The following is a 72,089-nucleotide window of genomic DNA, read 5'->3' as shown; positions in this document are numbered from 1 at the left end:
ATGTCAAAATAGCACTGTTTACCACCCTTCCATACTTAGAAAAGTTAAGGGTTTTCAGTTGGAACTAAGTAACCATTAACTCTTTTGTTACAATTTTAAAAGGCCTAAACCTTATTAATTTCAACCAATAAGCATTTCACACAATAGTCCATATTTCATACTAACCCATAGGAGCAAAACATTTAAATACTCTTTAATTATTTTGCTCAATATAATTCACAAAAATAACACTTTAACTACAATTTTGACTTCTTGCTGATTCAACAAAAAGTTCTATTTAAAATTCGAATTCGATTTTTGAGCTCCCAAAACACTAGTTAACAATATTTATTTTCCAAAAGTTAAAGTTGCATTTCCATCTACTAAACTTGTACTTCAATTTTTATTTAAGTACTAAATACAAGTTATGTTTTATTTTTGTTTATAGAAATTGTTTTTCTCACCAAACAATTAAAACTACTTTGTTTTATTCTTCTTGTTAGGATTTTCATTAGCACTTTTATGCACTGAGTAAATTAACTTAGATATTTATTTGATTTCTCTCAACCATAAAAGAGAGTCGCACAGGGTTTGTTTCTCATTTCATGTGTGTTTTAAAATTTTAAAACCCAAAAACTTGTTTGGCTAATTCCTCTCGGACCTAAATCTCGGTGCTAAACAAGCTCGTAACACTAGGGGTGTTACACAATTCTAGCTACACTAAAGAGCTTGCTATAACTAGTTTGGGGGAAAATAAATGGAGTGAGTAGGGTGATTATACCGCCGTATCGGGGAATGAACCAATCACAATATGAAGATGACCATTCACCGGGAGAGATCCAATCACACAAAAGACACAGATTTTTCTCCTGAGATTCACTGTGGCAGAACCTCCTAAATTATAGGACCCACATACACCTGTCACTGTCCAACGACCTCTGACGACTATGCATATGTTCCTAGTAACTTAAGAAGACTGTCGGGTGTCCTCGGGGAACCCCGAATCATCCACGATTTCCTAAGCAGGATCCCATTACAGAGTCATTGCAGTATTACAACATCTATTCAAATATCTACATCAGAGTAAAATAGCAGAAGTCTTACGATAACTTAGTTTACAAACCAGTTGTTTCAAACCTTACAAAATAAGTTCGATAATTATTACAAACCATAGTAGTAGGAGTGACATTATAACATAATACAACACACAATATAAGTATCCTGCCCAAGGATCACACATTCACTTATCGTCATTGACCTGAACAACAGTCATACAGCACGGTCCACAATAGACCTGCTCATGAGGCTCACCTGCAACAAGGGTCAATGAACCCTGAGTACAAAAGTACTCAAGAAGACTTAACCGAAATAAAACTGAGAAGACTCAGGAATGCAGGCTCAGGGATTCAAGGTATGGCTTTAGCAACAATCAAAGTTCTTTTGCGTAAAAGCTCTTTAACAAAATTCTTTATATCAACATTTAAAACTTTATAAGAAACACATATGAATCTGCCATGATCTGTAATGAGATCATGAACTTCATATCCAACATCTTCTCAAACCATCCACAAGTTCCAGTTATTAAACTATGATGATGAATAGTGAGTTGAGTCTCCATAACCGAGGAGCAATGATGATTCGAACTGATTATAACCTAGCTGGGGATTCCAGACCACACGACATATGCAAGTCCCTGACCTACATATACCAACCTACCCTTAGGTCCTCTAAAACAAGAACAGGTCCGCGCCACCCGAGAATATAGTACTCCACCATTTCAGCCCATGGCCATGTGGGTACACGCTATTCCCGCCATCTCTCCACTCCCAGTGCGTGAGTAGCCATTCTCGTAAAAGAATAGCCAAGTTAAGGCTTATCGGAGTATGTGGTTAGTACTACAAAGTCTCACCTCATGCAATTCAACAACGGACGGACCTTAATCGACACAGGCGGAAAGAAGCCGCTCACAAGACCTCCATGTCTTGTGGCTCTCACACACTGAGTCCGCTTAGTCTAGATTTATTATTCCACATTCCCATATCACATGATAACATATGTAACCAAAGTTCTATTTAAAACTTGCAGATGACAGATAATCACCCGACTTTCATCGTTCTAAGTATAGCTAAGCATAACTAGGCACATACGAAGTAAAACTGGTAACAAGGTAGATATGGAAAAAACAAGGTTGGTAATGCACCAATTAGGTTTTCACTTAACTCCTAATCACTTAATGCAGTAAAGAAAAGCAAAAGCGAAATCAATTTGTAAATCACAAGATAGGTTTAAATGCACCCGGGGCTTGCCTTGATTCATGGAAAAGTCAGGTTCCTACAACGTTCCACAATTATCAGATCTGACCTCAACAGGCGGATTAACTTCCTCAACCACTGGATTAACTACCACATGCTCACCTTCGTTCACTACACATAGTAACAATGCCATGTTTAACATGATGCAAAATAGAAAACATGATGCTCGATGATGGATGCAAAAATTAACAACTTGAATACAACTTTCCTTTGTGGTACAGTTACAAGTTATACTAACTAAACCTTTTTCGTAACACTTAATTCCATTGCTAAGGATCATTATCAACTAATGACCCAAGGTCATCACTCAATCCAAAATTCAATCAAAACCTAAATCATTAAAGGTTACTATTTACTTTCATGAATTAATTATTTAATTACAAATTATGAAATAAATCAACTTGTTCCAATAGACCTCAAAATTTTTGTAAATGCTCATCTCATGATAAATAAGTGGCAAAACAAGTTTCATAATTTTTGGCTAAAGAAATAAGCCTAGAAAAATCATGGAAACTCATTTATTAATTAATTGAGCAATTTTTATCATATTCAAAAAGTACTGAAAATCAACATTTCATATTTTCCTAAATAATATACATCATAGAGAAGTCACATAGAAATTTTCATATTTTTTGAGCTCTACATAAATCTACACAAAAATAACAAAAACATACACTATTCATTCAAATCTAAAAACAGAAAATTCATTTTGAACCCGCTGAGTCACTGACACCCGATCCCACATGTCATCTTCAACCTTCGGCGCTGACCACGGCAATGACGCGCTGACCAGTGATAACTCGCTGCCGGTGAGGTCTTCGGCCAAGGCGAAGATACCAACACACTCCCCACACCACCCCGCATCGATTGAAGGCACTAGCTTAAGCAATTACAGCGAGGATCGAGCTTGACGGCGTCCATGGCGGACACGGTGGTGCGGCTGTGCTATGCCGGTTATGAGAGACTGGTAGTAGTTAAACTAAGCGCTTGGTAAGGATCAGTAGCTCACCCCGAATGTGATGGAGCAAAGAGCGAGGTCGGAGGATCAACGGAGATGCTGGTCGACGGTCACAGCGATCACGGCGGAGCAAGCGACGGTGACGGCGATTTTTCGATGACTGTGGTGGACAAAAGGAGCAATCAACCGGTCACAAAGCATCACAAGAACAAGGTGAAGCTGGAGGTACACTGAGCAAGAGCAACGGCTCACCAGAGAGCGCTGGCCACGGCGACGCGCTTACGACGGTGGTGTTGCCGGCCGTGAGGAAGAAAGACAGCGAGCGGCGATTCCTAGTGAAATCAAGTGACCACAGTCGGTTGGCTAGGTGCGCAAGGAACTAGCGAAGCTATTGAGCTGCTTTGCTGCAATGGCACAGGCACTGAAATCGACGGCGAGGGCTCAACGTAGCAGCAGCGGTGGTGACTGGAAAGCAGAGGAGGAGAAAAGAACGACGGCGACTGCGTCTTCGGCCTTTAAAGGACGGCCAGGAAGCAAGAGGAAGCCACGACGATGCCTTCCCCGCACCAGCGCGAAGCTGAGGATGGCCACGCGCGCGCCTAGAACCTGAGAAGAAGGTCGCCGGCGGTGTAGCGTAAGCGGCGAGCACTGTTCAACGTATTTATAGAATTGCCATTCGTCTAAATTTCCAAATTACTCCCAAATTTATGTAACAACTCAAAAATCTCCAAAAATAAAAGTTGTTCAAAATCAAACGTTCTACAACTTTGCTTTTATAACCACCCCCTAATTCGGTCTATATTTTGAAATGAAATTTTGAATTCAAATAGGGAACATTAAAAGAATTTACGCCTTTTCAAATTACTTCAAATTTTCATAACAACTTTGAAAACTCAAAAACAAACTTTGTATAACTTGACAAGCTCTACACTTTTGCTTTTAAGGCTCAACCCCAATATGTACTTTGATTTTTAAATGGGTTTTTAGGGTAGAATTTAAATACTGAAAATCAGGGTTTTCGGAAAATCAAATCAACACCGTTGTTTGAAATTGATTCAACCATTACAAGGCAACACATATAACATAAATGTAAACTTATTTTAGTGTATGCATATCAAAGTTTTCACTAAGGCCAAATGATTTGCAATGCATATGATGACATGGTAGGTTTTAGTATTTAAAGCACCTGAGGTGTTACAATCCTTCCCCCTAAAAGAAATCTCGTCCCGAGATTCAAAGTCATAGGGTAAGTAATGGAAAAGGAAATGTGTCAGTCCAAAAACATCCAAAACTTGTCCATAAACTAGCTGAGGTTCCTTTACAAACATGATTCTTATCAATAAAGCAGACTAACATTATTCTATATCGACGCAAGAAACTCTGGAAATTTTTCTAACAAGTAATCTTCGGATTCCCAAGTAGCTTCTTCTTCGGAATGTTGATTCCATTGTATCTTGTAAAACTTGATTGTTCTCCTTCGTGTGACACGATCTTTCTGATCTAGAACTCTGATAGGATATTCGGAATAGGTCAAATCTGGTTCAAGTTCCACTCCTTCAACCTCAACATTCTGCTCAGGCACTCGGAGACACTTCTTCAATTGAGAAATATGGAACACATCATGTACAGCTGAGAGATGTTCTGGTAATTTCAAGCGATATGCCACTTTTCCATACCTCTCTAAAATTTGAAATGGTCCAATATATCGAGGTGCCAACTTGCCTTTAACACCAAAACGGGTAACTCCCTTCATTGGTGATACCTTCAGATATACAAAATCTCCCTTGTTAAACACCAATGGTCTACGTCGTTTATCTGCATAACTCTTTTGTCAGGACTGAGCTATCTTCAAATTACTTTGTATTTGCCTAACCTTGTCTTCTGTTTCTTTCACAAGGTCAACTCCAAAGAATCTTCTTTCTCCTGGGTTCAGACCAACTCAGTGATGTTCTGCATCTACGACCATAAAGTGCTTCAAATGGAGCCATTCTAATGCTCTCCTGATAACTATTATTGTATGAGAATTCAGCCAAAGGCAAACATTCATCCCACTTATTGGAATAGTTAAGAACACAACATCTTAACATATCTTCAAGTACTTGATTAACCCTTTCAGTCTGACCATCAGTTTGTGGATGATAAGCTGTACTATACAGTAGTTTGGTACCCAATGAAGAATGCAATTGTTTCCAAAAGTTAGAGACAAACTGTGTACCCCTATCTGACACTATGGTCTTTGGTACTCCATGTAGACTCATGATTCTTGCTAAATACATCTTGGCATATTGGATAGTGGGGTATATACTCTTGACTGGAAGAAAATGTGCTAGACTTGGTTAGTCAATCTACAATCACCCATATTGAGTCAAATCCCTTTGATGTCTTGGGTAGACCAACAATAAAATCCATACTAATATCCTCCCACTTCCAAGCTAGAATAGGTAATGGTTGTAACTCTCCAGCGGACCTCAAATGTATAGCTTTCACCTTTTGACAAATATCACACTTAGCTATATATCTAGCGATCTCTATCTTCATTTTGGTCCACCAAAATCTTTGTTTCAAGTCATGGTACATCTTGTTGCTTCCCGGATGGATAGATAACCTAGTAGCATGTGCCTCTTCAAGAATTGACTGACGCAACTCAGGAACTTTTGGTACCACTAGGCGATCCTTGAACCATAGCACACCTTCATCATCTATGCTGAAACATTCCGCTTTACCATTCCTGACTCTTTCCTTGATATGGGCTATACCCTTGTTTTCTTTCTGAGCAGCAATAATCTGGTCTCGAACAGTGGCTTCAACAACTATGTTGGTCAAACTACCTTGTTGAATTACCTCTATACTCAACTTTTCCATCTCTTGGCATAAAGTCAAACCCATTGTTCTTACTGTCAGACAATTGCAATGACTTTTTCGACTGAGGGCATCTGCAACCACATTTGCTTTACCCGGGTGATAATGTACCTTCCAAGTCATAATCTTTAATCAGTTCTAACCATCTTCTTTGTCGCATGTTCAAATCTGATTGAGTAAAGATATACTTTAAACTCTTGTGGTCGGTATAAATATGGCACGTATTACCAAGCAGGTAATGCCGCCAAATCTTCAGAGCATGGACCACAGCTGCTAATTCCAGATCATGAGTCGGATAGTGTTCTTCATGTTGCTTTAGTTGTCTGGAAGCATAGGCAATGACTCGGCCTTCTTGCATCAATACACATCCGATACCAATACCCGAAGCATCACAATAAACATCAAACGGCTTTTGATATCAGGTTGGGCTAATACTGGTGCAGTGGTCAACAGTCTCTTCAAAGTCTGGAAAGCCTCTTCACAATCAGATGACCAGACAAACTTACTTGGTTCTTCAACAACTCAGTTATGGACTTTGATACTTTAGAGAAATCTGGAATAAAACGACGGTAATACCCCGCCTAATCCCAGAAAACTCTGAACTTGATGAACTATGGTTGGCGGTTTCCAATCAAGCACATCCTTAACTTTGCTTGGATCAACAGCAACTCCTTCAAGCTAACAAAACATGTCCAAGAAACTGCACTTCCTTAAGCCAAAAGTCACACTTGCTGAACTTGGCATAAAGCTGATGTTCTCTCAAACGGGTCAGAACAATTCTAAGGTGTTCCGCATGTTCTTCCTTATTCTTGGAGTATACTAGGATGTCATCAATAAACACCACTACAAACTTGTCTAGCTGAGGCATAAATACTGAATTCATCAGATACATGAAATGAGCTGGAGCATTTGTCAAACCAAAAGACATTACCAAGTATTCATATAATCCTATATCTTGTGGTAAATGTCATTTTGGGAATATCATCAGGCTTAATCTTGATTTGGTGATAGCCTGACCTCAAATCTATCTTGGAGAAAACTTTGGCACCGGCCAGTTGATCAAAAAGCAAATCTATCCGAGGTAAGGGATACTTATTCTTGATGGTCACTTCATTCAATGGATGATAGTCAACACATAACCTCAGGGTCTCATCTTTCTTTTTCACAAAAATTGTCGGACATCCCCAAGGTGATGAACTAGGTTGGATAAATCCCTTCTCAATCAATTCTTGTAACTGAGTCTTCAACTCGACTAATTCCTTGGGTGGCATCCTATAAGCTCTCTAAGAAATCGAAGCTGTTCCAGGTTTCAACTCTATGTTAAACTGGACATCCCTATCAGGTGGTAAATCAGGTAAATCTTCAGGAAACACATTAGGAAATTCACACACTACTGGGATATCTCTAATCTCTTTTATGGCAGTTGCACAAACCTTAGCCCACTGATCTTCTTAAGGTTGAAAGTTGGATGAGAAGTTGAGAATTACTATCTAGGCAAACTCACCCTTATAGTCCTATTCAAAGCATCTATAACAGCCTTATGCTGGTACATCCAATTCATCCCCAAAATTACATCTATATCCTGATCCTTTAGGATAATCATGGTAGTGGGAAAAATATGCCCACCCAGGTTTATGGGTACCTGGTATACCATTTCCTTAGTACACAGACGTCCCTCGGGCGACTGTATAAAGAAATTTTCCTTTGTTGCCCCAATAGGAATTTCATACTTCACTGACAAATGTTCTATTGATGAATGAATGAGATGCACCCGAATCAAAAAGCATAACTGCAGGATGATTGGCGATAGGAAACATACCCATCATCACTGGCTCTCCTTCCAGAATTTCCCCAGCTTGAATATAGAACACCCTGTCCTATCTTCCTTTCATCTTTGCCCTTCTGAGCATTCTGATTGTTGTTCTTGTTCTGTACTTGACCCTGTTGTTGATTGCTAGGGGCCTTCTGAGAATTTGAATTATACTATTTGGGATACGGACATTCCCTAGAGAAATGACCAGGACCTTCCACAATTGTAGCATGGATAATTGTGACCCTAGGATGTTGGAGCATTGACACCAGGAGCATTGGTCTATTGAGGATTCTGGTAAGTTGTAGCAGGACGGACATTTGACTGTTGCCCGGCTTGGAACTAGCGGTGGACGATAAGGAGGACGATAATGGTTGACTGGATGATAGATTATCCTTTGCCTCTTTTGATTTCCACCAAAAGATCCAGACTGCACACTCTTCTTTTTCTTGATTCTCCTTATGTTGCCGATACTTTTCCTCAGAAGCAATTGCAATATTTACTGCCTCATGATAAGTAACATTGGTACAAGTAGTCATCATTGTCTGCAGCTTGGTATTCAGACCTCTCATAAACCACCTCTTCTTCTTGGCATCCGTATTGACATGTTAGATGCATATTGTGACAGGTGATTGAATCTTCCCACATACTGCATAACCGTTTGATCCCCTTGCTTCAAAGCAAGGAACTCATCCAGCTTCATAGCCATCACTCCTTCCGGAATATAGTGGGCTCTAAAGGCAGTACGGAACTTAGCCCAAGTTATTGGAATGCCAGCTGGTTGCATAGCCACTAAGTTTGCCCACCAAGCACTTGCTGCTCCTCGAAGTTGCTGGGCGGCAAATGCAGGTTTCTGATACTCCGTGCATGGAATAAGATCAAATTTCTGCTCCATAGTCCGAAGCCAATCATCAGCCTCCAGTGGTTCATCTGCCTTCGGTGAACACCGGTGGTCTTGTATCGGTGAAATCAACATATGTAGCTTCATGCCTATTATGATTGCGACCACGGTTTCCCTGCACCATATTCTGATTACTCTGAGCTATCTCTCGAAGCAATTGAGCATTTTCAATATTCACATTGACAAGGGCGGCGATAGCATCAGCTAGATTTGGTGGAACTGGTGGTGGATCAGGAATGCCGTCCTCATCTTGTGAAGTACCAGGAATATGTGAACCCTACGTACGACAGCATCTGTTCATAACAAACCAAACTTTACTCACAAGCCTTTATTGAATTGCAACAAGAGTTTACTCCAAAACACATTACATAGGGTTTACTAAGTTATACACAAGACCGCATCTAAACAAGACTACTTAACTTTAACTAGAACTAACTATTATACATCTCTACTCCTTTCCCTCGATCACTTCAAACTTCGAGGCTCGGTATCCATTCCGGAAATATTTCCGCCCTCATTATCACTTTCATCGATCATCACTAATTCTTCTGGATCTTCTTCTTCTTCTTCTAATTCACTAGCATCGGCAAGGATAACACCTAGGGTCCATTGCATTAGCTTGAGGTTCATGATTTGGATCCTAGGAGGTTGCTTAGCCTATGAACTTCTTCATGTAAAGTAGTATTATGTTCTTCTAAATCTTCTACATAAAATTCTAGCTCATGAGTTCTAGCTCTAGCTACATCTTCTCTATGCCAAGCTTCATTCCTTCCCTCCACCATATGAACTAACATACGTTCGCAGTTCCTGTGAGCGGTGGTGAGATGCCTCAATTGATCCTGTAATTCTCCTATCTGTATGGTATCCAAGGCCCTATCTCTAGTAGCTTGGGCTAACTCTGCAGAAATCCTCTGTATCTCTGCCTAGGAATCAGGCCTAGAGCTACTACTGCTAGCACCATCATTCCTAGGGGCAAGTTAGTGACGGGGAACTCCTTTGGGTCCGATGGACTTACGGGGTGTCATCTTGGTACGAGCCATACTGTAGGGAAGCAAGATTAATCCAAGTAAGACAATCTGACAACAGTCTCAATAGCAACAGGGGTGGATTACACAACTCAACCTAGACTCACTACCCAACCCAGACTCAGAGGTGAAGGAAGTAACAAGTGGATTAATCATGATGCATGAATCGTTCTTAAGAACAAAAACATCAAAGCTCATAAGGTACATAAATAACAGTTGTTATTATATAGGGCATAATAAGATTACTACTCCACCACACAAAGCCTTTTTGAATCAATTAAGGAATGGTGAGAATGAAATAAGATAAGCCAGAAGCAATTTGGACCAAATTAACATGTTATAAATATTTGTCCCAAATCATTTTGAAATTTTATAAAACAATACAACAAAGACCTTGTAACGATCGCTCTGATACCATTCTGTGGCAGAACCTCCTAAATTATTGGATCCACATGCACCTATCACTGTCCAACGACCTCTAACAACTATGCATATGTTCCTGGTAACTTAAGAAGAATGTCGGGTGTCCTCGGGGAACCCTGAATCATCCACGATTTCCAAGCAGGATCCCATTATAGAGTCATTGCAGTATTACAACATTTATTCAAATATCTACATCAGAGTAAAATAGCGGAAGTATTACGATAACTTAGTTTACAAACCAGTTGTTTCAAACCTTACAAACTAAGTTCGATAATTATTACAAACCATAGTAGTAGAGTGGCATTATAACATAATACAACACACAATATAAGTATCCTGCCCAAGGATCACACATTTACTTATCGTCATTGACCTAAACAACAGTCATGCAGCATGGTCCACAACAGACCTGCTCATGAGGCTCACCTGCAACAAGGGTCAATGAACCCTGAGTACAAAAGTACTCAATAAGACTTAACCAAAATAAAACTGAGAAGACTCAGGAATGCAGGCTCAGGGATTCAAGGTATGGCTTTAGTAATAATCAAAGTTCTTTTGCGTAAAAGCTCTTTAACAAAATTCTTTATATCAACATTTAAAACTTTATAAGAAACACATATGAATCTGCCATGATCCGTAATGAGATCATGAACTTCATATCCAACATCTTCTCAAACCATCCACAAGTTCTAGTTATTAAACTACAATGATGAACAATGAGTTGAGTCTCCATAACTGAGGAGCAACGACGATTCGAACCGATTATAATCCAGCTGGGGATTCCAGACCACATGACATATGCAGGTCCCTGACCTACATATACCAACCTACCCTTAGGTCCTCTAAAACAAGAACGGGTCCACGCCACCCGAGAATACAATACTCCACCATTCCAGCCCATGGCCACATGGGTACATGCTATTCCGGCCATCTCTCCACTCTAGTGCACGAGTAGCCATTCTCATAATAGAATAGCCAAGTTAAGGCTTACCGGAGTATGTGGTTAGTACTACAAAGTCTCACCTCATGCAATTCAACAATGGACGACCTTAATCGACACAGGTGGAAAGAAGCCGCTCACAAGACCTCCATGTCTTGTGGCTCTCACACACCGAGTCCGCCCGGTCTAGATTTATTATTCCACATTCCCATATCACATGATAACATATGTAACCAAAGTTCCATTTAAAACTTGCAGATGACAGGTAATCACCCGACTTTCATCATTCTAAGCATAGCTAAGCATAACTAGGCATATACGAAGTAAAACTGGTAACAAGGTAGATATGGAAAAAAAACAAGGTTGGTAATGCACCAATTAGGTTTTCACTTAACTCCTAATCACTTAATGCAGTAAAGAAAAGCAAAAGCGAAATCAATTTGTAAATCACAAGATAGGTTTAAATGCATCCGAGGCTTGCCTTGATTCACAGAAAAGTCAGGTTCTCGCGACGTTCCACAATTATCAGATCCGACCTCAACAAGTAGATTAACTTCCTCAACCACTGGATTAACTACCATGTGCTCACCTTCGTTCACTACACGTAGTAATAATGCCATGTTTAACATGATGTGAAATAGAAAACATGATGCTCGATGATGGATGCAAAAACTAACAACTTGAATACAACTTTCCTTCATGGTACAGTTACAAGCTAAACTAACTAAACCTTTTTCGTAACACTTAATTCCATTGCCAAGGATCATTATCAACTAATGACCCAAGGTCATCACTCAATCCAAAAATTCAATTAAAACCTAAATCATTAAAGGTTACTATTTACTTTCATGAATTAATTATTTAATTACAAATTATGAAATAAATCAACTTGTTCCAATAGACCTCAAAATTTTTGTAGATGCTCATCTCATGATAACTAAGTGGCAAAACAAGTTTCAAAATTTTTTGATAAAGAAATAAGCCTAGAAAAATCATGGAAACTCGTTTATTAATTATTTGAGTAATTTTTATCATATTCAAAAAGTACTGAAAATCAACATTTCATATTTTTAAGTCACACAAAAATTTTCATAATTTTTGAGCTCTACATAAATCTACACAAAAATAACAAAAACATACACTATTCATTCAAATCTGAAAAACAGAAAATTCATTTTGAACCCGCTGAGTCACTGACACCCGACCCCACATGTCATCTTCAACCTTCGGCGCTGACCATGGAAACGACGCGCTGACCAGTGATAACTCGCCGCCGGTGAGGTCTTCGGCCAAGGCAAAGATACCAACACACTCCCCACACCACCCCGCATCGATTGAAGACACTAGCTTTAGCAATTACAGCGAGGATCGAGCTTGACGCCGTCCATGGCGGACACAATGGTGCGGCTGCGCTACGCCGGTGATGAGAGACCGGTAGCAGTTAAACTTAGTGCTTGGTAAGGATCAGTAGCTCACCCCGAACGTGATGGAGCAAAGAGCGAGGTCAGAGGATCAATGAAGATGCTGGTCGACGGTCACAGCGATCATGGCGGAGCAAGCGATGGTGACAGCGATTTTCCGATGACTGTGGTGGACAAAAGGAGCAATCAACCAGTCACAGAGCATCACAAGAACAAGGCAAAGCTATAGGTACACTAAGCAAGAGCAACGGCTCACTAGAGAGCGCTGGCCACGGTGACGCGCTTGTGTCAGTGGTGCTGCCGGCCGTGAGGAAGAAAGATGGCGAGCGGCGATTCTCGGCGAAATCAAGTGACCACAGTCGGTTGGCTAGGTGCGCAAAGAACTAGCGAAGCTATTGAGCGCTTTGCTGCAACGGCACAGGCGCGAAATCGACGGTGAGGGCTCAACGGAGCAGCGGTGGGGGTGACTGGAAAGCAGAGGAGGAGAAAAGAACTACGGCGACTGCGTCTTGGCCTTTAAAGGACCTCCAGGAAGCAAGAGGAAGCCATGACGACGCCTTTCCCATGCCAGCGCGAAGCTGAGGACGGCCATGCATGCACCTAGAACCGAGAAGAAGGTCAAAAAGGTCCTTGTTTGGTTTTGGTAATTAAGTGATAACTTAGGTGGACTAATTATGTTTATGTGAGATACATAGGTGATTAGTCCACAGGTATATGTGTGTGAGCAACATATGCCATGGAGGTGAAAATGGCTTGGAGATGTTGTAAAGCTCACACATGTGATGATGAAGGAGCTTAAATGCACATGAGACATGACATTGAGTCATGTGATCAAGATGGATAGATGGCCATACTATCAAGAGGGGCAAACTTGTTTGCATATCGGCCATCTAGTGCCACTCGAGTGATCTAACTTTACATCATCGCTAGGATTGAGTGGCATGGCAAGTTGAGTGGCTAATCCTTTGAAAATGATTGTGAAAATGCTAACACACATACACAGTGGTGTACACTTGGTGGTGTTGGCACATTTCTAAAGGAGATGAAGTTGGAGTTGATGTGGATCAACTCGGCGATGGAACGGAGGTGAGAAGGGTTCAAAACTCCACCGGTGGAGTGTTTGCTCGTAGAGTGCGGACAGTGAAGGGTCCTTGTGTGGTTTTGGTAATTGAGTGACAACCTAGGTGGACTAATTGTGTTTATGTGAGATACATAGGTGATTAGTCCACAGGTACATATGTGTGAGCAACATATGCCATGAAGGTGAAAATGGCTTGGAGATGTTGCAAAGCTCACACATGTGGTGATGAAGGAGCTCATTGCATATGAGACATGACATTGAGTCATGTGATCAAGGTGGAGAAGATCAAGACAAGACTTGGCTTGATGGACCGGTTGCAAGTGTGAAGGGCAAGTCAGAGGCTTTAGAGCGATGGACCGCATGGCGGTGAAGCTTGAGCAAGACTTGGCGCCGATGGACGATGGCAACGGTGAAGAGCAAGTGAAGTCAAGATCAATGAACCAATATGATCATGTGATGATATGAAGTGGATCATATCATTGTTGATCGTGTTGGTGCATGTGTTGCATCGACATTGAAGGAGATGGAATGGAATGCGTAAGGCAAAGGTATAACCTAGGGCATTTCATTTCACCGGTCATAGGTGTGTAGAGAAGTTTATGACCGAGTTTAAGATAGATGGCCGTACTATCAAAAGGGGCAAACTTGTTTGCATATCGGTCATCTAGTGCCACTCGAGTGATCTAACTTTGTATCGTCGCTAGGATCGAGTGGCGTGGCAAGTTGAGTGGCTAACATCCTTTGGGAAATGATTGTGAAAAGCTAACACACATACACATGGTGGTGTATACTTGGTGGTGTTAGCACATTTACAAAGAAGGTGGTGTTTGCAGGGTTGAGATGGGTTTGGGTCCCTGCGCTTTCGGGAAAATGGAATGCCTATTTTCTATTGTGCCGGATGCAAATTCTTGTGGTTGGCTCTTTGGAGCAAGGGTGAAGAAGTTAGAAGTGAAAACGAGTTGATCACAAAGATGCTGGCGTCGATCAACTGACCAGATGCTGGGTCTGAAAGCACCGGACGCTGGCAGGGTGTGTTCGGTCAGGCTGATGTACGGTGACGCAGAAGCTGGAGTGTGACCGGACGCTGGGCTGCGTCCGATCAAGTGTGACCGGACGCATCCGGTCGAGGTCGGTACCTTACTGGAAACGACCGGACGCTGGGGATTCAGCGTCCAGTCAGTTGAAGCTGCTGTGTCTGGTCATGTCAAGTGACCGTTGGAATCGAGACACGTGGTCGTCTGCGGGCGACCGGACGCTGAGGTCCAGCGTCCGGTCAACACGACCGGAGCGTCCGGTCGGCCTGATTTTTGCCCAGTAAAGGGGTAATGGCTAGTTTAGCCCTTGGGACTATAAATAGAAGTGGCCTTCGGCCATGGCTAGTAGTGGAGCACCTTGGGGGACTTTGTGTCCATGCTTGAGAGTGCTTGGGAGCCCTCCATCTCACACATACTTGATAGTGATCATTCGATTGTGTGAGTGAGCGATTCTAGTGCGATTGCATCATGAGGTTGCATCGAGTGGCACTAGGTGATCGAGTTGCAAGCCGGTGGTGCTTGTTATTCTTGGAGGTTGCCACCTCCTAGACGGCTTGGTGGTGGTCTCTGTCGAAGCGTGCAAGAAGCTTGTGCGGCGCTTCGGAGAAGTGCTTGTGAGGGGCATTGTGCTCGCCCCGCGGGAGCCACGAAGAGCAACTCTAATAAAGCGTGTCATTGAGCTACCCTCACTCAAGGGGTAGGTTCTTGCGGCGCCCGACGTGCGGGCTTAGCAGGTGATGCTAATTAGCCGCCGAACCACCAAGTGAGCGGTCGACACAACGGGGACTAGCGTGTTGGCAAACACGTGAACCTCGGGAGAAAAATCATCGTGTCAACCTTGTTCTTCCCGTTGGTTTGCATCCCCATTACACAAGCTTGCAATTACTTTTATACATATTAAGCTTGTGTAGTTGCTCTTGTAATTAGATAGCTTGTGTAGCTTGCTAATTACCTTCTTGCTTGTGTAGCATAGAAGTAGCTCCCTTGCGTGGCTAATTTTTGGTTTTAGTAACCTTGTAAGTCACATTGCTTAGTTTGTGTAGCTAAGTATTTGCGCTCTCTAATTAGGCATTGGTTGCCTTGTTATTGAGCATTGCTAGTGAGCTTTGCTAGCTTTGTGCTTTTGCTTACTAGCATGTGTAGGAGCACTCTTGTTGCTTAAAATACAAGTGGCATAGGTTTGTGTAACCGTGCTCCTAGAATTGTTTAGGAGAGCTCTAACTAGCCCGGCACCTTTGTTGCATAATTATTATCTTTGCAAGGTGCTAGTGAACATATATAGTGGGGTATAGTCTTGGCTAGACCGATAGTTTTAATTCCGCATTTGTATCAGTTAGCCGACGCGATTAAGTTTTAGAAAAGCCTATTCACACCCCTCTAGTCGCCATCTCGACCCTTTCAAGGTCGCCGGCGGTGTAGCGTAAGCGGCGAGCACTGTTCAACGTATTTACAGAATTGCCATTCGTCTAAATTTCCAAATTACTCCCAAATTTATGTAACAACTCAAAAATCTCCAAAAATAAAAGTTGTTCAAAATCAAAAGTTCTACAACTTTTCTTTTATAACCACCCCCTAATTCGGTCTACATTTTGAAATGAAATTTCGAATTCAAATAGGGAACATTAAAAGAATTACGTCTTTTCAAATTACTTCAAATTTTTCTAAACAACTTTGAAAACTTCAAAAACAAACTTTGCATAACTTGACAAGCTCTACACTTTTGCTTTAAGGCTCAACCCCAAAATGTACTTTGATTTTTAAATGGGTTTTCAGGGTAGAATTTAAATACTGAAAATCAGGGTTTTCAGAAAATCAAATCAACACCATTGTTTTGAAATTGATTCAACCTTACAAGGCAACACATATAACACAAATGTAAACTTATTTTAGTGTATGCATATCAAAGTTTTCACTAAGGCCAAATGCTTTGCAATGCATATGATGACATGTCAGGTTTTAGTATTTAAAACACCCGAGGTGTTACATTCACGTGCTTGCCGGCACGCTAGTCCCCGTGTGTCAACCAACACTTGGTGGTTCGGCGGCTAATAGGTATCACACGCCTAGCCCACCATAAGGGGCGCTGTAAGAACCTACACACAAGTGAGGTAGCTCAATGACACGAGCAATTTACTAGAGTTGCCTTTGATGCTCCGCTGGGGAAGACACCACAAGCAATCGATCGAGGCCGAAGACAATCACCAACTCCGTTCAACGATCTTTCTATCACCGGGTCATCTAGGTGTCAGCAAACACCAAGAGTAACAAGCTCACAACCAGCCCAAATCACCCAACTAGTGCCACAAGATGATGCAACTCAATGCAATGCACTAGAGGCTCTCCAAACTCACTCAAAATGATGAAATCAAGTGAATAAGTGAGTGGAGTGTGTTGCTTAGCTTTCAAAGGGTGTGCACAAGTGTATGAAGTGTCAAGAAGAGAGTGGCCAAGGCCGGTCACACCCTCTATTTATAGACACACAAGCAAATAGAGTTGTTATACCCCTTGGAGCTATTTCTATGAGGTCACCGGACATGCAGGTGTCAGGCACCGGACATGGCGATGACATGCCCAACGGTTGAATTTTAACGGTCACAAACTAGCCGTTAGGGTATCGGACAGGGTGATGGTGGAACCACCCTACCGAGCCCCCATTTTCCCTGCTCTCTAGATAAATGGGGCGGTGCATTGCCGCACCCATGGCGGTGACCACGGCGGTGCCCCCTCGCATTCGGTGCTCTCGGGTGAAACACGACTGTGGCATCGGACAGCCCATGGTGGTGATCGGGCGGTGCACCACCTCACCCATGATGGTGTACACTAGCATGTCCAGTGACCATCCCAAACTAGCCACTCTTGGCCATTCTCTGCCGAGCCTAGGTGGGCACCACCCTAGGGGTGGTGGTGCCACCCGGGCACCACCACTAGCTCTCCGAGTTGCAAACTCAACTCAAGCTACTCCCCCTCAAGCGATGATAACTCTTAAAGTGTTTTCTCAAAACATATTAGAGTCAAGTTAGCATTTCTCAAATCATTTTCCATAAATATTTTCACTTGTTCTCCGAAATGCACTAGGCCTAAATGCAATGCATGAAGTCCAACACCTAGTGGCACTAGATGACCAAATTGTCTAGTTAAGAACCCCTCTTAATAGTACGACCATCTATCCTAAATTTGATCACACTCTCTATAGTGTCTTGATCACCGAAACAAAGTTTCTATTTATACCTTTGCCTTGAGCTCCATAGGGTTTTGTTTTTCTCTTTCATCTTTTCCAAGTTGAGCACTTGATCATCATCACATGTGGTCATCTCAACATTTCATGTGATCGTCACCTTCTCTTGAGAGCCACCATGCTCCATACTTGGATTGCACCAACCTAGCTCATTTCACAACTCATGATAAAGGTTAGTGCTAGTGAAAGCATCTAGGCCCCTAGTTGGGTTTTGGTGATTAATGACAGTACAAGATTACTATGACTAACATGTGTTTTGCAGAGACAAGTAAGTTAGGTCATGGTAATGAAGATCAATTGAGCAATCAAGGTTGTCATGCCCCTACGATGGAAATCGTTTTGGTTTTCAAAGGATGGACGACAAGGTTAAGGATGACTAGTTCTAAGTGTCGATTGGAGTTGGAGTGACACTTAGAGTAGTTTAGGACTTTGTTTTTCCTTTGGTCGTACTATTAAGGGGGGTATGGATGGCTTGACCTAGGTGAGTCTAGTGAGTTAGGTGTGGTGCACACTTGTTAAAACTAGCTCTAGGTAGCTCCTATGAATGCCTAAGATCCTTTAGAGCAAACTTCATTCACATATGATCGAGAGTTGGAAGTGAATGGAGGGTCAAATGCTGACCGGACGCTAGCCCCGGTGCGACCGGACGCTGGCCGCAGGGTCCGGTCAGTTCATTTGATCAACAGACTACGTTCGGTGCGACCGAACGCTGGAGAGGTCAAGTGACCGGACGTTGAAAGGCATCGTCCGGTCGACTCCAGTAAGGTTCCAGAGAAGGGAATCTGCTGACCGGACCCTTAGGGTCCGATCATGTCTAGTAAGGGTTTAACGTGACCGGACGCGTCCGGTCAGTGGTGACTGGACCCTGCCAGCGTCCGGTCAACACATTTTCACTGGTTCGTGGGTTGAACTGACCGGAGCGTCCGGTCAATACGACCGGAGCGTCCGGTCACCCCGCAGAAGCTCATAACGGTTTGTTTTTCAGGCTGTCTTATAAATAGAAGCTCCACTCGTGTGTGGAGTTACTTTTGCTCATTCCAACAGCTGAGAAACACGTTTGTGAGTGCCAAGAAGAGCAAGGTCCTAGTGAGGTGATTGAGATTTGAGAATCCAAGAGAGTAGCCTCATTAGTGAATCAAGAGTAGCCAAGTGTGCATCCATCTTCTCATTAGGCTTTGCGTGGTCAAGTGAGAGTTCATGCTTGTTACTCTTGGTGATCGCCATCACCTAGATGGCTTGGTGGTGATTGGGAGCTTGGTGATCACCCGACGGAGCTTGTGGGTGACCTAACTCAAGTTGTGAGTGGCTTTGGGTGATTCGCCGCGACGGAGTGTCGAAGAATCAACCCGTAGAGAGCACTTGATCCTTGCGCGGATCAAGGGAGAGCTACACCTTTGTGTGGGTGCTCCAATGAGGACTAGTGGGGAGTGGTGACTCTCCGATACCTTGGCAAAACATCGCCGCATTCCTCTCTCTCCATTTACTTTGAGCATTTACTTTGAGCATTTACTTTGAGCAATTCAATACTTGTTCTTACATTCATAGAATTGTCATGCTAGAGTAAGTTTGGAACATAGGTTGCAAGTCTTTTGTGCGTTAGAGTAATAGAAACACTTTTCTAGGCATAAGGGGTTAATTGGGCTAACCATAGGATTTGATTATTGCAAGAAAATTTAGAATTAGCCCAATTCACCCTCTCTCTTAGGCATCTTGATCCTTTCAATTGGTATCGGAGCCTCGTGCTCACGTTTTTAAGCTTAACCGCTTAGAGCAAGATGTCTCACGGGGATGGACCTCCTCCTATCTTTGAGGGAGATGACTTTTCATATTGGAAAATCCGCATGGAGGCGTACTTAGAAGCTCTTGACATTGGTATTCTTAGAGCCGCCTCACAAGGCTTCCCAAAACCTCGGGATGCTACTAACCTACAAGGCGATGAGGTTAATTATAAAAATGGAATGCAAAGGCTCGCAACACCATCTTTAGAGGCCTTTGCAAAGATGTGTTCAACCGTGTAAGGAACCACAAAGACGCCCATGCACTTTGGTTAGACATTTGTGCGCTCCATGAGGGAACCAAGAGTGAGCGTGAGGAATGCTATCATCTTATGATTAAAAAGCTAAATTCATTTGAAATGCTTCCCAAAGAAGTGCTAATGAGATGTATTCTCGTTTAAATGTTCTTGTAGAGGAAGTCAATGGGCTTGGACTCACTCAAATGTCACCATCCAACGTTATGAGAAAGATCTTGAGTGTCCTCCCCATTGACAAATATGGGCACATTGTGACCGTGCTACATCAAGGTGATCTTTTCGCTGCTACACTGACACAAATCTTGGGAAAGATCAATGCTCATGAGATGTACATGCACATCACGCCATAAGATGGCTCATCATCTACAAAGAAGAAAGAGAAGGACTTAGCATTCAAAGCTAGCCAAGATAAGGGCAAAGCAAGACTTGAGTATGAGAGCTCAAGTGATGAAGATGATGAAGAAAGTCTTGCTCTCATGGTGAAGAAGACCACCAAGATGCTAAAGAAGCTAAACAAGAGTGGCATCAAGTTTGATGGCAAGAAGAAGAAGTTCTTCACTAGCTCAAGAAGAAAGCCAATCTCCGAGATGGATTGCTACAATTGTGGCGAACTTGGCCATCTAGCTCATCAATGCACAAAGCCCAAGAAAGATAAGTTTAAGAACAAGAACAAGGGCAAGAAAGATGACTCAAGTAATGAAGATGAAGATGAGAAAAAGAACAAGCCATACAAGAAGAGAGATGGCAAAAAGAGGGACTTCTACAAGAAGAAGAAGAGTGGAAAGGCTTACATTGTCGGTGATTGGCTCACGGACATTGATTCATCAAGTGGATCATTCGATGATGATAGTGACAATGAGAAGGTGGCCGCCATTGCTATTGATCTTGCATCTTCACCGTCACCATCGCCATCATCCTCTACACACCTATGCCTTATGGCCAAGGGTGAACGCAAGGTAACTAAGAATGATGATAGTAGTGATGATGAGCATGCTGGTGATGATGATAGCGATAGCGATGATGATGATTCACCTACATATGATGATCTTGTCAAAATACTAAGAAAATACACTAAGATCATTAGAAAGAGTAGAGCTACAAATGAAAAGCTTGATGCTAAAAATGATTCACTCTTAGCTAAGTGTGATACATTGGAAAAGGCTAATGATGAGCTTAGAGAAACTAATGATGCTATATCATCCAAACTCAAGGAGCTCAAATCTTCTAAGAAAGAGCTTAAAGATAAACATGATAAACTTGAGTGGGTGCACAATGAGCTCATCACTAGTCACAACAAACTAAAAGATGAGTATACAACTCTTAAGATCAATCATGATACTCTTGTCATTGGTCAAGAATTCCTACCAAATGAGCCACATAATGCTACTAACCATGTTGTTAAGATTGATATAGCTACATCATGTGATGATTTGATTGATGAAAGCATTGAGCAAGGATCTAGTGGCAAAGGCAAGCAAGTGGTTGAGTGCAATGACTATGATGAATATGTCAAGCTCAAGAACACAAATGAGAAGCTAATGAAAGATCTTGAAGAAATGAAAAGCCACAACACCATTGTGCTAGAAACTCTTGATCATGACAAAGAGTTGATTCTTGAGAATGAGAAGCTCAAAGAAGAAAACAAGAAGCTCAAGGAAGAGAAGAAAGATGATGCTCTTAAGGAAGAAAATAAGAAGCTCAAGTTGGAGAAAGAGCATCTTAAGATTGGATTGAGCAAGTTTGCTAGAGGCAAGCACCTCCAAAGTGAGTTACTCATGAACACCATCATGAAGATGGATAGAAGTGGCATTGGATATGTGGCAAGTATAGAGAAGAAGAAGGCTCAAGTTCAATAACAACAATCAAAGCCAAAGCCAAAGCCAAAGCCAAAGAGATGTTTTGAGTGTGGACAAGAAGGCCACTTTGCTCATGAGTGTCAAACTCCACCGCCACAACCCTTGCCCAAGCATGCTAGACCCTTTGCCTTTAATGCTCACTATATGCTTAGAAAGGACTCTAGTGGAAAGACGAAAGTCATGTTCTTAGGTCCCCCTAACAAGAATAGGCCTAAGAAGATTTGGGTGGCTAAGTCACTTGTTGAGAAGGTAAGGGCCCTCAAAAGATCAAATTTCTGCTCCATAGTCCGAAGCCAATCATCAGCCTCCAGTGGTTCATCTGCCTTGGTGAACACCGGTGGTCTTGTATCGGTGAAATCAACATATGTAGCTTCATGCCTATATGATTGCGACCACGGTTTCCCTGGCACCATATTCTGATTAACTCTGAGCTATCTCTCGAAGCAATTGAGCATTTTCAATATCACATTGACAAGGGCGGGATAGGCATCAGCTAGATTTGGTGGAACTGGTGGTGGATCAGGAATGCCGTCCTCATCTTGTGAAGTACCAGGAATATGTGAACCCTACGTACGACACATCTGTTCATAACAAACCAAACTTTACTCACAAGCCTTTATTGAATTGCAACAAGAGTTTACTCCAAAACACATTACATAGGGTTTACTAAGTTATACCCAAGACCGCATCTAAACAAGACTACTTAACTTTAACTAGAACTAACTATTATGCATCTCTACTCTTTCCCTCGATCACTTCAAACTTCAGGCTCGGTATCCATTCCGGAAATATTTCCGCCCTCATTAGCACTTTCATCGATCATCACAATTCTTCTGGATCTTCTTCTTCTTCTTCTAATTCACTAGCATCGGTAAGGATAACACCTAGGGTCCATTACATTAGCTTGAGGTTCATGATTTGGATCTAGGAGGTTGCTTAGCCTATGAACTTCTTCATGTAAAGTAGTATTATGTTCTTCTAAATCTTCTACATAAAATTCTAGCTCATGAGTTCTAGCTCTAGCTACATCTTCTCTATGCCAAGCTTCATTCCTTCCCTCCACCATATGAACTAACATACGTTCGCAGTTCCTGTGAGCGGTGGTGAGATGCCTCAATTGATCCTGTAATTCTCCTATCTGTATGGTAATCCAATGCCCTATCTCTAGTAGCTTGGGCTAACTCTGCAGAATCCTCTGTATCTCTGCCTAGGAATCAGGCCTAGAGCTACTACTGCTAGCACCATCATTCCTAGGGGCAAGTTAGTGACGGGGAACTCCTTTGGGTCCGATGGACTTACGGGGTGTCATCTTGGTACGAGCCATACTGTAGGGAACAAGATTAATCCAAGTAAGACAATCTGACAACAGTCTCAATAGCACAGGGGTGGATTACACAACTCAACCTAGACTCACTACCCAACCCAGACTCAGAGGTGAAGGAAGTAACAAGTGGATTAATCCTGATGCATGAATCGTTCTTAGAACAAAAACATCAAAGCTTATAAGGTACATAATAACAGTTGTTATTATATAGGGCATAATAAGATTACTACTCCACCACACAGAGCCTTTTTTGAATCAATTAAGGAATCGTGAGAATGAAATAAGATAAGCCAGAAGCGATTTGGACCAAATTAACAATGTTATAAATATTTGTCCCAAATCATTTTGAAATTTTATAAAACAATACAACAAAGACTTGTAACGATCGCTCTGATACCATTCTGTGGCAGAACCTCCTAAATTATTGGATCCACATGCACCTATCACTGTCCAACGACCTCTAACAACTATGCATATGTTCCTGGTAACTTAAGAAGAATGTCGGGTGTCCTCGGGGAACCCTGAATCATCCACGATTTCCAAGCAGGATCCCATTATAGAGTCATTGCAGTATTACAACATTTATTCAAATATCTACATCAGAGTAAAATAGCGGAAGTATTACGATAAACTTAGTTTACAACCAGTTGTTTCAAACCTTACAAACTAAGTTCGATAATTATTACAAACCATAGTAGTAGAGTGGCATTATAACATAATACAACACACAATATAAGTATCCTGCCCAAGGATCACACATTTACTTATCGTCATTGACCTAAACAACAGTCATGCCAGCATGGTCCACAACAGACCTGCTCATGAGGCTCACCTGCAACAAGGGTCAATGAACCCTGAGTACAAAAGTACTCAATAAGACTTAACCAAAATAAAACTGAGAAGACTCAGGAATGCAGGCTCAGGGATTCAAGGTATGGCTTTAGTAATAATCAAAGTTCTTTTGCGTAAAAGCTCTTTAACAAAATTCTTTATATCAACATTTAAAACTTTATAAGAAACACATATGAATCTGCCATGATCCGTAATGAGATCATGAACTTCATATCCAACATCTTCTCAAACCATCCACAAGTTCTAGTTATTAAACTACAATGATGAACAATGAGTTGAGTCTCCATAACTGAGGAGCAACGACGATTCGAACCGATTATAATCCAGCTGGGGATTCCAGACCACATGACATATGCAGGTCCCTGACCTACATATACCAACCTACCCTTAGGTCCTCTAAAACAAGAACGGGTCCACGCCACCCGAGAATACAATACTCCACCATTCCAGCCCATGGCCACATGGGTACATGCTATTCCGGCCATCTCTCCACTCTAGTGCACGAGTAGCCATTCTCATAATAGAATAGCCAAGTTAAGGCTTACCGGAGTATGTGGTTAGTACTACAAAGTCTCACCTCATGCAATTCAACAATGGACGACCTTAATCGACACAGGTGGAAAGAAGCCGCTCACAAGACCTCCATGTCTTGTGGCTCTCACACACCGAGTCCGCCCGGTCTAGATTTATTATTCCACATTCCCATATCACATGATAACATATGTAACCAAAGTTCCATTTAAAACTTGCAGATGACAGGTAATCACCCGACTTTCATCATTCTAAGCATAGCTAAGCATAACTAGGCATATACGAAGTAAAACTGGTAACAAGGTAGATATGGAAAAAAACAAGGTTGGTAATGCACCAATTAGGTTTTCACTTAACTCCTAATCACTTAATGCAGTAAAGAAAAGCAAAAGCGAAATCAATTTGTAAATCACAAGATAGGTTTAAATGCATCCGAGGCTTGCCTTGATTCACAGAAAAGTCAGGTTCTCGCGACGTTCCACAATTATCAGATCCGACCTCAACAAGTAGATTAACTTCCTCAACCACTGGATTAACTACCATGTGCTCACCTTCGTTCACTACACGTAGTAATAATGCCATGTTTAACATGATGTGAAATAGAAAACATGATGCTCGATGATGGATGCAAAAACTAACAACTTGAATACAACTTTCCTTCATGGTACAGTTACAAGCTAAACTAACTAAACCTTTTTCGTAACACTTAATTCCATTGCCAAGGATCATTATCAACTAATGACCCCAAGGTCATCACTCAATCCAAAAATTCAATTAAAACCTAAATCATTAAAGGTTACTATTTACTTTCATGAATTAATTATTTAATTACAAATTATGAAATAAATCAACTGTGTTCCAATAGACCTCAAAATTTTTGTAGATGCTCATCTCATGATAACTAAGTGGCAAAACAAGTTTCAAAATTTTTTGATAAAGAAATAAGCCTAGAAAAATCATGGAAACTCGTTTATTAATTATTTGAGTAATTTTTATCATATTCAAAAAGTACTGAAAATCAACATTTCATATTTTTAAGTCACACAAAAATTTTCATAATTTTTGAGCTCTACATAAATCTACACAAAAATAACAAAAACATACACTATTCATTCAAATCTGAAAAACAGAAAATTCATTTTGAACCCGCTGAGTCACTGACACCCGACCCCACATGTCATCTTCAACCTTCGGCGCTGACCATGGAAACGACGCGCTGACCAGTGATAACTCGCCGCCGGTGAGGTCTTCGGCCAAGGCAAAGATACCAACACACTCCCCACACCACCCCGCATCGATTGAAGACACTAGCTTTAGCAATTACAGCGAGGATCGAGCTTGACGCCGTCCATGGCGGACACAATGGTGCGGCTGCGCTACGCCGGTGATGAGAGACCGGTAGCAGTTAAACTTAGTGCTTGGTAAGGATCAGTAGCTCACCCCGAACGTGATGGAGCAAAGAGCGAGGTCAGAGGATCAATGAAGATGCTGGTCGACGGTCACAGCGATCATGGCGGAGCAAGCGATTGGTGACAGCGATTTTTCCGATGACTGTGGTGGACAAAAGGAGCAATCAACCAGTCACAGAGCATCACAAGAACAAGGCAAAGCTATAGGTACACTAAGCAAGAGCAACGGCTCACTAGAGAGCGCTGGCCACGGTGACGCGCTTGTGTCAGTGGTGCTGCCGGCCGTGAGGAAGAAAGATGGCGAGCGGCGATTCTCGGCGAAATCAAGTGACCACAGTCGGTTGGCTAGGTGCGCAAAGAACTAGCGAAGCTATTGAGCGCTTTGCTGCAACGGCAACAGGCGCGAAATCGACGGTGAGGGCTCAACGGAGCAGCGGTGGGGGTGACTGGAAAGCAGAGGAGGAGAAAAGAACTACGGCGACTGCGTCTTGGCCTTTAAAGGACCTCCAGGAAGCAAGAGGAAGCCATGACGACGCCTTTCCCATGCCAGCGCGAAGCTGAGGACGGCCATGCATGCACCTAGAACCGAGAAGAAGGTCAAAAAGGTCCTTGTTTGGTTTTGGTAATTAAGTGATAACTTAGGTGGACTAATTATGTTTATGTGAGATACATAGGTGATTAGTCCACAGGTATATGTGTGTGAGCAACATATGCCATGGAGGTGAAAATGGCTTGGAGATGTTGTAAAGCTCACACATGTGATGATGAAGGAGCTTAAATGCACATGAGACATGACATTGAGTCATGTGATCAAGATGGATAGATGGCCATACTATCAAGAGGGGCAAACTTGTTTGCATATCGGCCATCTAGTGCCACTCGAGTGATCTAACTTTACATCATCGCTAGGATTGAGTGGCATGGCAAGTTGAGTGGCTAATCCTTTGAAAATGATTGTGAAAAATGCTAACACACATACACAGTGGTGTACACTTGGTGGTGTTGGCACATTTCTAAAGGAGATGAAGTTGGAGTTGATGTGGATCAACTCGGCGATGGAACGGAGGTGAGAAGGGTTCAAAACTCCACCGGTGGAGTGTTTGCTCGTAGAGTGCGGACAGTGAAGGGTCCTTGTGTGGTTTTGGTAATTGAGTGACAACCTAGGTGGACTAATTGTGTTTATGTGAGATACATAGGTGATTAGTCCACAGGTACATATGTGTGAGCAACATATGCCATGAAGGTGAAAATGGCTTGGAGATGTTGCAAAGCTCACACATGTGGTGATGAAGGAGCTCATTGCATATGAGACATGACATTGAGTCATGTGATCAAGGTGGAGAAGATCAAGACAAGACTTGGCTTGATGGACCGGTTGCAAGTGTGAAGGGCAAGTCAGAGGCTTTAGAGCGATGGACCGCATGGCGGTGAAGCTTGAGCAAGACTTGGCGCCGATGGACGATGGCAACGGTGAAGAGCAAGTGAAGTCAAGATCAATGAACCAATATGATCATGTGATGATATGAAGTGGATCATATCATTGTTGATCGTGTTGGTGCATGTGTTGCATCGACATTGAAGGAGATGGAATGGAATGCGTAAGGCAAAGGTATAACCTAGGGCATTTCATTTCACCGGTCATAGGTGTGTAGAGAAGTTTATGACCGAGTTTAAGATAGATGGCCGTACTATCAAAAGGGGCAAACTTGTTTGCATATCGGTCATCTAGTGCCACTCGAGTGATCTAACTTTGTATCGTCGCTAGGATCGAGTGGCGTGGCAAGTTGAGTGGCTAACATCCTTTGGGAAATGATTGTGAAAAGCTAACACACATACACATGGTGGTGTATACTTGGTGGTGTTAGCACATTTACAAAGAAGGTGGTGTTTGCAGGGTTGAGATGGGTTTGGGTCCCTGCGCTTTCGGGAAAATGGAATGCCTATTTTCTATTGTGCCGGATGCAAATTCTTGTGGTTGGCTCTTTGGAGCAAGGGTGAAGAAGTTAGAAGTGAAAACGAGTTGATCACAAAGATGCTGGCGTCGATCAACTGACCAGATGCTGGGTCTGAAAGCACCGGACGCTGGCAGGGTGTGTTCGGTCAGGCTGATGTACGGTGACGCAGAAGCTGGAGTGTGACCGGACGCTGGGCTGCGTCCGATCAAGTGTGACCGGACGCATCCGGTCGAGGTCGGTACCTTACTGGAAACGACCGGACGCTGGGGATTCAGCGTCCAGTCAGTTGAAGCTGCTGTGTCTGGTCATGTCAAGTGACCGTTGGAATCGAGACACGTGGTCGTCTGCGGGCGACCGGACGCTGAGGTCCAGCGTCCGGTCAACACGACCGGAGCGTCCGGTCGGCCTGATTTTTGCCCAGTAAAGGGGTAATGGCTAGTTTAGCCCTTGGGACTATAAATAGAAGTGGCCTTCGGCCATGGCTAGTAGTGGAGCACCTTGGGGGACTTTGTGTCCATGCTTGAGAGTGCTTGGGAGCCCTCCATCTCACACATACTTGATAGTGATCATTCGATTGTGTGAGTGAGCGATTCTAGTGCGATTGCATCATGAGGTTGCATCGAGTGGCACTAGGTGATCGAGTTGCAAGCCGGTGGTGCTTGTTATTCTTGGAGGTTGCCACCTCCTAGACGGCTTGGTGGTGGTCTCTGTCGAAGCGTGCAAGAAGCTTGTGCGGCGCTTCGGAGAAGTGCTTGTGAGGGGCATTGTGCTCGCCCCGCGGGAGCCACGAAGAGCAACTCTAATAAAGCGTGTCATTGAGCTACCCTCACTCAAGGGGTAGGTTCTTGCGGCGCCCGACGTGCGGGCTTAGCAGGTGATGCTAATTAGCCGCCGAACCACCAAGTGAGCGGTCGACACAACGGGGACTAGCGTGTTGGCAAACACGTGAACCTCGGGAGAAAAATCATCGTGTCAACCTTGTTCTTCCCGTTGGTTTGCATCCCCATTACACAAGCTTGCAATTACTTTTATACATATTAAGCTTGTGTAGTTGCTCTTGTAATTAGATAGCTTGTGTAGCTTGCTAATTACCTTCTTGCTTGTGTAGCATAGAAGTAGCTCCCTTGCGTGGCTAATTTTTGGTTTTAGTAACCTTGTAAGTCACATTGCTTAGTTTGTGTAGCTAAGTATTTGCGCTCTCTAATTAGGCATTGGTTGCCTTGTTATTGAGCATTGCTAGTGAGCTTTGCTAGCTTTGTGCTTTTGCTTACTAGCATGTGTAGGAGCACTCTTGTTGCTTAAAATACAAGTGGCATAGGTTTGTGTAACCGTGCTCCTAGAATTGTTTAGGAGAGCTCTAACTAGCCCGGCACCTTTGTTGCATAATTATTATCTTTGCAAGGTGCTAGTGAACATATATAGTGGGGTATAGTCTTGGCTAGACCGATAGTTTTAATTCCGCATTTGTATCAGTTAGCCGACGCGATTAAGTTTTAGAAAAGCCTATTCACACCCCTCTAGTCGCCATCTCGACCCTTTCAAGGTCGCCGGCGGTGTAGCGTAAGCGGCGAGCACTGTTCAACGTATTTACAGAATTGCCATTCGTCTAAATTTCCAAATTACTCCCAAATTTATGTAACAACTCAAAAATCTCCAAAAATAAAAGTTGTTCAAAATCAAAAGTTCTACAACTTTTCTTTTATAACCACCCCCTAATTCGGTCTACATTTTGAAATGAAATTTCGAATTCAAATAGGGAACATTAAAAGAATTACGTCTTTTCAAATTACTTCAAATTTTTCTAAACAACTTTGAAAACTTCAAAAACAAACTTTGCATAACTTGACAAGCTCTACACTTTTGCTTTAAGGCTCAACCCCAAAATGTACTTTGATTTTTAAATGGGTTTTCAGGGTAGAATTTAAATACTGAAAATCAGGGTTTTCAGAAAATCAAATCAACACCATTGTTTTGAAATTGATTCAACCTTACAAGGCAACACATATAACACAAATGTAAACTTATTTTAGTGTATGCATATCAAAGTTTTCACTAAGGCCAAATGCTTTGCAATGCATATGATGACATGTCAGGTTTTAGTATTTAAAACACCCGAGGTGTTACATTCACGTGCTTGCCGGCACGCTAGTCCCCGTGTGTCAACCAACACTTGGTGGTTCGGCGGCTAATAGGTATCACACGCCTAGCCCACCATAAGGGGCGCTGTAAGAACCTACACACAAGTGAGGTAGCTCAATGACACGAGCAATTTACTAGAGTTGCCTTTGATGCTCCGCTGGGGAAGACACCACAAGCAATCGATCGAGGCCGAAGACAATCACCAACTCCGTTCAACGATCTTTCTATCACCGGGTCATCTAGGTGTCAGCAAACACCAAGAGTAACAAGCTCACAACCAGCCCAAATCACCCAACTAGTGCCACAAGATGATGCAACTCAATGCAATGCACTAGAGGCTCTCCAAACTCACTCAAAATGATGAAATCAAGTGAATAAGTGAGTGGAGTGTGTTGCTTAGCTTTCAAAGGGTGTGCACAAGTGTATGAAGTGTCAAGAAGAGAGTGGCCAAGGCCGGTCACACCCTCTATTTATAGACACACAAGCAAATAGAGTTGTTATACCCCTTGGAGCTATTTCTATGAGGTCACCGGACATGCAGGTGTCAGGCACCGGACATGGCGATGACATGCCCAACGGTTGAATTTTAACGGTCACAAACTAGCCGTTAGGGTATCGGACAGGGTGATGGTGGAACCACCCTACCGAGCCCCCATTTTCCCTGCTCTCTAGATAAATGGGGCGGTGCATTGCCGCACCCATGGCGGTGACCACGGCGGTGCCCCCTCGCATTCGGTGCTCTCGGGTGAAACACGACTGTGGCATCGGACAGCCCATGGTGGTGATCGGGCGGTGCACCACCTCACCCATGATGGTGTACACTAGCATGTCCAGTGACCATCCCAAACTAGCCACTCTTGGCCATTCTCTGCCGAGCCTAGGTGGGCACCACCCTAGGGGTGGTGGTGCCACCCGGGCACCACCACTAGCTCTCCGAGTTGCAAACTCAACTCAAGCTACTCCCCTCAAGCGATGATAACTCTTAAAGTGTTTTCTCAAAACATATTAGAGTCAAGTTAGCATTTCTCAAATCATTTTCCATAAATATTTTCACTTGTTCTCCGAAATGCACTAGGCCTAAATGCAATGCATGAAGTCCAACACCTAGTGGCACTAGATGACCAAATTGTCTAGTTAAGAACCCCTCTTAATAGTACGACCATCTATCCTAAATTTGATCACACTCTCTATAGTGTCTTGATCACCGAAACAAAGTTTCTATTTATACCTTTGCCTTGAGCTCCATAGGGTTTTGTTTTTCTCTTTCATCTTTTCCAAGTTGAGCACTTGATCATCATCACATGTGGTCATCTCAACATTTCATGTGATCGTCACCTTCTCTTGAGAGCCACCATGCTCCATACTTGGATTGCACCAACCTAGCTCATTTCACAACTCATGATAAAGGTTAGTGCTAGTGAAAGCATCTAGGCCCCTAGTTGGGTTTTGGTGATTAATGACAGTACAAGATTACTATGACTAACATGTGTTTTGCAGAGACAAGTAAGTTAGGTCATGGTAATGAAGATCAATTGAGCAATCAAGGTTGTCATGCCCCTACGATGGAAATCGTTTTGGTTTTCAAAGGATGGACGACAAGGTTAAGGATGACTAGTTCTAAGTGTCGATTGGAGTTGGAGTGACACTTAGAGTAGTTTAGGACTTTGTTTTTCCTTTGGTCGTACTATTAAGGGGGGTATGGATGGCTTGACCTAGGTGAGTCTAGTGAGTTAGGTGTGGTGCACACTTGTTAAAACTAGCTCTAGGTAGCTCCTATGAATGCCTAAGATCCTTTAGAGCAAACTTCATTCACATATGATCGAGAGTTGGAAGTGAATGGAGGGTCAAATGCTGACCGGACGCTAGCCCCGGTGCGACCGGACGCTGGCCGCAGGGTCCGGTCAGTTCATTTGATCAACAGACTACGTTCGGTGCGACCGAACGCTGGAGAGGTCAAGTGACCGGACGTTGAAAGGCATCGTCCGGTCGACTCCAGTAAGGTTCCAGAGAAGGGAATCTGCTGACCGGACCCTTAGGGTCCGATCATGTCTAGTAAGGGTTTAACGTGACCGGACGCGTCCGGTCAGTGGTGACTGGACCCTGCCAGCGTCCGGTCAACACATTTTCACTGGTTCGTGGGTTGAACTGACCGGAGCGTCCGGTCAATACGACCGGAGCGTCCGGTCACCCCGCAGAAGCTCATAACGGTTTGTTTTTCAGGCTGTCTTATAAATAGAAGCTCCACTCGTGTGTGGAGTTACTTTTGCTCATTCCAACAGCTGAGAAACACGTTTGTGAGTGCCAAGAAGAGCAAGGTCCTAGTGAGGTGATTGAGATTTGAGAATCCAAGAGAGTAGCCTCATTAGTGAATCAAGAGTAGCCAAGTGTGCATCCATCTTCTCATTAGGCTTTGCGTGGTCAAGTGAGAGTTCATGCTTGTTACTCTTGGTGATCGCCATCACCTAGATGGCTTGGTGGTGATTGGGAGCTTGGTGATCACCCGACGGAGCTTGTGGGTGACCTAACTCAAGTTGTGAGTGGCTTTGGGTGATTCGCCGCGACGGAGTGTCGAAGAATCAACCCGTAGAGAGCACTTGATCCTTGCGCGGATCAAGGGAGAGCTACACCTTTGTGTGGGTGCTCCAATGAGGACTAGTGGGGAGTGGTGACTCTCCGATACCTTGGCAAAACATCGCCGCATTCCTCTCTCTCCATTTACTTTGAGCATTTACTTTGAGCATTTACTTTGAGCAATTCAATACTTGTTCTTACATTCATAGAATTGTCATGCTAGAGTAAGTTTGGAACATAGGTTGCAAGTCTTTTGTGCGTTAGAGTAATAGAAACACTTTTCTAGGCATAAGGGGTTAATTGGGCTAACCATAGGATTTGATTATTGCAAGAAAATTTAGAATTAGCCCAATTCACCCTCTCTCTTAGGCATCTTGATCCTTTCAATTGGTATCGGAGCCTCGTGCTCACGTTTTTAAGCTTAACCGCTTAGAGCAAGATGTCTCACGGGGATGGACCTCCTCCTATCTTTGAGGGAGATGACTTTTCATATTGGAAAATCCGCATGGAGGCGTACTTAGAAGCTCTTGACATTGGTATTCTTAGAGCCGCCTCACAAGGCTTCCCAAAACCTCGGGATGCTACTAACCTACAAGGCGATGAGGTTAATTATAAAAAATGGAATGCAAAGGCTCGCAACACCATCTTTAGAGGCCTTTGCAAAGATGTGTTCAACCGTGTAAGGAACCACAAAGACGCCCATGCACTTTGGTTAGACATTTGTGCGCTCCATGAGGGAACCAAGAGTGAGCGTGAGGAATGCTATCATCTTATGATTAAAAAGCTAAATTCATTTGAAATGCTTCCCAAAGAAAGTGCTAATGAGATGTATTCTCGTTTAAATGTTCTTGTAGAGGAAGTCAATGGGCTTGGACTCACTCAAATGTCACCATCCAACGTTATGAGAAAGATCTTGAGTGTCCTCCCCATTGACAAATATGGGCACATTGTGACCGTGCTACATCAAGGTGATCTTTTCGCTGCTACACTGACACAAATCTTGGGAAAGATCAATGCTCATGAGATGTACATGCACATCACGCCATAAGATGGCTCATCATCTACAAAGAAGAAAGAGAAGGACTTAGCATTCAAAGCTAGCCAAGATAAGGGCAAAGCAAGACTTGAGTATGAGAGCTCAAGTGATGAAGATGATGAAGAAAGTCTTGCTCTCATGGTGAAGAAGACCACCAAGATGCTAAAGAAGCTAAACAAGAGTGGCATCAAGTTTGATGGCAAGAAGAAGAAGTTCTTCACTAGCTCAAGAAGAAAGCCAATCTCCGAGATGGATTGCTACAATTGTGGCGAACTTGGCCATCTAGCTCATCAATGCACAAAGCCCAAGAAAGATAAGTTTAAGAACAAGAACAAGGGCAAGAAAGATGACTCAAGTAATGAAGATGAAGATGAGAAAAAGAACAAGCCATACAAGAAGAGAGATGGCAAAAAGAGGGACTTCTACAAGAAGAAGAAGAGTGGAAAGGCTTACATTGTCGGTGATTGGCTCACGGACATTGATTCATCAAGTGGATCATTCGATGATGATAGTGACAATGAGAAGGTGGCCGCCATTGCTATTGATCTTGCATCTTCACCGTCACCATCGCCATCATCCTCTACACACCTATGCCTTATGGCCAAGGGTGAACGCAAGGTAACTAAGAATGATGATAGTAGTGATGATGAGCATGCTGGTGATGATGATAGCGATAGCGATGATGATGATTCACCTACATATGATGATCTTGTCAAAATACTAAGAAAATACACTAAGATCATTAGAAAGAGTAGAGCTACAAATGAAAAGCTTGATGCTAAAAATGATTCACTCTTAGCTAAGTGTGATACATTGGAAAAGGCTAATGATGAGCTTAGAGAAACTAATGATGCTATATCATCCAAACTCAAGGAGCTCAAATCTTCTAAGAAAGAGCTTAAAGATAAACATGATAAACTTGAGTGGGTGCACAATGAGCTCATCACTAGTCACAACAAACTAAAAGATGAGTATACAACTCTTAAGATCAATCATGATACTCTTGTCATTGGTCAAGAATTCCTACCAAATGAGCCACATAATGCTACTAACCATGTTGTTAAGATTGATATAGCTACATCATGTGATGATTTGATTGATGAAAGCATTGAGCAAGGATCTAGTGGCAAAGGCAAGCAAGTGGTTGAGTGCAATGACTATGATGAATATGTCAAGCTCAAGAACACAAATGAGAAGCTAATGAAAGATCTTGAAGAAATGAAAAGCCACAACACCATTGTGCTAGAAACTCTTGATCATGACAAAGAGTTGATTCTTGAGAATGAGAAGCTCAAAGAAGAAAACAAGAAGCTCAAGGAAGAGAAGAAAGATGATGCTCTTAAGGAAGAAAATAAGAAGCTCAAGTTGGAGAAAGAGCATCTTAAGATTGGATTGAGCAAGTTTGCTAGAGGCAAGCACCTCCAAAGTGAGTTACTCATGAACACCATCATGAAGATGGATAGAAGTGGCATTGGATATGTGGCAAGTATAGAGAAGAAGAAGGCTCAAGTTCAATAACAACAATCAAAGCCAAAGCCAAAGCCAAAGCCAAAGAGATGTTTTGAGTGTGGACAAGAAGGCCACTTTGCTCATGAGTGTCAAACTCCACCGCCACAACCCTTGCCCAAGCATGCTAGACCCTTTGCCTTTAATGCTCACTATATGCTTAGAAAGGACTCTAGTGGAAAGACGAAAGTCATGTTCTTAGGTCCCCCTAACAAGAATAGGCCTAAGAAGATTTGGGTGGCTAAGTCACTTGTTGAGAAGGTGAAGGGCCCTCAACAAGTTTGGATTCCTAAAGCTTGAATCTCTTGTGTGTAGGTGAACTACAAGACCAGTGGAAGTCATTGGGTTATTGATAGTGGTTGCACTCAACATATGACCGGTGATCCTCGTATGTTCACCTCACTAGATGAAGAGGTAGATGGATAAGAGAAAATAACATTTGGAGATAACTCAAAGGGCAAGGTTAAAGGATTGTGCAAAGTGGCAATATCAAATGATCATTCCATCTCCAATGTGCTCTATGTTGCTTCATTGAGCTTCAACTTGCTATCCGTTGGATAATTATGTGATCTTGGCTTCCAATGCTTGTTCACCGAGAAGGAGGTTGTTGTATCCAAGGTAGATGACAATCAAGTGATATTCAATGGATTTAGATACAACAACTTATATCTAGTGGACTTCACCTCTGAAGATGCAAATTTGAAGACTTGCCTATTTACCAAAACAACACTTGGGTGGCTATGGCATAGAAGGCTTGCTCTATTGGGATGAGCTCACTCAAGAAGCTTATGAAGAATGATTTGGTTGGAGGGTTGAAGGATACGAAGTTTGAGAAGCACAAGCTTTGTAGTGCATGTCAAGCCGGCAAGCAAGTTGCAAATACTCATCCAACCAAAGTTTTTCATGTCAACCACAAGAGTGCTAGAACTCCTACACATGGATTTATTTGGACCGACAACATATAAGAGTTTGGGAGGGAATCTCTATTATCTTGTGATTGTTGATGATTATTCAAGGTATACATGGGTATTCTTCCTTCATAACAAATCCGAAGTTGCATCTTACTTCAAGAAGTTTGCCAAGAGAGCTCAAAATGAATTTGAAGTGAAGCTCAAGAAGATAAGAAGTGATAATGGCAAAGAATTTGACAACACAAACATTGAAGCCTATTGTGATGAAGTTGGGATCAAGCATGAAGTCTTCGCAACTTATACTCCTCAACAAAATGGTGTAGTTGAGAGGAAGAACTGGACCTTGATCACTCTTGCAAGGACAATGCTAGATGAGTACAACACCCCCGAAGCTCTATGGGTGGAAGCAATCAACACCGCATGCTATGCATCCAACCGCCTATTCCTTCAAAAGTTCCTTGGCAAGACACCTTATGAGTTGCTCAATGGGAAGAAGCCAGACGTCTCCTTCTTTAGGGTGTTTGGTTGCAAATGCTATATCTACAAGAAGCGGCAACACTTAGGGAAGTTCCAAAGATGTTGTGATATTGGTTTTCTTATTGGTTACTCATCAAAGTCCAAAGCATATAGAGTATTTAATCATGCCACCGGCTTGGTTGAAGAAACATATGATGTGAAATTTGATGAATCTAATAGCTCCCAAGGAGCACATGAGAATCTTGATGATGTAGGTGATGAACTATTGAGGGAGGCTATGAAGAATATTTCGGTGGGAGACATCAAGCCAAAAGATGATGAAGATGATGTACAAGTCATTGATCAACCTTCTTCATCAAGTGTGCCACAAGATAGTGAGAAAGATGGAAGAGTAGAAAATAAAGATACTCATATCTCCCATGAGCAAATGGTGGTACAAGCACAAGATGTTGATGCTCCACAACCTCCTCCTCAAGTGGTCAATAGAAGAAATACACCTCTCCTACAAGATCATCCACAAGATCTCATCATAGGGAGTCCATCAAAGGGTGTAATGACTCGATCTCAAAAACTTGCTTCATTTATTGTTTATCACTCTTTTGTCTCTTGCTATGAGCCTACCAAGGTAGAAGAAGCTCTCAAAGATCCGGATTGGATTAATGACATGCATGAAGAGTTGAACAACTTCACTCGCAATGAAGTTTGGACTCTAGAAGAGCGACCAAAAGGTGCAAGAGTCATTAGAATAAAGTGGGTGTTCCGTAACAAGCAAGATGATCAAGGTGTTGTTGTGAGGAAGAAGGCAAGACTAGTTGCAAAGGGGTTCTCTCAAGTTGAAGGTTTGGATTTTGGAGAGACCTTTGCACCAGTTGCAAGATTAGAAGCCATCCGTATCCTACTTGCATATGCATCACATCATGAAATGAAACTATATCAAATGGATGTGAAAAGTGCATTTTAAATGGCTTTATTAATGAACTAGTCTATATTGATCAACCTCCTAGGTTTGAAGACCCTAGATATCCTAATCATATTTATAGGTTGTCCAAGGCACTATATGGGATTAAGCAAGCCCCAAGAGCTTGGTATGAGCGCCTTCGGGACTTCCTCATTAAGAAGGGCTTCACCATTGGGAAGGTCGACACCACACTAGCTTGATGGGCATATCTTCATTTGTCAAGTATATGTTGATGATATCATCTTTGGATCATCAAATGAAGACTCATGCAAAGAATTTGGTGAATTGATGTCGAAGGAGTTCGAGATGTCCATGATTGGTGAGCTTACATTCTTTCTTGGTTTTCAAGTCAAGCAAATGAAAGAAGGCATCTTCATCTCTCAAGAGAAATACACAAAAGATCTTCTCAAGAGATTCAAGATGGATGAATGTAAGCCAATCAAGACACCAATGCTTACCAATGGATATCTCGATCTAGATGAGGGAGGTAACTCGGTTGATCAAACTCTCTACCGTTCCATGATTGGTAGCTTTTTATATTTAACCGCGTCTAGGCCCGACATCATGTTTAGTGTGTGTATGTGTGCTAGATTTCAAGCTTTTCCTAAGGAAACACATTTAATTGCCGTAAAAAGAATCCTTAGGTATCTTAAGCACACACCAAGCATTGGCCTTTGGTATCCCAAAGGAGCTATATTTGAATTGGTTGGCTATTCCGATTCGGATTACGCCGGATGCAAAGTTGATAGAAAAAGCACATCCGGAGGGTGCCATTTGCTTGGTAGATCACTTGTGTCTTGGTCCTCCAAGAAACAAAATAGTGTGACTTTGTCCACCGTCGAAGCAGAATACATTACCGCGGGTGCTTGTTGTGCACAAATTTTATACATGAAACAAACTTTGCTAGACTATGGTGTAGTTCTAGAAAAAGTACCTCTCTTGTGTGACAATGAAAGTGTGGTAAAACTTGCAAATAATCCGGTTCAACACTCTCGCACCAAGCACATAGATATCCGCCATCACTTTCTAAGAGATCATATTGCTAAAAATGATATATCACTAGAAGGTGTAAGAACCGAAGATCAATTAGCGGATATCTTCACTAAACCACTAGGTGAGGCTACATTTTGTAGATTGCGGAATGAGCTCAATGTACTTGATTTTAGCAACTTCACAAAAAATTGAGCTTGTGTTGTCCCTTGCATTCATTATAATATATAACATGTTTAATTTTTGGCAATGCATATAGGGCTTGTCTAACATGGTTAAGATAACCGCCGAAAAGCATGTGAAGAAGCTTAACCTTGGATCAAACTTGACAAGCAACTAGATTTACTTACAAAGTATTCCATATGCATGGATGTTGTTTTGTCGTTTTGTTCCATTTGCTCCCTTATTGGCTATTTTCCTAAAAAGAATTACAGCCTAAGGCAAAATATTTTGAAAAATATGAGGGTTTGAGAGAGGTCACTCACATCAGTCCCAATTGGTATTTATTTGGATCTTATTCAAGTTGGAACTTGATTGGGAACAGGCAGCGCGGAGGAACTTTGAAGATTTGCTGGAAAAGGACCACCGGATGCTGCACCGGACGCTGTTGTCCAGCGTCCGGTCAGTTCATAGGAGGTGAACTGCTGGTGAAGGAGTGACCGGACGCTGCGTTTGTGCGTCTGGTCAGGAAGGGATCCAGCGTCCGGTCGTTTGAAGAAGGAACAGGCTATACTGATCGGACCCTGCCTACGTCCGGTCATAGACCACCGAATGCGTCCGGTCATGATTCCAGAGGAATTGGACCTCTCTGGAATCGATCGGACGCTGGGTGGTAGCATCCGGTCGCTACCACCGGAGCGTCCGGTCAGTGGATTTCGCGCGGCATCAGGACTCTTCTTCCGTTTCCTTATCTGTTGTGTTGGGGGTCCTCTTTTAACCGAGCCGTCGCGTACTCCTGACCTAACCCTATTTTCCGCTGCCAAGCCCGTGCGCCCAGCGCCGCCAGCCAGCGTGCCGCCTCCTCACGCACTCAGGCCACCACGAGTCACTATCGCCGTCCTCTGCTCCCGCGTGCCTCTCGCGATCCAGTGCCGCTGGAGCCAAGCCAGTGCGTCCGGTGCCTCCAGCTAGCGAGCAGCTCCACCACGCCGATCTGTCGTGCCCTAGCCCTGCCTCCATGCTGGTAAGGCCCTTTTTGTCAATTCATCAGATTACCTTGCGTCAGCGCAGCAACCCTAACTTCATCATTGTTGCTGATCCCCAGCCGATTCTTCGCAGAGATTCGCAACCCTTGCCCCAGCCAGTTCTGAGGTTTCCCCCACGTGTCACGTCTCTTCTTCTCTCGGATCACTGGTTCGTCAGGTAGCATGCCCATCGCTTCAATTTCATACCTACATTGCTTGCTTCCTAGGGTTTTTGCATCTATTAGATATATTATATTTTTTTGTATATCCATCTATTCCATCGTGCAGCGAGTCGGTGCCGTTGAGGTTCTTGTGGCAGTTGTCAGACAACTCGGAGCCAAGCTCGTGAGTACGGATCGAGACCAAGCCTTGAGAGTGTTAGTTTGACAGTTGATCTTCGTCAGCGGCAGTTCATCCTCTTGTCAGGTCAGATGGCTCGCACGAAGAATGTTGGTGGTGGTCCAGGAGATGACGATCGGAGGCCCCCGCCTCGCCAGCCTGCAGGATCGAAAGGCAAGGCAACGAAGCAGGTGACTTCCAAGAAGCGCAAGTACCCCGACACAGAGACAGCGAGAGCAGCAGCAGTTGCTGAGGCCGCAGAGCATGCCAAGAGAGGAGGTGCCCGCAGTGGAGTCGTCATAGCAGATCATCTAGCACCCGATGCTTAGGGCAGACTGAGGGAGATTAAGCGACTTCATGGTAGTCCACCTGGGACTATCATGATGGCAGGACAACATCTGGCTATTGAGGAGCCTCAGCGTCAGGGGAAGTCCTAGCAGGAGGCACAGCAGCAGCCCCCACCAGCAAAGCCTCAGCCAGCTCAGGAGACTCAGGAGGGCCAGTAGACCAAGGAGACCGAGCTGGCACCCCAGCTACGCCGCTCTGGTCGTACCAGTGCTACAGTTCCACTAAGGCCAGCTACATAGCATAGGGGTTCACGCCCATCGCCCAGACCACAGGGTCCGCCTCTAGTGGTACACCTTGACTTGAGGCCTGCCATAGCCAAACAGGTTCGCCAGCTGAGGTTTATTGAGTTTGACATGTGGTTCCCTCCAAGGAGGGATGAGAGAGCAGCAGAGGGCTTCTATACACTGCTCCAGGAGGATTTCTACAATGCTTATCTCAACAGTGGGGCAGTGTTTAGATCTTAGAGAGTCTGCAATATAGAGTCTATTGTGGCAGCAGCTGGAGAGCACATCCGCCCCTACTTGTCATATTTGCTAGGGCTCACAGATCTGATTGGCCGGACAGGAGTATATGTACCATCTTAGGTTCGGCAGTTCTACACATCGCTCTACGTTGACCCACATCACAACTTCATTCACTTTGCATTCAACGGCAGAGATTACAGGGTGATGAGTTTTAGGGCCCGGGAGATACTGAGGTTACAGGATTAGCCTGTCAAATTGCATGAGGTATGTTATGGACAGCAGGAGCCTCCTAGGCGTCCTCATGGAGGTTTAGTGCCCCCTACTAATCTTGTGCGACATTGCTTCAAGGAGCCCTTTGGTGAGGGGTCAAGGAGGAACTCCAGTGACCTGACTCCTATAGCTCATGTGCTAGAGGCCATTATCAGGAGGACACTACTTCCTAGGTTGGGATATAGAGAGGGTCTAACTCACCTACAGCTCTGGCTCCTTAATACCCTGATGCAGTAGATCGTGTTCGACATTTGGGACCTCCTTCTATCAGAGATGGAGGATACTATTGCTGAGGGCTTCAAGGGTCACAGACAGCTTCCATATGCACATTGGATTACTTTCCTGATGCTCCAGTCTATGCATGTTAGGACCCCAAAGATGGTTGCCGAGTACAGAGGTGCCACCACAGAGTTTTCGGCTTATAACATGGCATAGAGGATCAGGCACAGCACTCCATAGGCACCTGCTCAGTCCTGTCATCGTCCAGATGTTCCAGAGTCAGTAGCTCAGCAGGATGAGATTATCAGAGGCATAGCCGCTACTGAGGAGGAGTAGCTTGAGGCACAGCAGGAGATGACCAAGTCCAGTGACAGTTCAGATGATGATTATCAGCCGATTCCTCAGATGCCTCCACGTAGACACGATGTAGAGGCCGGTAGTTCCAGCTCAGCTCCACCTGCACTGTAGACGGACCCCGCCTTGATTGCTATTCTTGAGCGGATACAACAGGATCAGGCATGACAGGCATAGGAGACCGCTGCCAACTTCGCACAGTTTCAGGCTCGTCAGGACGAGTTCCAGCGGCAGCAGCAGCAGATGCATCAGCAGCAGTTACTCATACAGCAGCAGCTTATGGGATTTATGCAGCATGTAGTGACAGCACTTGGGGCCCCACTGCCACAGCCTTCGCCCTAGCTTGCTCAGCCTGCCACCACTTCGACGACTCCAGCTGTACAGCCCAGTGGGCTTCAGAGTCAGGGACAGCCTCCAGCTCAGTTTGCTTCACCTATAGTTTAGGTGTCCCAGTGGTTGTCCTCATCAGTGGTAGCCCCGCAGTTCACTCCATATCACATGGGCTTCTCATCGAAGCAGTCACCCTCGCTATTCATGCCCGACACGCTAGTCTCTAGGAGTCTTGGAGCATCCTTCAGCGAGTTGACCGGCATGCCTACACCACCTCATATGCATACTACCGGTCCTTCTACAGCAGCCCTAGTCGTTGTGACTACTCAAAGGCTCCCCTCGTCTGTCGCCTCATCAGATCCTACGATAGATGTCCCAGCAGCATCACAGGCAGCACCTGCCCCAGCTCAGACCCAGACCGCTTTAGAGACATTACCAGCCACAGAGGGTCAGTCAGTTCAGATCTTAGCATCAGATGATGATGGCACTCAGTTTCATCTTGCTCCACGTACTTCAGCGCCTGGCTCATCCGCTGCAGCCCCACCGACCGACCCTTAGGTTTTGGTGTTTGACGCCAAAGGGAGAGAGGGTTCGAGTATGTAGACTCAGGGGGAGCGTCTTTTAGGGGGAGCTTGGAGTTCTATCTGTGTGATACACTATTACTTTTATGCATTCATGTGTTACTTTCATGCATATTATTATATCTATGTCATTGTGATATCTACGTGATTGTGATATATGACATGTGTGCTCTCTACTTTACATTATTTATATGTCATATCACTTGTGTTATGCTCATTTGCCCCTGCTTCCGCGTTTATACTCTGATGCAAATGAGCTTTACTTGTACTCTTGCTTAATTCATATCCTTTGAGTACATTATGTTGGCTTGGGTCATATAAGCTTTACTAACACTTTTGTTCTTATCAACAAAAGCTTATATGAACCAAGCCCATCAAAAACCTCACTCTTTCACATACTCGAGGTGGTATTGTCATCAATCACCAAAAAGGGGGAGATTGAAAGCATCTAGGCCCCTAGTTGGGTTTCAGTGATTAATGACAATACAAGATTACTATGACTAACATGTGTTTTGCAGAGACAAGTAAGTTAGGTCATGGTAATGGAGATCAATTGAGCAATCAAGGTTGTTATGCCCCTACGATGGAAATCATTTTGGTTTTCAAAGGATGGACAATAAGGTTAAGGATGACTAGTTCTAAGTGTCGATTGGAGTTGGAGTGACACTTAGAGTAGTTTAGGACTTTATTTTTCCTTTGGCCGTACTATTAAGGGGGTATGGACGGGTAGCATGACCTAGGTGAGTCTACTGAGTTAGGTGTGGTGCACACTTATTAAAACTAGCTCTAGATAGCTCCTATGAATGCCTAAGATCCTTTGGAGCAAACTTCATTCACATATGATCGAGAGTTGGAAGTGAATGGAGGGTCAAATACTGACCGGACGCTGGCCCCGGTGCGACCGGACGCTAGCCGTAGAGTCCGGTCAGTTCATTTGATCAACAGACTGCGTTCGGTGCGACCGGACGCTGGAGAGGTCAAGTGACCAAACGCTGAAAGGCGTCGTCTGGTCGACTCCAGTAAGGTTCCAGAGAAGGGAATCTGCGACCGAACACGTTCGGTCAGTATTGATCGGACCCTAAGGGTTCAGCGTCCGGTCGAGTCCAGTAAGGTTCCAGTAAGGGTTTAATGCGGCTGGACGCGTTCGGTCAGTGGTGATCGGACGAGTCCGGTGAGTGGTGACCAGACCCTGCCAGCATCCGGTCAACACATTTTCACTGGTTCATGAGTTGAACTGACCGGAGCGTCCTATCAATACGACCGGAGCGTCCGGTCACCCCGTAGAAGCTCATAACGGTTCGTTTTTAGGCTGTCTTATAAATAGAAGCTCCACTCGTGTGTGGAGTTACTTTTGCTCATTCCAACAGCTGAGAAACACATTTGTGAGTGCCAAGAAGAGTAAGGTCCTAGTGAGGTGATTGAGATTTGAGAATCCAAGAGAGTAGCCTCATTAGTGAATCAAGAGTAGCCAAGTGTGCATCCATCTTCTCATTAGGCTTCGCGTGGTCAAGTGAGAGTTTGTGCTTGTTACTCTTGGTTATCGCCATCATCTAGACGGCTTGGTGGTGATTAGGAGCTTGGTGATCACCCGGTAGAGCTTGTGGGTGACCCAACTCAAGTTATGAGCGGCTTTGGGTGATTCGTCACGATGGAGTGTCGAAGAATCAACCCGTAGAGAGCACTTGATCCTTGCACGGATCAAGGGGGAGCTACACCTTTGCACGGGTGCTCCAATGAGGACTAGTGGGGAGTGGTGACTCTCTGATACCTCGGCAAAATATCACCGCGTTCCTCTCTCTCCATTTACTTTGAGCATTTACTTTGAGCAATTCAATACTTGTTCTTACATTCATAGAATTGCCATTGTAGGACACTTGGACGCCTAAGAGGGGGGGTGAATTAGGCAACTTAAAATTCTAACTCCAAACTATAGCCTCTTTTTCTACCTCTAGCAAAACCTATGCAAAAGATAATCTATCTAGATGTGCAACTACGGTTTTGCTAGTGTGTTGCTATCTCTACCGCAAATGATAATAAAATGATCAATGTAAATGCGGAAGCTTAAAGAGCAAGGTAGAGATATGCAAACTCCCGTCGACGACTCCGGTATTTTTACCGAGGTATCGAGAAGCGCGCAAGCTTCCCCCTAGTCCTCGTTGGAGCCCCTCGCAAGGAATCCCTCGCAAGGGCCAAGCTCCCGGTCGGGTAACTCCGTGGATAGCCTCGGGCCTCCCCCATGCGCAAGTGGGTCTCCGATGTGCCTTCCAGCAAGCCTCTCCCGGATGCTCCCCGCCGTCTTCACTATCAAGCTTCCGGCCAAAACGCCACGGGCCTTGTTCCCTTCGGTACACGGTGGCGGCCGCACCACAAACACGGTTGGTGCGATCTCGCAAGACTTCAAGCCCCTCCGATGTACAACTCTTGTGCTCGCAAGCACGGGGTGACAAGAGGTATGCAAACCTCACTAAACACTAGGCATACACCTAGAGCAAGCGCATAAGCGGTGGTCTAATCAACCTAAGCACTTCGCAAAGCACCTACGCTAATCACCTGATGAAACACTAAGCACTTTGCAAGTGGAGATCACTAGAATGGTGTATCAACACCCTTGGTATGTTTCCTCAGCTCCACACACCTCAAATGGCCGGTTGGGGGTTGTATTTATAAGCCCCACTGAGAAAGTAGCCGTTGGGGTCGAACTCCCGCAATTCTGCTACTGACCGGACGCTGAGATCGTCCTGACCGGACGCGTCCGGTCGTCCCGACCGTTGCAGCCGCGAACTACCAATCGGACGCTGCCAGCGTCCGGTCGCCTGCCACCAGACGCGTCCGGTCGCAGTTTCGCGCGCCTGGAACCTCTCTGTACTCGATCGGACGCTGCGTTTCTGTGTCCGGTCGGTTGCCGCCAGCGTCCGGTCCTCGCGTCCGGTCGCCTGTCTGCCGAGCCACCGGTCCAGCGTCCGGTCGCGCTTCCAGCGTCTGGTCCAGCGTCCGGTCGCCTCTGCGAGCTCGTTTCTTCGCGATCTTGCGTATGGCTTGGTTCCTATCTTCATGCTTGGACTTTGCTTGATATCTTGGGTCTTTTCCTGTGCTCCTAAGGTCTTTCTTAAGGTGTTGATCATCGGATCATCACGTCGCCTTCGTCCAAGTCATGTCTTGCACCCTATTGAACTACAAAATAAACACTTGCAAATTCATTAGTCCAATTTGGTTGTGTTGGTCATCAAACACCAAAATCCAAAGTAAATGGGCCAAGGGTCCATTTTCCTTACAATCTCCCCCTTTTTGGTGATTGATGACAACACGACCAAAGCAAGCAAATGATAAAAAATTTTAAATTTAAAAATTATCTACTTGCTAGGATGCAATGCAAAGGGCAAGTTTATGATGCTAAGAGATACTACATGAAAGACTATGATACCAATTGAAGACCTAGCTGGCCCTTGCAAATGTCCCCATGTGGCTTATGGATTAAAGTTTTGCTTCTTATAAATTCTCCCCATTACTTAAACTAATCCACAATCCACTATCCTCCCTTTCTTGGACCATTACCATTTGTAAACATTAACTTAATGCTTGCCTTTGGTCCTCCAAATTCTCCCCCTTTGGCATCACACACCGAAAAGGAAGACATTAGTAGCACAAGGGAGGGTCAAATTTCATGATCCTTTGTGTATAGAGTGAAATGGATCACAAAATTTGACTCTCGCATTATATAGACTAAGCTCCCCCTAAATATATGCATACATATGGTAGAAAGCAAAGCATATGCATAATTAGCAATTTGTTGCACAAGAGAGTTTAATCTATATAATGCATGGAGAAAGCATATAAATATGAAATGAAATCAACATGATGATGCCAATTGAAGAATGATGCTTAACTCCAGGGACTCCAATTTCCTTACAATGAGACTACTACACATGTGATAGGTTTGAAAGATTGATACCATTTGTAAAAGTGTTAGTCTCAAAGCATCCAAGTTGTAGAATTACTCCCCCTAAATATGTGCACACAAATGTAGAATACTTTGTAGAAATCATGCACATTGATTTTGGAATAAAAAATACCACTTGAAAGATGACATCTCATGAATGTGAGAATCATTTTCAAAATAGATATTCGGGAGAGATTATCTACAATTTGGACTTTGGCACATATTAGATGAACAATAGTAAAACAAGTTATGTGTCGTGCTCTTAAACAATTGTGAACCATGTAGGTTTGCTCCAAGGGTTAAGAATGAAACTGAGCACGCCTACCATATGATATACCTAGTGTATGCATGACAAAAGATATAAGAATTCAAATGCAAACATAGGCATGAAGAGTAACTAGATGCTAAAAGATACCAATTGTAGGAAAATTTTAAATCTAATATCAATTGAAGTAAATTGAATCTAGTTACCTGACATGGGAAGGGGAATTTGGGTCCATAGTATTCACTAACCCACTTGGCAATAACTTTGTCCAACATGATGCACCCCATGAAATGCACCCATACTTTGCCAAGTCTCCAAATTCCCCGAAGTCCATTGGACTTCTCACTTCCCTCTCGGGATCCAAACCTTCTTGGTGCTTTTCATGTTGGAGATGATTTCCTTTGGCACCCAAAAGCGTTTGACCCCATTGTTGGCTTGCTTGTTCACTTTGATAGCCACCACCTTGTCATTTTTCTTCTTCTTCAAGAGATAAGGTGTGGAGGCTTTCTTGTCCACCTTGTTGGTGTAGGTGTTGGAGAGCTTGCTTGTTTGCGTTTTCTCTTTCTTCTTTTCTCCTCCCCCATTCTTCACCTTGCACTCATAGGACTTGTGACCTTCCTTGTGGCAAACATAGCAAACCATGGTTTGTCCTTCATCAAGCTTCTTCACTCCCTTGACGGTGTTATCTTGATGAAGTTGGGTTTGCTTTGCCTTGCCTTTCACTTGAGTCAAGTCCTTGGTGAGGCGAACTACTTCTTGCTTGAGTTTCTCATTCTCCTTTACAACCTCTTGTGTACATGTATCTACAATCACTTTCTCAACACAAGCTTGGTTGCACAAGGATGAGTCTAAAAATAAATCATTGCAAGAAGTAGAGGCATCCTTTTTAATTATGTCATTTCTTTTAGATGCCTTGGTGGGGGTATTTTTGACGGCCTCAAGTTTAGCAACTTTATTTGTTAGCTCATCACAATGCTTGCACATGATTTCCATTTTAGCAAGCAAACTTTGATAATCATTTTGTGAGCTAGCTAATTTTTCTTTTAATTTTTTATTTTTCTTTTCAAGTTGCTTATCATTGATTGTGCATGCACTCGTTGTTGCACTAACCTCAAGTTGCTTAATTTTAGTAGATAGTTCAACATTGAGATTTGCAAAGTTTTCATATTGTTCAAGTAAATTCTTGTATGCTTCTTGTGAACTACCTAGCTCTTCTTTTAAAATTTTGAGCTTCTTTTGTTGACTAGTGCAAACTTTAGCATATTTAAGATTTTGTTGCACAATTGTATTGTAAGAAGGCAAATCATCATCACTATCACTCTCACTAGAGGATGAGCTTTCGTTACCTCGTGCCATAAGGCACACACGAGAAGAGCTTGATGATGAGTGTTTGCGCCCTCGCCTCTTGTGATGGTCTTCTTCACTTGAAGAATCATCCCATGATTTTATTGATGTGAGGGCTTTGTTCTTGCACGCCTTCTTCTTTGTCTTGGGTGTGGGCTTGTTTGGACAAACTTCCACAAAGTGCCCCACCTCGCCACATCCATAGCATCCTCTCTTTCTTTGCTCGTTTCTTTGATTGGTGAAAATAAGGTATTGGATTTGGATGGGCACACCCTTGACATTGAGCTTTTGGATCATCTTCTCTACCTTATTGATAAGTTTGATTGATTCTTCATCAAGGTTGGAGGTGGAGGAGGAAGATTGATCATCACTTGATTCTTCTTCTTCATCATCATCATCCTCATCTTCATCTTCACTTGAGGAACTTGAGCTTGAGCTTGTCTCAACTTTCTTGCCCTTCATCTTCTTTTTCTCGCTACATGCGAGAGCTTTGCCTTTGCTCGATGAAGAGGCTTCCTCTTGACCCATCTTGCGTGACATTTCAAATGCCACTATCTTGCCAATGACAATGCCTGGGGTCATAGTGCTCAAGTCCTCCATATTGTGAAGGATGGTGATGATGCTTGAATATTTCTTTTGTGGTAGCACGGAGATGATCTTCCTCACGATGTTCGCATCATCTAGCTTTAATAATCCTATAGAGTGGAGCTCATTGATAATTAGATTCAATCGAGAATACATATCATGAACAAGCTCATCTTCATTCATTGTAAAGGAATCATAATTTTGCTTAGCTAGACAATGTTTTTGCTCACGGACATTACTTGTGCCGTCATAGAGCTCTTGGAGTTTTGACCAAATTTCATGTGCCATATTTAAAGTAAATACTTGGTTAAAAACATCCATGCTAAAAGATTCAAACAAGCAATTTTTTGCTCTAGCATTAAAATGCAATTCTTTTTCATCACTCTTCGTGGGTTTTTCGGGATTCTTAATGGATTTCATCCCATCGCGAGTGACTCTCCATACACCTAAATCAACCGCCTCAAGATGGCAAGCCATTCTAGCCTTATAATAGAGGAAGTTAGTGCCGTCAAATTGTGGAGGCCTAGCGGTATCCATCCCAACCACTCTAATTAGCGTTGGCTCAACGGCAGTTAAGCCAAAGGTCCAAATATGATCCAACCGGCTTTGATACCACTTGTAGGACACTTGGACGCCTAAGAGGGGGGGGTGAATTAGGCAACTTAAAATTCTAACTCCAAACTATGGCCTCTTTTTCTACCTCTAGCAAAACCTATGCAAAAGATAATCTATCTAGATATGCAACTACGGTTTTGCTAGTGTGTTGCTATCTCTACCGCAAATGATAATAAAATGATCAATGTAAATGCGGAAGCTTAAAGAGCAAGGTAGAGATATGCAAACTCCCGTCGATGACTCTGGTATTTTTACCGAGGTATCGAGAAGCGCGCAAGCTTCCCCCTAGTCCTCGTTGGAGCCCCTCACAAGGAATCCCTCGCAAGGGCCAAGCTCCCGGTCGGGTAACTCCGTGGATAGCCTCGGGCCTCCCCCACGCACAAGTGGGTCTCCGATGTGCCTTCCGGCAAGCCTCTCCCGGATGCTCCCCACCGTCTTCACTATCAAGCTTCCGGCCAAAACGCCGCGGGCCTTGTTCCCTTCGGTACACGGTGGCGGCCGCACCACAAACACAGTTGGTGCGATCTCGCAAGACTTCAAGCCCCTCCGATGTACAACTCTTGTGCTCGCAAGCACGGGGTGGCAAGAGGTATGCAAACCTCACTAAACACTAGGCATACACCTAGAGCAAGCGCATAAGCGGTGGTCTAATCAACCTAAGCACTTCGCAAAGCACCTACGCTAATCACCTGATGAAACACTAAGCACTTTGCAAGTGGAGATCACTAGAATGGTGTATCAACACCCTTGGTATGTTTCCTCAGCTCCACACACCTCAAATGGCCGGTTGGGGGTTGTATTTATAAGCCCCACTGAGAAACTAGCCGTTGGGGTCGAACTCCCGCAATTCTACTACTGACCGGACGCTGAGATCGTCCTGACCGGACGTGTCCGGTCGTCCCGACCATTGCAGCCGCGAACTACCAATCGGACGCTGCCAGCGTTCGGTCGCCTGCCACCGGACGCGTCTGGTCGCAGTTTCACGCGCCTGGAACCTCTCTGTACTCGATCGGACGCTGCGTTTCTGCGTCCGGTCAGTTGCCGCCAGCATCCGGTCGCCTGTCTGCCGAGCCACCGGTCCAGCGTCCGGTCGTGCTTCCAGCGTCCGGTCCAGCGTCCGGTCGCCTCTGCGAGCTCGTTTCTTCGCGATCTTGCATACGGCTTGGTTCCTATCTTCATGCTTGGACTTTGCTTGATATCTTGGGTCTTTTCCTGTGCTCCTAAGGTCTTTCTTAAGGTGTTGATCATCGGATCATCACGTCGCCTTCGTCCAAGTCATGTCTTGCACCCTATTGAACTACAAAATAAACACTTGCAAATTCATTAGTCTAATTTTGTTATGTTGGTCATCAAACACCAAAATCCAAAGTAAATGGGTCAAGGGTCCATTTTCCTTACAGCCATGCTAGAGTAAGTTTGGAACATAGGTTGCAAGTCCTTTGTGCGTTAGAGTAATAGAAACACTTTTGGGCATCTTGACCCTTTCAGCTAGGTTTCATCAATTATCCAAAACCAAACTAGGACTTTCACTGGGGCAACCGGAGCTAGGGCAGGGGAGCTCGTCCCCGTCCATTCCCTAGCTCCCTATGAGAGCCCGTATCCTCGAATTCGCACATGCCCTAGCTCCCTCAAAGCCGGAGGCACGAGCGCCAAGCTCACACACGATGGTAGGCCTGAGCGGCGGACTCGCATGACAGCGGCAAGCACGAGCAATGGATCTGGTGAAAGCTCTAGTTTAGTTTTGGTGAATTGATAAAACCCTAAGTGCTAACCTAGTTTATCAAGTGATCATGAGATAGGTAGCACATTCCAAGTGATGAAGCAAATCAAGATCATAACATGATGATGGTGACGCCATGGTGATGATCAAGTGCTTGGACTTGGAAAGAAGAAAGAGATGAACAAAAAGCTCAAGGCAAAGGTATAAATTATAGGAGCTATTTTGTTTTGGTGATCAAGACACTTAGAGAGTGTGATCATATTTAGGTTTGATAGTCGTACTATTAAGAGGGGTGAAACTCGTATCGGAATGCGGTTATCAAAGTGCCACTAGATGCTCTAACTCATTGCATATGCATTTAGGATCTAGTGGAGTGCTAACACCCTTGAAAATGTTTGTGAAAATATGCTAACACATGTGCACAAGGTGATACACTTGGTGGTTGGTACATTTGAGCAAGGGTAAGGAACTTCACCGGCGGAGCGTCTGCCCGTAGAGTGCGGACAGTCCGACGGTGCCACCGGCACCCTAGATAGAAAAGACGGAGGTCACTGTAAGTGACCGGACGCTGGTCTTGGTTGGACCAGCGCGTCCGGTCAGTGGCAGCAAAGGGCATGCGTTTTAGTCTCATGACCAGACGCTGGGTCGCTCAATGACTGAACACTGGAAGGCTATGTCTGGTCATGCTGATGTGGCAGCACAGAGGAAGACACCATGTGACCGGACGCTGGCTGTGTCCGGTCAAGCATGATCGGACTTGTCCGATCAGGAAAAATCATTTCTGGAAGCTTACTGGAAATGACCGGAGGCTGGGGGTTCAGCGTCCGGTCACTGTTAGCTACTGCGTCCGGTGGTCTTCTAACCATTGAGATCAGGTGCACAGCATTTGAAGAGAGGGACACGTGGCGTGCATCGCGTGACCGGACGCTGAGGTCTAGCGTCCGTTTAATATGATCGGAGCGTCCGGTCACCCCGTGTTGTGCCCAGTGAAGGGGTACAATGGCTCTATTTCGTGGGGGCTTCTATTTAAGCCCCATAGCCAGCTCAAGCTCACTCTCTTTGCCATTTGCATTGATATAGCAACCTTGTGAGCTTAGCCAAAGCCCTCCCACTCATCTCTATCATTGATTCATCATCTTTATGAGATTGGGAGAGAATCCAAGTGCATTGCTTGAGTATTTGCATCTAGAGGCACTTGGTGTTCGTGTTTCGCTGTAGGATTCGCTTGTTACTCTTGGTGGTTGCCGCCACCTAGACGGCTTGGAGCAGTGAGGATCGTTGAGCGGAGGGTGGTGATTGTCTCCGGCTCTGATCGTGGTGATTGTGAGGGGTTCTTGACCTTTCCCCGATGGAGACCCAAAAGGTACACTAGTGGATTACTCGTGGCTTGTGTGATCCTCATCTTATGTTGGTTGTGCGGTACCCTATTGAGGGTTTGGCGTGTGAAGCCAATTAGCGCGTGAACCTCCAAATGAGTGAATCCCCACAACGAGGAGTAGCTTGTCGGCTAGCAAGTGAACCTCGGTAAAAAATCATTGTGTTCATCATTTGATTCCGAGGTGATAGGTCTTCATTGATATTCATTCTTGTGATTGATTGGCTCCTTCCTCGATACGGCGGTATAAACAAATTGCTCACTCTCTTTATATTACCGTAAACTAGTTGTCAAGCTCTTTAGTGTAGCTAGTTATGAGAGCTTGTTAGTTTGGTTAGTGTGACTCTTTAGTTAGCCTTTGAGAGCACGCTAACTTAGTGTAGTGACATAGTTATTATGTGGATAGAAACTACATAAACTAGAATTATGGTAGGTGGCTTGTATTTTTAGTAGGCTAGCACAACACTCGCTTTGCCTCTTAATTGTCTAACCAGTTTATTAAGTGTTGTTGTAGAATTTTTTAAATAGGCTATTCACTACCCCTCTAGCCATTAGGACCTTTCATCTGGGCTGTTTGTTCTGTTGATGTTCAATTGTTTGATTTTGGGATTAAACTGTTCTTCATTGAGCTCGATTAAACAAAGCTCACTGCTCCCTTGAATTATCTATTCTCCAACAAATAAATCATGTTGAGCAACGGTGGATCCTAGACAGCTGTAGCTTGTGTAAAGCTACGCGAGGTTAGTGGAGCTACCGCATCAGATGAGCAGCGGTGAAAGACTCCTCCGCTCCATCTCTCTCTCTGCTCGTCTCAATGGTGTTCGATGAATTGCTTCAAAGGTGGTGAAGTTACCTGCCTATAGAAGAGGTAACTTTATCCAAGCTAAACCAGCCAACCAAACAAACTAGTTGCTAGCCAGACTAGATAGTGTAGGCAACCAAGCAAGTCCATCTTGACTTGCCGGAGGCAATCTAAGGCTAGCCTGGCTTATTTCCTAGCCAGGCTAGAAGGAAGCCAGGTAACCAAACAAACCCTAAAAGACCATAACTTGCTTTTCCGTTGGACCGTCTTCCTTCTCATTGCTCCTCCTTCCCATGCTCCATTTTGTTGGCCCAATTCTTGGTTTTAGCGGCAAAGCTTGTAAAAAATGAAAGTTCCAAATGTACGTTTGTAATTGTAAGCTTCAATAAGAAGTTCAGAACATCATATACATCTTTTTCTCAGAACTTATTATTATGTATATGTTTTATCAGTGCTCATCAAGGGGCTAATTTGGTACTTCATCCTCTTATAAGCTAAAGCCAAGGCTCCAGAGAAGGGTGTCCCCATTGTCTTATAGTTACAGGCCTAATTAGTTGACGACCAAAATTTGATTATCAAAACTTGGGCAAGCCAAGATTTTGGCTGATATTTCGTTGGCTACCAAAATTTACCAACATCTCACATTAGCTTGCCAAATTTATGGCAAATATTCTAGCCTTAGTTTTGGTAATTTTTTCTTACCAAATCTTTGGTATGGTAGTTTTTTGTAGCCAACCAAGTAGACCCTACATGCGAAATTACCATGATCTATAGAATGGTTTACAATAATTACACGTGATTTTTATTTTGTGTTGATATAATTGATTGTCATCGTAAGTTCTTCAACGCGTCTCAAATTATCTTCCCCCTCATCCAATTCGCGTTTCCCTGTGGATGCTCCTGACATGCCATCAACATCAGAAGTAGGGCCCACGTGGCTCCGCTGTCCCCTTTTCTAGTCTTCTATCATCGCCTTCCTTTTCCTTTGGTTCATCATCCTCTTATCTCCCCCACACCGTTCCTCATCATTCTCATCATGTGCTCTGTTGTCGCTCTATGATTTGCTCCACAGTTTCTGCATGTGTGTAGTCATCGCCCAAGTCTAGGCGTCGGCCGACACATAGATGTTGGTGTTGCTCGAACATTGATGCCCATCGCGCAAATTATGTTATATAAAACGTCGTTGTTGCTGTAAAAATCATAAGAACTTATTAAAAGAACTCGAAACAAAACCAAAGCTAGCAATTAGATAAGTAGTAAAATAACATCATGCCAAGAAGGATTCCACTTCAAGTGAGAAACTTATATAGAGCTAAGTGAGTTTATATTAGAAGATTCTAGTGACAATTAAATGGGAGTGGGATAGGGAGTGAGTTTTTTTAGCTCCTGGCCCTTAGTGTAAATGGAGAAGTGATTCTCATCGACTCCCCATGAGAGTCTAGTTGCATTTTAACCGTTTCATAGGGATCCACAGAATCAACTCCAAAAGAAGGTGCGAGCGGAGCTTTGCCAAACTAGCCCTTATTCTAATTCGGTTAGACAAGTATCAATTGCACTAGAAATTATGATATCATGGATTTAAATCAAGTCCAAGTTCTAACTGTTTATCGTTCGGACATTACAAAAATAACATTGACAACTTACTCAAACAACAACAAATAGCACTTATTTTCAGAGTATTCAAGGTTTTCGTCGTAAATACAAGTCATATAAAGGCCTGTTTGTTTGGGCTTCCTGAGAGTTTTTTTACCTCAGCTTTTAGACATTTCAAAAGCCAAAAGCTCATGAAAACCAAAATTCATAAGCTCATTATAGCGAGCTTTTGGGCTTTTGGAGCTGTTTGTCTTTGGTGAGGTTTAAAAGTTAATAGTCTAAAAATGACCAAAAATTCAAACAAACAGGGCCTAAGATTTATTCCATGATAAACTTTTTAATGTCGATATCTGAAAGAAAAAAATATACATTACCGATCCAAGACTGACATTTCTAGATTATGTAAAAACACTTTCATAATGTGCAGATTTTGATTTAAGAAAATACATTTTTTACAAATAGTGCTAGTCAAAATTCTTCTTTAGGAAAATTTGGTTAGAACCCAAGATGGACATGATGCGATTTTCGACTCAATCAATCATATATACTTTAACGCAGCATAATGCATGCCATCACTTTATGCCTTTCTTTTTATAAAAATAAAGTAACAACACTACCCTGAAAAAGGCACTGCGATTAATCACAATCGTTGAGGTAACGCGACAGGGCTGAGATAAAACCCAAGCAGAGAAGACCACTGCAGCAAAAACCGCGTCCGCGTACAATAGCGAGCGTCCAACCCACCACCGCTTCCCCCGTTCCCCGCCCCGACCGACTGCTCCTCCTCCCCCGCGCCATCCTCAAGGCATCGCCGGCGCCGCAACTTCGTTGAGGAGGAAGCCCCCGCACCCCGGCCCCGATCCGATGGCCAACAGCAACCTCCCGCGGCGGATCATCAAGGTGCGCGCCCGATCTGATCACCTCTGAGCAGATCTCTCGCCCGCCGCCGATCCGATTCGTTGTGTCCTCGCTTGTTTTGTCTGACCTCTTTTTGGTTGCCATGTGGTTGGATCTGTGCAGGAGACGCAGCGGCTGCTCAGCGAGCCAGGTTTCGTCAAGTTTTTCGTTTTTTTCTGAGGGCCGAGTTTTCATTCTGTTAGTCAAATGGTTTGGTTTGGTTCGTTCGTCCGTGCAGCACCGGGGATCAGCGCGTCGCCCTCGGAGGAGAACATGCGCTACTTCAACGTTATGATCCTTGGGCCGGCGCAGTCGCCCTATGAAGGTGCGGGCTTCTGATTCGGATTTTTTTTATGCGCTGTTCGTGCTGCGTGGTGTAGAGACTAGAGTGGTAATATTGGAGTGCTTCTAGATATCGATAGTCGAGTCGAGACAATTCTTTTCAAAAGATGCCTCTGGAAATGGGAGAAATGCTGAAATGTTTGCTTTAGTTTATGTGCACATAGGTAAGCTTGTATTGTTTGGTTGGCTGGTGACTTTTGGCTTGTCAGTTTTAGTTTTTGGGCGATACTGTGGCTGATGAGTCTCAGCTTCTATTTGCAGCATTCTATTAGCTGCAGGTAATTTTAGTAATGTTTTGCACTAATATGGTATGCGGTGGTCATTACTAGCTTTGTTTTATGTGTGCTGTTTCTACATATTTGTGTGGGAAACAAAAGACATATTTTATTTCCTACTATAGATTATAGTTGTTTGTAGGCTGTAGCTATTTTTGATGAATAGGCAATAATATATTTTGTTCCTTTCATGATCCCATAGTTCTTATCCATGTATGCTGTGATGATCTGATTTGTGTAAGTTGTAATTGTAATGTAACAGATTCACTGCTTATCTCTTTCTCGGAGGTAAGGACTATGGAAGTTACTAGTATGCACCTAGGACAACGGGTTAGTTGATTTCCATTCTAAAATGGTAGGGAATGACTGTAACGTACTAGTGGAAACCAGTTCATAAGATGGCAAGGGGAGACATGACGAGCCACCCCTTCCAGTCGCCTAGGCTTAGGCATGTGTAAGGCGAGGCAAGGTGATGCCATATGCCAGAGGATAACAAGGGGGCTCCTCTCTTTGCGCCTCTCGCTTCAGATGCGCTGCTGCTGCGGTGCTGCCCGCAACTTCTCCCCTGCCTCTTCCCTTCCCTTTCCTCCCTGCTCTAGGCCCTCAGATCGACCGCTGCGGCTGCCCCCCTTTCAGATTGACTGCGTCGCAGCGGACCGGAGCAAGTTATGCGCTGGCCATGTGCACTGTAGCCAACAGGGATGGCAGCGGCTGCAGGTTCTTTGTCTTGTTGGCCAGCTCACCTCCCGTTCTTCCTATCTTCTCCGTCCCTCCATCCATCTCTTTTGCTGATTTTTTTTTTGTCGTGGAGACCTGGATACCCAGAAACGCAGCGTGTTGCCTAGGCGATGCCTTGAAAACCATGGTGGAGCTCACTTTTATCTGGCTTAGTGGATTATTGTGTTTAGCTCATTAGGTGCGTTATAGCAATCACCATAATTCTTTGCTTGTACTGGTGATATTTGTAACTGGAAAATTAATTTTTAGAGCATTTATTGGTTTCCTTGTAATCATACTTAGTTCCTGATAGTGTTACTTTCGCTTACTGATTGGTCAGGTGGAGTTTTTAAGCTTGAACTCTTTTTACCTGAGGAATATCCAATGGCTGCCCCAAAGGTAACTATAAAATTTGCTTATTGTCTATAACATTATTGTGCTCTATACTTTGTAAGCTAATCTTGTTTGTATTTTAACTTTGAGTAAAACTTCTCTTTTCCAAGTTGACTTGTGCTTTCTTTTGCATAGTTATTTGAATCGCCAAACAGCTTTGTATGATGTGTGGTATTAGTTTAACTACTTTACCTGATTTTCTTCTGTTTGAACAATACAAACATATTTTGGCTGACTTAGATTTGTAGTATGTATTTGGATTAAGAATGTCATCTGTTAGAAGGGCTAACTATTTTCTGCCCCTTCTCTTTGGTGTCCATTGAAGTGTTAAGACCTAGTCAAATACACTGTTCTATTGTGTATAATCTCAGTGGACACTTATTTAGCTTGTGCTGTTGCAGGTTAGGTTTCTGACCAAGATTTATCATCCCAACATTGACAAGGTAGCATGCATATAGCATATTCCTTTGTAGTGCCCAGTTTCCTTCCTATGAATTGTTATTCAGCAGAGGACTTTACTGTTGCAGCTTGGTAGGATATGCCTCGACATTCTCAAGGACAAATGGAGCCCAGCACTTCAGATTCGAACGGTTCTTTTGAGGTCTCTATATCTGTCTCTGAGTGTCAGTGTACCGTACTTTATGTTTTTGCCTACAAAAACATTGTTTCTTCTTTTTTAACCTAATAAACCAAATGTGCCAAGGGGAGTTGTTTCTCTTTTGTTCTTGTGCAGCACCAAAATATGACTTTATGAACGATGTTCAGTTTCTATGCCTTTTGTACCCACGGACATGCTAGCTATTCCTTGACATTGTTCTGGCTTTCAGTATACAGGCTCTCCTGAGTGCGCCAAATCCAGATGACCCTCTTTCCGATAACATTGCAAAGCACTGGAAAGCCAATGAGGTAGAAGCTGTTGAAACAGGTAAATTGAAGTTGACAAATCAGTCAATGTTGTCACTTCTGGCCTCCGATTTTCCTATAGCTTACAATGAGAGATTTCATGTCATTTGCAGCCAAGGAGTGGACTCGCCTGTATGCGAGCGGTGCATGAGAACCTGGTTCTGTTCTTGATGTAATAACCCGTCATACTTCAGTCCTAATCTATTGCCATTTGCTTGATAAAAACAGACTGGAGATATTTGCCATGGAAGGAAGTCTCTAAATGACTACCACTCTGAATTGTTTGGTTGTACACCTGTGGTCGGTTCCCTTTACCTTTGGGCACCTTTGACTAATCAGTATCTGTGGTAGAACTTGCTGTTACTCTAATATATCTGTTACTTCATGTAGAAGAGTTTCTCAACTGTCCATAGTGTTGAAACTGAGGCTGGTTAGCTTGGTTGCACTTTTGCTGTACCTTGTTCTTTGCCTGTCGATTGCCGTCTGAGAATGCGAACTGCTGAAGCTATATAGTCGCACCTGGTCACCTTTGCTGCGAGCTGCTTTCCTATAAGTGGTTTGTTTTATCACAGTACTTCGTCTGCTTTACTTGGATTTGTTTTATAATACATTTTTTAGTCATAATCAGGTGTAATACGAAAATCCATAAATATTATCCTCCAGTTATACACTGGATAATAATCTAGAGTATTTTTTTTTTGCGAACAAATAATCTAGAGTATTGTGGCTTGGTGGGTTGTGTTTTTATGTTGAAACAACCAATACTTTCGGCGTATTTGGTTTGGCGAACGAGTCGACGCGGAATGATCTGATCCAAAGTCCGAACCTAGCCGCAGCGTTTGGATTGACTCATGGATTGAAGTCGTCCGTCGCCAGGCCATTCTGCCTCGTCCAACGAAGACGCAAATATCTCGGACGAGTTCGTTCCTCTGAAAACCACCGGATGGCCCGATTTCTTTCAATGCGGCACCATTCCATTCCGGATCGATTCGATCTCCAAACCAAACACGCCCTGGCTTGTTTTGTTAGTGACGTAGAAAAGCTGCATGGCCAGGCAGACCTCCTGGGGCAAGTTTTGTTGTCTGGCTAGGCAAGGGCTGGACAGGTCTTAAAACAAACAGGATATTGCCCCTCCTTCCATGGCTACCAATTTGCAGGAGGAGCCTAGGAGGGGCTCCATGCATAAGTAGCAGTAGCGGAGCTAGCTTAAGCTCACCACACCTCAGTGCTAGATCCACCTCTGTGGTCAAGGTCTAATTAATCATGGCGGCCGCTAGCTCAAGCTCAGCACACCTCAGTGCTAGATCTGGTCGAGGTCTAATTAATCATGGCGGCATAGTTAGATGTCATGACCAACAAGCCGATCTAAACTAAGGGCATGTTTAGATCCATTAGCACTAAAAATTAGCAGATAAAATTAGTAATAATGGATCTAAACAGACCTACTAATAACCTGCTAATTATTAGCTGTAGGGTTGCTAGCTATTAGTTTCATTAGCAGATTTATAGTTGCTAATAGGTGCTAATAGTTTATATGTACCTTCAATTCACTATCCAACCATCTCCCCTAAAAAAAATCTATTAGCAGTGGATCCAAACACTATTCCACTAAAAATTAGCTAATAAATCCAAATAGTCCCTAACAATGGTATGGGACGTTAATGTTAAAATAGATGTAAAAAAATGTATGACTGAACCTTTAGAATCACGAAAGACATGGCTCTCTCTTTATCAAATAGGGAATTATGGTCACTTATAATAGTTGAAGTAATTCACCCTGTACATGGTCCGGTTAAACCAGTTTGTGGTTAAAACCCAGTCCAATCCGTGAAAGAGGCTATGCTTCTGGTGATTTTTTTTTTAATTTTAACACTTTTTGAAAACTAATTTTAAATCTAACACGGTCGGGTTTTTTTAAAACTAACACTTTTGGCCGCGCCTATTGCCCTGGCGCGGCCAAATGTCTGTGTCGCGCGCATGCATGGTGGTGCGGCAGCGGGCTGACGTGACGACGACCGGAATCGCGACCGGTGACATGGCAGAGCTCTGTCGCGCCACCGATCTTGGTGCGGCAGTGCCGCGCCCTGATCCGTGGCGCGGCAGAGCCGAATAAAACCCCACGGTCAGTCCCGCTGCCCGAGCAGCAAGGTCGCCTAGTCGCCGCGCCCGCGTCCGCCCGCGCCAGCCCGCCGCCGAGCACGCCGGCCGCCGCGCCACGAACGCCGGCAGCCCCCCCCCCCCCGCCCGGCCCTCCATTGCCACCCTCCCTCCCTTCCCTTCCATTCCCCGGCCGCCTCCCTCCCTCATCGTCCTCGTTAAAGGTAATGACGCACATTTTATTTTCGTTTGAATGGTGAATAGGATATTATGAATGGGAGTTAAGGTTAGGAGGAAAATTATGTTTGAGAACTATGGTCTACGGTTTGAAGGAAGATATTAGTTTGATTTTATCAATGTTAAGGTTAATTATTTAGTCAGAAGTATGTTTACCATGTATTTTTTTGTTGCTATAATTGTCGGTTATATTATTTTAGTTGCATTGCAAATAATTATATTTTACATTAATTTGCGTTGTTTTGATTGATGTTTAATTTGAACCATTTTATTAGATGGAAGACATATTTCGGGAGCAGTTATGGCGAAAACGGGGTCGTCCTAGAGAATTGTACCCCGACGAGTCTAGCAAAGATGCCCCCGTCCCTCCTGAACTCCATGTCCTTAACTGTGACTGTGGTCGTCCAGCCAACGTGTTTTAATCGAGACATCCGAACACAGCGGCTCGTTGCTTCTACACATGCAGTCGTTTTAATGTAAGTAATTATTTCTATATGTTTTTTTCTTCATTTGTATTACTAGGTTACTAATATTTTGTTGGAATTTTGTTATGTAGGCCCATGTGAGGTGTTTTTTCTTTTAGTGGATCGACGGTGCAGACAAGTTTGACCCCAGTACCTCCTTTTCGACGTTTGGTGGAGAGGGTGACATCCACGAGAGCACTTCGAGTGGTGGGTTCCACCTCCCCCCTAACCCCCCTCCAATGACGGCTAAGGAGAAGCACTTAGCCGCAGTTAGACGACTCGAGGAACCTCCTCTGTGCCATTACGGAGACCGAGCCGTGATAAACCCTGACAATACGTTGGAGTTTGTGTGTCCAAACAAGCATGAAGTAAGTGCAAAGTGTATGTGTTGAAATATTGAGCTATATGTGTCATGTACTAATGTCACGTTATTTAGGTGTATTCAATTGCGAAGTGTCGTTTTAAGGAGTGGTTGTATGGTCCTAAGAACAAATGGCCCGAAGAACCTCCAAAAGCAAAGCAAAAGAAGAAAGAAATGTTAATTTACAAAGCACCGCCAGTCAAGTGCGAATGTGGTGTTAAATCCAACTACGGTCTAGTCCCTTCGGAACTAGAAATATGCCATTATTGCGGCCATATGATTGACTATGATGAGGTTGGTTATTTTTGTGGTAACCATAAAATCGTATTTTGTTTCTTTTGCTAAGACATATATGATATAATTTATCGTTTGAACAGAGCACTAGGAAATGCAGGTGGGAATGTTATGATGGTCAAGCTAAGTTCTTGGATGAACTGAAGGGGAAGCAAGTAATTGCACGAAAGAGGGGATATGGACCTGACTACGTCAACCTTTTCGTTAAACATCATAAAGACAAGATGCGTGAGTTTGCTAGACAGCGCGGTATTTGTAATCCGATCGACGTTGGGCTTGTCAAATGGGAATTGAAGAGACGGATGACATTAGAGGAGAAGAGGGCAAGGAAGGAGGCAAGGGAGGAGACAAGAGTACAGATGCAGGTCTTGAACGAGCATGTTGTTTTATGTGCCAGTGAGTGCTTGGAAGCCCTTTTTTCATTGCCTGGTTTTAAATGTAATATAGTCGTGTTGCTAAGTGATTGCATTTTATACATGAAGGGATTGGATGCAGCGAGGACCATGTTGCAGAGGTGGCTCGTGCAGGGTACAAGGAAAAGAAGTTAGATGAGCATAGAAAGCGAGCTGGTCGCACCGTTGAATCACTGATTGTGTTGTCTAATGAGGGAGACGAGGATGAGGACGACACTGCCAGACTCAGCGAGCTTATCGCTCTAGCAGAGGCGGGCTTGTAGGCGGATGAGGTTGAAGATGACACTGGTAGACTGAGCGAGCTCATCGCTCTAGCAGAGGCGGGCTTGCAGACGGAGGAGGCTGAGGACGACACTGGTAGATTGAGCGAGCTCATCGCTCTAGCAAAGGTGGACTTACAGGCGGAGGAGGATGACGACACGTTCTTCACTCAGGCCACAGATGAAGCGGAGGCCGCTTACTATAGGTGAAAGGCAGATTAGGGCAATGTAGGTGAGCCTAGCCATAGCAACAGGGTTGTGGTTGAGGATTGGTACTTGGATGACGAGTTGCTTACTCAGTATGTTTCTAACTGAGGGTTTTTTATTACACCGTCTGTTAGTTCCATGCTTTATTAATGATCAATGTAGCTATGTAGTAGAAATTCCATTGTGTTATCTTATATTCCATTTGAACTACTGATGTATTGTACTCATGTATCATGTACTCGGATTACTCATGATCGATCTTAAGTGATCACATCTGTTTGTATCATGCATTCAAAATTTCTAAAACGAACGTAATCGGGTGAAATTATCTCGAATACAGCGCCTTAGCCCACTGGTTCGGCCACGCTAGAGTCCACGGCGCGTCAGTGACGCGCCATAGACCATGACGCGGGAGTGACACGGATAGGCAACATCCAGCTTCAATTGAGTTGTTGTCGGTATTGTACAAGTGCTGCCGCGACCATGCGCAAGTTGAAACGAACATGAAGCAAATAAATGGACGACAAGTTGCCACATAACATTTTCATTGGTTTATGAGTCTGCAAGTTTTCGACGACAATATTCGTTCAACATAAGTTTGACGTAATGAACTAAGTCCCAGGAATGTAAGGATCCCTCGAACGCATCTTGGAAACCTCGCCGTCCGATGGAAGAAGGGGGTCGTCGTACTCCACCTCAAGAAGGGGTACAACTGGTGCGGCGTGGGAGGGGCCATCCTATTACAAATTGATAAACAAAGGGTTAGAGTATTCAAATTAACAATATTCAGATTAACATTATGTAGCATTGCAAAATTTGAACTACTTGTTATGCAATACGAACACAATATAAAATCACATGCTGCCCTCGTCTTCTATGCCGGCTAGCCTTATGACCAGATTATTTGCAAATAGAGCAAAGATTCCTGCCATGGGTCTCGTTGAAGTCTCCCCCACCGTACATGTCTTCGCCGTACCCTCTCATAGCGTCCATGTCCCCCTTGAGTCGCTTCTTCCTCCTACCCTTCCCCACCTTCATTAGATCCGGATGCGACACATAGTCATAACCATTATAAGGTGGCCATTGTGTTGGGTCAAGGTATGGCTCGAAGCTTATCTCCCAAATACTAACGGTGTTCGAATGGAGATACAAGGGTGACATATATGGTAGATCCTCATAGTTGTACCCACGAACCCTACAGGCCATGATCATATGAGAGCAAGGGGCATGCATGATCTGAGGGACGTTGCAACTGCACTCTACCTTTTCAAGATCAACTTGGTAGTTTCGTCCACCATAATGTTCGCCGCCCAAGCTTGTGCCACCCTTGCCTCGTACACTAAAGATATGGCGGTGGGGTCCATACGGCTCGGCGATGTGCTGCTTGGCCAATTCCTCGGCCTCCTTCAAATGTTCTGCTCTGGTGAAAGGTCCTTGTTTGGTTTTGGTAATTGAGTGACAACTTAGGTGGACTAATTGTGTTTATGTGAGATACACAGGTGATTAGTCCACAGGTACATATGTGTGAGCAACATATGCCATGAAGGTGAAAATGGCTTGGAGATGTTGCAAAGCTCACACATGTGAAGATGAAGGAGCTCATTGCACATGAGACATGACATTGAGTCATGTGATCAAGGTGGAGAAGATCAAGATAAAACTTGGCTTGATGGACCGATTGCAAGCGTGAAGGGCAAGTCGAAGGCTTTGGAGTGATGGACCGCGTGGCGGTGAAGCTTGAGCAAGACTTGGCGCTGATGGACGATGGCAACGGTGAAGAGCAAGTAAAGTCAAGATCGATGAACCAATATGATCATGTGATGATATGAAGTGGATCATATCATTGTTGATCGTGTTGGTGCATGTGTTGCATCGACATTGGAGGAGATGGAATGGAATGCGCAAGGCAAAGGTATAACCTAGGGCATTTCATTTCACCGATCATAGGTGTGTAGAGAAGTTTATGACCGGGTTTAGGATAGATAGCCGTACTATCAAGAGGGGCAAACTTGTTTGCATATCGGTCATCTAGTGCCACTCGAGTGATCTAACTTTGCATCATCGCTAGGATCGAGTGGCGTGGCAAGTTGAGTGGCTAACATCCTTTGGGAAATGATTGTGAAAAGCTAACACACATACATTTGGTGGTGTTGGCACATTTACAAAGGAGGTGGTGTTTGCAGGGCTGAGATGGGTTTGGGTCCCTCTCTCCCTCCCGCCGAGCTTGCGAGGCAGGATTCGGCGCTTTCGAGAAAATGGAATGCCTATTTTCTATTGCGCCGGATGCAAATTCTTATGGTTGGCACATTGGAGCAAGGATGAAAAAGTTAGAAGTGAAAACGAGTTGATCGCGAAGACGCTGGCGTCGTTCAACTGACCGGACGCTGGGTCTGAAAGCACCGGACGCTGGCAGCATGCGTCCGATCGAACTGGTCGGTTGGCACAGTACCGAGGGTATTGCACCGGACGCTGGTCTGTGTCCGGTCAACGTGGACTGGACACGTCCGGTCAAAGAAATACGCCTCGGGGAGCTTACTGGAAACGACCGGACACTGGGTTCCAGCGTCCTATCAGTTGAAGCTGCTACGTCCGGTCAGGTCAAGTGACCGTTGGAATCGGGACATGTGGCCGTCTGTGGGCGACCGGATGCTGAGGTCCAGCGTCTAGTCAACACGACCGTAGCGTCCGGTCGACCCGACAGTTGCCCAGTAAAGGGGTAACGGCTAGTTTAGCCCTTGGGGCTATAAATAGAAGTGACCCTTGGCCATGGCTGGAGCTAAGCACCTTGGGGGACTTTGTGTCCATGCTTGAGAGTGCTTAGAAGCCCTCCATCTCACACATACTTGATAGCGATCATCCGATTGTGTGAGTGAGCGATTCTAGTGCGATTGCATCGTGAGGTTGCATCGAGTGGCACTAGGTGATCGAGTTGCAAGCCGGTGGTGCTTGTTACTCTTGGAGGTTGCCACCTCCTAGACGGCTTGGTGGTGGTCTCCGTCGAAGCGCGCAAGAAGCTTGTGCGGCGCTCCGGAGAAGTGCTTGTGAGGGGCATTGTGCTCGCCCCACGGGAGCCGCGAAGAGCAACTCTAGTAAAGCGTGTCATTGAGCTACCCTCACTTCCGGGGTAGGTTCTTGCGGCGCCCGACGTGCGGGCTTAGCGGGTGATGCTAATTAGCCGCCGAACCACCAAGTGAGCGGTCGATACAACGGAGACTAGCGTGTTGGCAAACACGTGAACCTCGGGAGAAAAATCATCATGTCAACCTTATTCTTCCTATTGGTTTGCATCCCCATTACACAAGCTTGCAATTACTTTTATACATATTAAGCTTGTGTGGTTGCTCTTGTAATTAGATAGCTTGTGTAGCTTGCTAATTAACTTCTTGCTTGTGTAGTATAGAAGTAGCTCCCTTGCGTGGCTAATTTGATTTTAGTAACCTTGTTAGTCACATTGCTTAGTTTGTGTAGCTAAGTTTTTGCGCTCTCTAATTAGGCATTGGTTGCCTTGTTATTGAGCATTGCTAGTGAGCTTAGTTAGCTTCGTGCTTTTGCTTACTAGCATGTGTAGGAGCTCCCTTGTTGCTTAAAGTACTAGTGGCATAGGTTTGTGTAACATTGCTCCTAGAATTGGTTAGGTGAGCTCTAGCTAGCCCGGCACCTTTGTTGCTTGATTAGTATCTTTGGAAGGTGCTAGAGAACATAGATAGAGAGGTGTAGTCTTGGCTAGACCGATAGTTATAATTCCGCACTTGTTTCGGTTAGCCGACGCGATTAATTTTAGAAAAGACTATTCACCCCCCCTCTAGTCCGCCATCTTGACCCTTCATCTGGCCTTTCCAAAACGCCCCTGCTCAGCTATATTCCTCTGCGTAAGTTCCCACCTCTTCACAAAATATTCATTGCACTTATGAAAGGAGAACTCAACAATTCCAGACATAGGCAACGATCGAACTCCGGTGAATACACAATTGAAGGACTCCGAGGAGTTAGTGGTCATGAATCCATACCTGAACCCCCCCTCATCATATGCTAACGCCCACTGAGCCTTTTGTTCCATCTGCGCCTCTAACCAGGTCTTTCCCACTGCATTTACCATCTTGTCTAGTTCTCTCTTTGTCTCCTTGAACTGGTGCTCTGTACGTACACAACATAGAGCCTTTACCTTGTCACATACCTCTTGCTTCCGCTGACGCTGCTAGAAATTAGCAGCAAAGTGTCTCATGCACCATTTATGTACTAGAGGCGAGAACCTATCTATATGCTCAGTTGCAGCATTAAGAAGCCCTGTGTGATGGTCCGAGATCAAATATATAGTGCGAGTTGAGCCAAGCACTTGCACACATAGAAGACGCATGAACCATGACCATGATTCATTGTTCTCTCCCTCTGCCAAAGCAAAAGCCAAGGGTACTATCTGGTCCTCGGGATCAATAGCAACAACCATCATCAAGGTGCCCCTGTACTTTCCTGTCAGGAAAGTGCCATCAATAAGTACGACTGGCCGACAAAACTGGAATGCATGTTCCATTTGCGCGAACAACCAGAACACACGATAGAGGACATGCCTCAATGGGTCCCAAAAAAACATCCCTCCTGTGTCCACAAACCATTTCAAGCCAGAGTTGTAGTAATGCATTACACATAAGATGCGGGGCACCCTGTTGTACGCTTCCTCCCAAGTACCCCATCGAATAGCCAGAGCAATTTGCTTAGCACGCCAAGCCTTTCCATACGTCACACCATACTTAATGAATCTAGATATGGATTGTTGTAAAGAATACACTAAGATGTTGTTATTGTCATCAACGAGCCCAATATACAACGGGCAAGGTAACGTGCAGTGAGCTGCTGATGATTTTCCTTCCCCCTATTGTCTAGGCAAGTGTGGGTTCGACAACTTTAGTTATCCTCCACTTGCCATCACTCTATCTCTTTTGTGCATTTAACCTCCACATACAACCGTTGTTGCATATCACGTGGTACCTCAACTCCTGGTTCAAATGAGTGATGGTGTACGGCCTATGGTGGTACATAGCATAGTCTTGAAGGAAGAGTTTCATCTCTGACATTGTGTTGAATATTATCCCCTTCCTAAGGGTTTCTTTCTCATGGTTGTACAATGAATTCCTACACATCTAGAGACCGGTGTCACAAACTTCCATATCCGTCATGTTGACATCCCTATAGTTCGAAACACCCCTGAAAGGTACATTCTTGGACCTTAGTTGCTCAAGCTCAGTCGCTGTGTAAGGTGGTGGTGGAACATACTGCTACGCTTCGCTAATTTTGGCCCATGAATCATAGGGGGTATCATCTGTAGCCAAATATGTGACTAGTCTACCCTGAGCCTGGACACCATGCAAAACCTTAGTTGGTACTAGTAATGGCATAGTATGAACTGGTACTAGCATGGCATCAGCCGGTGTTGGCATAGCATCTGTACCTCCTTGGTCATCATCAGAATCATCTGAATCACTGCTAACTACATCACCGATCCTGTCCTCCTTCTCCTGCTCCTCCTTTTCCCATTCGAAATCATTCACATCGAAGTCATTGCTTATACAACCTACTGTAGTTGAATGAAACTGCTCCTGCATCAACTGACCATCCAAATCCATGTTATCCTGAGTTGCTTCCCCTTTGATCCCTAATTCTTGGTCATTACCTCCAAAACCATAAATGGATGGGCTGTCCTGAACACCCTGCATCCTATACCCATTCTCCACCACCACCTCAGCCATGGGCACATTGGAACCTTGAAGAACCCTAGTGTAGCGGAACCAGTGAGTAGGGTCGCGCAAGGGCATGAGGACATAGTATGCCCTAGTCTTCCTAGTATCAAACCTCCTCTTCAATGTGAAATCACCGCCAAATTTTGCATTCAAACGGACACAAAGGTCATTGAAGCTAGGAGGTTCATCAAACCATTCCAATTCTTCTTCCATATCCTCAAACATACCATCTTCTCTCCTAACACTTCCTCCATACAAAACTCTAACACAATAATCCATCTGCAAAAGCATTTAAAGAAACTTCATCAAGTCGTCGAAATCGTCGTACGTACTGTCCATAGTAATATTAATACATATTCTAACTATAACTATACTAACTAATCTAATATTAACATCTATACAAGACTAACAACAACAACTAATTAGACTAAATCCAATGTATAACTAGACTCAATAACTGTACTAACTAAACTACCTAACTTTACTACCTATACAACTACACTAACTTACTATATTACCTATACTAACTAACTTTACTAACTATACTAACTATACTTTAATAATTTTAATAACTTTATTAACTATACTAACTATATTAGGGGAGTACCTCGCTGCAGCATGCTAGACTGGGCCAGGAGGCACGGGCGCAGGCCTCGACGGGCAGCCGTCGTGCGTGGCCGGAGGGGGTGGCGCGCCGGTGTGTGGGCGCGGCGGCCGTGCCATGCTCGGCGGTGGGCTAGCTGGCGCGGGTGGACGCGGCCACAGCGGCCGGCGTGCTCGGCGGCGGGCTAGCGTGGCCGGACGCGGGCGCGGCAGCCAGGTGGCCTTGCTGCGCTGCTCAGGCAACGGCGGCTACTCGGCCACTGGCGGACGTGGGACACGGTGGGGGTTTTATTCAGCTCTGCCACACCACGGATCAGGGCGTGGCAGTGCCGCGCCAAGATCGGTGGTGCGGCAGAGCCCTGCCACATCACCGATCAGCGATTCCGATCGCCGCCATGTCAGCCCACTGCCGCACCACCATACATGGCGCGGCATAGGCATTTGGCCACGCCAGGGCAATAGGCGCGGCCAAAAGTGTTAGTTTAAAAAAACCCGACCATGTTAGATTTAAAATTAGTTTCCAAAATGTGTTAAAATTAAAAAAATCCTTCCGGTTTGGTACTCGTAGTTCACGGTTTAACCCGTGGCAGAAAAAATACCCACCTTCCCCTCGCGATTCCATCCCAATCGCTCGCTCCCGCATAGTCTGCCGCCGTCGCCGAGCTTAGCTTCAGCAATGGCGTGGTCCGCACGCTCCATGGCCAACTCCTTCCTTGCCATGGGCCGTCCGCACCAAGTCTGCGACGTTCGCCTCTGGGCTGTCCTCACACATTCCGCGACTCCACGCCGATGGCAGCAACGGCGTTTACACAGGGCAACTTGGAGAGAGGCTAGCAGCGGTGCGCTACGTTGAGCAGGTGCAGGCCTAGATGGTGGTTGGTCTTGAGACGAGGTCCACGGCTGCCCTCACATCGCAGAGATCGGCGTGCTCCTTGGCCCATAGTCACAAAGTTTTGGGGTCGATGAGGTCGAGGTATGGGGTCACGGAATGTAGTACGCTACCTGTGAGAGATTTTTACACTTTGGGTCAAAAATAAAATCGTGAACCCGGTCGAGGGTCGAAGATGGTGAACCCGTTTTATGTCACTATGCACTGGACACCTAGGTGTGGATCTTGGCGAGATCTCAATGGTAGTGGCGCCATGTTGAAAGGTCCTAATGGCTAGAGGGGGGTGAATAGCCTAATAAAAATTTCTACAACAACACTTAACAAAAGGGTTAGACAATTATGAGGCGAAGCAAGTGTTGCGCTAGTCTACTCAAAATGCAAGCCACCTACCATAATTCTAGTTTAGATAATATCTATCCACACAATAGCGATGACACTACACTAAGTTAGTGTGCTCTTAAAAGCTAGCTAAAGAGCCACACTAACCAAACTAACAAGCTCTCACAACTAGCTACACTAAAGAGCTTGACAACTAGTTTGCGGTAATGTAATGAGAGTGAGCAAGAAGGTTATACTGCTGTATCGAGGAAGGAGCCAATCAATCATAAGGATGAATAACAATGAAGACCAATCACCTCTGAATCAATGATGAACATAATGATTTTTACCGAGGTTCACTTGCTTGCCGGCAAGCTAGTCCTCGTTGTGGCGATTCACTCACTTGGAGGTTCACGCGCTAATTGGCTTCACACACCAAACTCTCAATTGGGTGCCGCACAACCAACACAAGATGAGGATCACACAAGCCATGAGCAATCCACTAGAGTACCTTTTGGCTCTCCGCCGGGGAAAGGTCAAGAACCCCTCACAATCACCATGATTGGAGCTGGAGACAATCACCACCCTCCGCTCAATGATCCTCGCTGCTCCAAGCCATCTAGGTGGCGGCAACCACAAAGAGTAACAAGCGAATTCCGCAGCGAAACATGAACACCAAGTGCTTCTAGATGCAAACACTCAAGCAATGCACTAAGATTCTCTCCCAATCTCACAAGGATGATGAATCAATGATGGGGGTGAGTGGGAGGGCTTTGGCTAAGCTCACAAGGTTGCTATGTCAATGCAAATGGCCAAGAGAGTGAGCTTGAGCTGGCCATGGGGATTAAATAGAACCCCCCATGAAATAGAGCCGTTGTACCCCTTCACTGGGCACAACACGGGGTGACCGGACGCTCCGGTCATATTGACCGGACGCTAGACCTCAGCGTCCGGTCACGTGATGCGTGCCACATGTCCCTCTCTTCAAATGTTGATCGCCCGATCTCAATGCTCAAGTAATGACCGGACGCTGTAGCTCAAAGTGACCGGACGCTGAACCCCAGCGTTTGGTCGTTTCCAGTAAGCATCCAGAGACGACTTTTCACAACTGGACGCGTCCGGTCATGCTCGACCGGACACACCCAGCGTTCGGTCACTCGACGACTCCTCTGTGCGCGACCATGTCACTATGACCGGACATAGCTAGCCAGCGTCCGGTCGATGACCGACGCTATGCTTTTTCTGCTGCTACTGACCGAACGCGTCAGTCCTTCAGAGACCAGTGACCTCCATCTTTTCTATCTAGGGAGCCGGTGGCACCGTCGGACTGTCCGCACTCTACGGACGAACACTCCACCAGTGAAGTCCCTAACCCTTGCTCAAATGTGCCAACCACCAAGTGTATCACCTTGTGCACATATGTTAGCATATTTTCACAAACATTTTCAAGGGTGTTAGCACTCCACTAGACCCTAAATGCATATGCAATGAGTTAGAGCATCTAGTGGCACTTTGATAACCGCATCTCGATACGAGTTTCACCCCTCTTAATAGTACGGCTATCAAACCTAAATGTGATCACACTCTCTAAGTGTCTTGATCACCAAAACAAAATAGCTCCTACCATTTATAGCTTTGCCTTGAGTCTTTTATTTTTCTATTTCTTCTTTTCAAGTCCAAGCACTTGATCATCACCATGGCATCACCATCATCATGTCATGATCTTCATTTGCTTCACCACTTGGAATGTGCTACCTATGTCATGATCACTTGATAAACTAGGTTAGCACTTAGGGTTTCATCAATTCACCAAAACCAAACTAGAGCTTTCAATCTC

At 44.3% G+C, this 72,089-nt stretch overlaps 2 protein-coding genes across 4 annotated transcripts; both read left to right on the top strand.

Annotated features, from left to right (window-relative positions):
• Window positions 1-55,590: 55,590 nt before the first annotated feature.
• On the top strand, window positions 55,591-58,769 carry LOC136456360 (ubiquitin-conjugating enzyme E2 36-like). The gene is made up of 8 exons (XM_066456197.1): window positions 55,591-55,750; window positions 55,871-55,898; window positions 55,986-56,072; window positions 57,422-57,480; window positions 57,876-57,917; window positions 58,002-58,075; window positions 58,302-58,399; window positions 58,491-58,769. The coding sequence occupies exons 1-8, from the start codon at window positions 55,715-55,717 to the stop codon at window positions 58,526-58,528; spliced, it is 462 nt and encodes a 153-aa protein (XP_066312294.1). The 5' UTR covers window positions 55,591-55,714; the 3' UTR covers window positions 58,529-58,769.
• Window positions 58,770-58,801: 32 nt separating this feature from the next.
• Window positions 58,802-63,001, top strand: LOC136456359 (uncharacterized). 3 transcript variants are annotated; one of them, XM_066456194.1, is made up of 6 exons: window positions 58,802-58,933; window positions 60,987-61,187; window positions 61,268-61,543; window positions 61,612-61,830; window positions 61,914-62,226; window positions 62,313-62,999. In XM_066456194.1, the coding sequence occupies exons 3-6, from the start codon at window positions 61,415-61,417 to the stop codon at window positions 62,504-62,506; spliced, it is 855 nt and encodes a 284-aa protein (XP_066312291.1). In that variant the 5' UTR covers window positions 58,802-58,933; window positions 60,987-61,187; window positions 61,268-61,414; the 3' UTR covers window positions 62,507-62,999. The 3 variants fall into 3 exon arrangements, with proteins under 3 accessions (XP_066312291.1, XP_066312292.1, XP_066312293.1); XM_066456195.1 differs by lacking the exon at window positions 58,802-58,933 and adding an exon at window positions 60,633-60,698; XM_066456196.1 differs by lacking the exon at window positions 58,802-58,933 and having other exon boundaries at window positions 60,712-61,187; window positions 61,914-62,195; window positions 62,313-63,001.
• The last annotated feature ends 9,088 nt before the right edge of the window (window positions 63,002-72,089 follow it).

Source organism: Miscanthus floridulus, chromosome 6 (genome assembly GCF_019320115.1).
Source record: "Miscanthus floridulus cultivar M001 chromosome 6, ASM1932011v1, whole genome shotgun sequence".
Lineage (NCBI taxonomy): Eukaryota > Viridiplantae > Streptophyta > Magnoliopsida > Poales > Poaceae > Miscanthus > Miscanthus floridulus.
The sequence above is the reverse complement of the archived record's forward strand: the minus strand, read 5'-3'. Positions and strand labels throughout refer to the sequence as shown.

Excerpts from the sequence above, each read along its gene's own strand:
- LOC136456360 (XM_066456197.1), top strand. The coding sequence starts at position 55,715 with ATGGCCAACAGCAACCTCCCGCGGCGGATCATCAAG. Across the intron at positions 57,481-57,875 it reads ATCCAATGGCTGCCCCAAAG|GTTAGGTTTCTGACCAAGAT; the intron begins GTAACTATAAAA and ends GTGCTGTTGCAG. Across the intron at positions 58,400-58,490 it reads GGTAGAAGCTGTTGAAACAG|CCAAGGAGTGGACTCGCCTG; the intron begins GTAAATTGAAGT and ends TGTCATTTGCAG.
- LOC136456359 (XM_066456194.1), top strand. The coding sequence starts at position 61,415 with ATGACGGCTAAGGAGAAGCACTTAGCCGCAGTTAGACGACTCGAGGAA. Across the intron at positions 61,544-61,611 it reads TGTGTCCAAACAAGCATGAA|GTGTATTCAATTGCGAAGTG; the intron begins GTAAGTGCAAAG and ends CACGTTATTTAG. Across the intron at positions 62,227-62,312 it reads GCATGTTGTTTTATGTGCCA|GGATTGGATGCAGCGAGGAC; the intron begins GTGAGTGCTTGG and ends TTATACATGAAG.